The 72089-nt window shown below is 39.6% G+C and overlaps 1 protein-coding gene across 2 annotated transcripts; it reads right to left on the bottom strand.

Annotated features, from left to right (window-relative positions):
- Positions 1-5208: 5208 nt before the first annotated feature.
- Positions 5209-24967, bottom strand: WDR75 (WD repeat domain 75). 2 transcript variants are annotated; one of them, XM_054209169.1, is made up of 21 exons: positions 24846-24967; positions 24518-24647; positions 23523-23588; positions 22743-22836; positions 21869-21993; positions 21479-21549; positions 20764-20880; positions 20106-20194; positions 19163-19321; positions 18761-18820; positions 18556-18671; positions 17907-18079; positions 16947-17110; positions 14558-14741; positions 12641-12735; positions 12121-12216; positions 11361-11530; positions 10721-10780; positions 10476-10619; positions 10304-10395; positions 5212-8302 (listed from the first exon to the last, which is right to left on the bottom strand). In XM_054209169.1, exons 1-21 carry the CDS (start codon positions 24935-24937, stop codon positions 8095-8097), a joined length of 2505 nt encoding a protein of 834 aa, XP_054065144.1. In that variant the 5' UTR covers positions 24938-24967; the 3' UTR covers positions 5212-8094. The 2 variants fall into 2 exon arrangements, with proteins under 2 accessions (XP_054065143.1, XP_054065144.1); XM_054209168.1 differs by lacking the exons at positions 18761-18820; positions 24846-24967 and having other exon boundaries at positions 5209-8302; positions 24518-24689.
- Positions 24968-72089: the final 47122 nt, after the last annotated feature.

Below are 72089 nucleotides of genomic sequence, written 5' to 3' on the forward strand. Positions count from 1 at the left end.
CAACTGTATGGTGTAGATTCCTTAATGAAAATAGCCTACTTCTATGGCTCGATTCTGTTTTCTTGCTAAGGAATATTTAGCACATTAAAGGGAGCGCAATGGCTTGTTCCACAGTTCACGAAAGATACCCAGCACCAAGTAGCTGTGAGTACTTCATGTCTATCGCATTTTGTTTGATCAGCAAGTACTTGTGAACGGGAAAAGCGTGCGTGCTTTGAAAACAAAAGTTCACTATTCCCGCCGGGGCTTTGCTTGTGCAAAAGCAAACTCTGCTTCAATTACGAGTACCACAGACAGGATGGCCAGAGCTTCGTTACGTGTGGAAATCAAAACAGAAACAAAACCCAGCAGTTTCCAGATGCTACGTATATCTTCCTTTGGAGACCCTTTACCTCTCTGTAAAGCTCTTTCTTCCTTTTTTTTTTTTTTTTTTTCCCCTCTCCAAGATCCCTGTTTGTTCTAATTTTTATCCCTGTGATTATCAATTGGAGGATTATACACCTGATAGTTATTTCCTGCAGATTTACTGAAGTCTCATAAATTTCGTCTGTAAGAGTGCTCTTTGTAATCTACTGCCTGGTTACTTTTATCTGTTTTGATCTCTGTTGTTGTTTTAATTATCTTAATAGCCTGCTCCATACTCACAGAACTTAGACCCTTACAATTGCCCGCAGTCAAACCTAATCTGTTATATAGTATTGTTTTCTATTGCATGATCTGCTGTGTTGCACATGTGAAGTTTGAGTTGTCTCTGGTTGAACATCTTTATACTAATCTGAATTACTGTAATAAAATGATTACAAAATTTTAGTAGCTTTTTGAGTCCGTTTGATGTGGCTGCGGGAAGCCTCCTTTATGCTTCTCCTGATTATTTTTACTTAGAAGCTATGATCTAGACTGAATTTGTTAGATTTCTTTTTCTTGAATACATTTTCAAGTCCGTGGGTCCGCAGGGTCTCGATGTGAGGTTCTCGTCTCTGTGCATTAGTGGGCGATCACCCGGATCCCCTTCCATCGCCTGGCACCGCAGGGGGCCACGTGCGCGGGAACAGGGGAAAGGCGCAGCAGCCGCCTCTCCCACTTGGCGTGAGCGACTGGCGGGCAGTTACACAAAAGGAGAGCATTGATTTCTAGGTTGGTTCCATTAGAAAAATGAAACTTCCCGCAGTTTCTCCGTGTGCGTCTCCCTCCCCTCCCCTTCCAAATAACTTTTGAACCCTCTGGTCAGTTTTAAGCCTGTTGGATGGGAGGTTTACGCTACGGAAGGTTAACTGAGATGAGGGGTTGGTAAGAGGAGAGAGTCACCATGAGTGTCCTCCTGAAGAGGAATCTTGTGGCTTGGCACCAGAGACTTCATATGGAAGAGAGACCTGAACGCTCCAGGTAGATGAAAAGTAGCCACTGGAGATCTAGCGAAACCCAAACAGACAAAATTATGGGAAAACTAGCAACACTGTGCTGTGCATAGAACCTTTTTGGTTTTCTTTTCCTTAAAGTTTTAAGGCGTGTTTCTCTCTCTCTTTTTTTTTTTTTTTTTTTTTTTGTCAGTTCCCTTTTGCTGTTCCTTCTCTTGCTGACACTACTCTTGCAATCTGAGCAGGTAACTGTGAGTCTCTGCAGATTCATTCTTTCTCGAGTAACTAAGAGCTAAGCATGCTTAAAACGGATGTAGGATTTCCGTATTATACATCAAACAGTTGTATTTAGCCTGAAAAGCTGCTTGAGAACTCCTGAATATTTTTTTCTTGTAAATAGGCAGCTATCTTTTTTTTTTTTTTTTATAAATGTCCATATTTGAACTGATACCCATCTTTAAGTTGAAGTCTCAAGCATGGTTGTGTTATGCGTATAGATAGATATAGATATATAGTATGTATCTTCACAGCATTGCTGTGGGGTTTACTGGATTGTTTTGACTCAACGATGTAAGTGGCTTGATTTATTACTGCACTGAGAAGGGCAGCAGGAAACCTCCACCGTTTGTATATGCAGGCCCATCTTTAATTGTTTTGTAAGTGGTTCTACTTACAATGCATTATTCAAAGTTGAAATGTTTTTGGAACATTTCTTTGCTGCTTCACTGGAAAGCTGTTATTGCTTGCAGGTGATTTGCGGTGATGTGCATTCAGGGTGGTTTTCTGGCTTCATCTAAACCAGTTGATTTAGAAGTGGTTTTTTATTTTGCAAGTGATGTGCATTTTTCTTTCCATTTAATCCTTGAGATCAGCTAGTGGATTTCACATAGAAAAGGAAAGATAAACTGTCACTGTATTCCCGAGTCTACTCAGAGAATATGCAGTCCAGAAATAACATACTGCACCGACCGATGGAGCGAGCACTATGAAAATTTTCCTTTCCTAGCATTTGTGATAGTTCTCAGAAATCCAGCTTTCGTTTGCACTACGCCAACTGAAAAAGGGCTCTTTTCAGTACGGGGTATTTCATAAATAGCCTCTTTGTACTAAGAGCACATGCGCTCCTTTTTACTTTGGCTTGTATTTTTAGGTTTTTTTCCTTCTACGCTTTTGAAGTGGCATGGGAAATAGAGCAATCTGCAGGCTCTGGGGGTTCACGTGAGAAATACGGAGACTCAAGCGTTGCCATTTGGGACTTGCGGTTCGTGGTCTTCGCAGTCTTGATGGCAACAGCGTGTGCTCCCCATGGGCCGCAGTGCGTACGGCACAAGGTGACCGCCCCACTCCCCTCCTTCTTCCAAGTCAGGTCTTTGGGTTTTTTAAGTTGTCTTTCCTACTGACAAGTCATCTTTAACATAATTTTAATTAATCCCCTGAACTTCTTGCTACATTGAGCTTAATTTTCAAAGTAGAAAAGTAAGAGGACTGTGACAGATCTCTCTGCTTTCCCTGTATTTCTTCCTTAGAAGAGCAAGGACTGAAAACAAAAGAGGAGCAGAGCCCGGGGAAGCTGAAAGCACAGAGGAAACTTCACCTGAACAAAACCTTTCATTGCAGAAGTGTTCGACTTTGTTGGTGAAAATTGCATATTGCCTTTGAGTAACAAACTTCACAAGAGCGCCAAGTTACTTTTTCTTTATTATTTGTAAAGTAGGTGGCTAAAAATGAGAGAGATGTCATCTCAGATAATGTTGGGGAGTTTGTTTGTTTGTTGGCTTGTTTTACCGGTTTGAGGAAGAAATGAAAACTCCTTTGGTCACTAAAGGAATTAAAATAGCCAAGATATCTGAAGCTTTGATCACGGTCTCAAATCTAAAAATACAAGAAACTAAGTAGCACTGCAAATAAACATAAGTTGAGGCATCAATAAGAGAAACCGATAAGCAGCATTATGGCTGAGGTTTTACATTCTGGGCTGTTTTAAAATAAAGGAGTTAGCAGTAAAAGAAATCCATCTTGAAAAATCGGCAAAACAAAATCTTGCTTTTCTGGGTAAAAAAGCATTTTCTCTCTGAAAACATATTCTTTTGTTCCTGCTCTCATGAAGAAGTTAGATGAGTTTATGGCTGCAGTGTCTGTTCTGGAAAGATAAGCCTAATTCTTAGCAACACAGCTGTATCTGTGAAGGTCAACAGAGGACGAAGGTCATGGCTCCAATAACGATACTTCATTACATGTTAAAAAACTTGTAATTTCTTAACTGATTCATATTAGAATCTAAGAAAAAATTCCCCTTCAACTGTTTAATGACGTGCTAGTATCAATCGAACAGCATTTTCTTTGAAAAGCAGGCCGCTGCTTTCCTTGGAGTTCGTTTCCTTAGCCCATTAGTTCGGGAGAGGAGGAAGAGGGTGTAAGGGGAACCGGGGAGCTGCTGCTCGGAGCGGAGGTGTCTCGTGCATCACCTCGAACAAACACCCCTCAGGAACGCTCCCGCTGTGGTTGCAGCTCTCATAGCACATGGGACAGGCTCTGTGAGAAAAGAGTGGGATTTTGGGTGTATAACATTAAAACCTCATCTCCTGAGCGTACAAAAACCTCTTGAAGATAAGTCCTTTGCTGTTCTCAGTGGAACTTGGCTGTCGTTCTGTGAACATCTTAAACTATTTATTTGTGCATTCTCTGGTCTCGCTGTAAGGCAGAATTTCCCCCCCAGCCTAGCTCCCCACAAAGGCAACGACGGCGTGTGTTGGCAGGGGTGGCGCAGGAGCGAGCAGCAGGCGTTAGCCCGACGGTGGGAATGCCGCTTTCCAGGGTGGCCGCTTACGCCCTCAAAGCGTCTGAGAAACCTGCAACCTCAGAAACTGCTGATGTGCACGTTCCCAGAGCTGTGTGGTAACCCTTCCCCCCAGCCACGTTGTGTTATTTGCCTAAAGGGCTTCACTCGCTGTATTATGAACAATATTAAGAACTTCTTCATGAGCAACGTGGACTACATTCACTTTCGAATCAAACTCAGAGCGCTGTTTATAGCAGTGTTTTAAGATTTAGTACTTTTATCTTGTTGGCTATGCGTCTCCGTGACACTGGACTATGAAGTCACAGCGTGCTTTGTCAGTGATTTCTGAAGAGTCAGGATTTCATGCTAAGCTGCTTTACGGTAACACAAATTTCATTGACGATTCCTGAAGATACTCTGTTGTGACAAGTTCTCCCCTTTACGTGCTACGTTAGTAAAGTAGTTAAAATCCTGAGCTGTTCAGAGTATTATTTAGATGTCTTTTGCAACCTTAGAGGTGAGTGACCCTGCTGCCCTGGCTAAATTCCAGTTTACATAATTATAATCTAGTACTTAACTCCCCGAAGAAATGCTGTCCAGGGGCCAAAACTAATGCCTGCGCCGTTCAATCCGAACTGGGGTATCCGTGCAGAATGCTGCCCTGCGGAGATTCGGCATCTGAAGTGATGTTTGCTGGCCGAGGTATAAATTGCTGCCTTTGCTTTTGCCGTCACCAAAAAAGACTGTGGCAGATGCCAAAGATAATCAACCCAGGATATAAGCCAGAGCAGAAAAAGAACAGGCTTTAGGATTATCCAGAAACATTTATCAGTATTAAATGACCCTGACAAAATTTGCCCTTGGAATTATAATACATTAGTCACAACAATATTTGACCTGTAAGCAGTTAGCCCAAAGAAGGTCTGGAGGATAATTCTGATGCTTCTAAGGGCCTACAGAAAAGCAAAAATGAGAGGTTAAAGGAGATGATTTTTTGTTTAAAGGAAACAGAGTAGCATCCTTTCATTTATTTTTTAAAGATTATTATCAAAGAAGTGTACAACAAACATGGAAGAATAGAATAGACATTTTGCAAGAAAGAAAGATTGATTTTATTAGGAAAAACGGTGACCGCCAGAATCAGTAAGCATTGAATAGATTACTTATATCTTAGCATAACTTTTATCAGAGGCTTACAAAATTAGACAAACATCTGTCAGGAATAAGTATACCTCGGTTACTCTGCTTCAGGGCAGGAGGGTGGACTAGAAGGTCTGATGAAGTCCTCCGAGTTATGTTTCAAGTTGTTGGTGTTTGCCTCTGTGCTGTTCTCCGCTGGTTCTAATTCTGGCTGTTACCGCGTGCTTTAAAGGGCTCGTTGCATACTGGGATTTGGCAGATCAGGGTACCTGAAAGAGGCTCCCCCGAGGTCAGACAGCCAAATGATTGTTAGGGGGAAATACACGTGAAATACAAAGATCCGGGTGATGCTAAAGCAGCCTGCACAACTCACAGTTCTCGTTTTTTTTCCCTGTTCTTCACCAACTGAGAAAATACAGCTGCCAGTGTTTAGTAATACTAGCCCTTCGCGTAGCTTTCTGGCCAAGTCTGCACACCACGGGCCACGGTGTGTTTTGGAGCTGCTGTTTACTAGCAACCAGTCTGGGCTCACAAAATAGGGGCGCGCAGCCGTGATTTTCAGTCTCTGTGGAACTAAGCTTGACTGGAACCAGAGGGTTAAAATTACTGGCCACCTCCCCACTGCATTTAGAGCAGTGTCACAAGGAAGCAGCAGCTCAGTCAAATCGCTTCATAAGGCCTCGCCTATCTTTTTTTTTTTTTTTAATTATGCTGAATAGCTGCTGAATTGCGCCTGAATTGTCTCTTGTTTGTACCGGGTTATTTTCCAGTAAGGCACTGCACTTTCACAAGAACGTGGGAGGTTTAAAAATACCCACACTTAACAAGCGCTGAGATTTCCTTCTTACCTTAAAGCTGCACTGAAGTGTTGCTGCCCCAGTAAGACAATAGCAGGCTTTGGTGCAGCAGCACTTTTGGAACAACACGCGTATAGGTCTCTCTACTCAGCTTGCTCTTGTTTTTTCACAGAGCTGAAGTCTGATGTTATTTAAGAAACAAGACAAACCCCTTTCAGCGTGTCTTGTCTTAGTATAGTGCAGGCGTTGTTTGGGTGGGCAGGGGAGAGGGGGAGAAATCTTTATATTATTTTTTTTTCCTTGTACTTTCTTAAAACCTCTGAGTTTTCAAAACGTGGCATTTGTCAGTTACAGTCTTAACATGTTTTTCCCTATTTGTTCTGTTGAAACTTTTCATTTAGGGAAAAATCCATCAGGTCCAAGGGCTGAAAAGGCCATGTCAGTTCTAAATCTGTAAATAAGAGGGATGGAAATAAAAGTTGCATAATATTTGGGGAGCTGCGATTTCTCTTTTCAGCTACATATACCAGAAGGTTATCTAAACAGCTGTTATAAAAAGGGAGAAAATACAAAAGCAGAAAACTGGCTGTAGTTAGGACAGTGTCATTGTGTTTTTCCTCCTCTTTTCTCTGCAAGTTTGCAAGATGGAAATAAAAAATATACATGAACTTTCAGGCAAACAAATTTTGAAAAAACCTTCGTGGGTTTTAAAATACATTATTTTTCTGTCATACCAAGGCCTATAAAAAACAAACCAAAATGCCTAAAACATGAGAAACATTTCTTATAGTCCTATGTAAGTAATCTATGACAGAAGAAAATGTTGTCCCTCGCAGTCCCAAGCAATAAATAGTCTGAAGATCTACGGGATGTAACTTTATCGCATGAGGAGCTGCGGAAGCCCTTTGCTGTCAAGTAACTAAGTGAACCCTGGCCAGTTTAAACTGTAACCAATTTTGTATTTTTCATATTCATGTCTGATTAAAAGAAAATACAAAGACGGTGTAATGTGCTGTCATTGAACAGTTCACTCTAAGTGGCGTGAAACAAATTCTAAGTCAGGCTCTTTATGCAAAGCAAAGTCTATTGAAGTGTGTTTATATTCCCCATGTTCATGTATTGACACCCATATGATTGTCAATTTACAGAACAAAAAAAAAGTGCATTAGTTTTCCCACTTTTCTATAGTAATGAGCGTTTAGTACCCATGCAATTTTCATCAGCTTACCTTCACACTGTAACACCACAGGAGACTGTAGTCACTTTTAGGTCTCCAAATTAACTATACACTCACAGCTACCCAGTTAAGCGACACATAGAAAGCGTAGCTGATGCAGGAGAGGCCTGCTGAGCTGGCTGTCAGGAAAACAGACACCTCTCCTTCCCCATGGTGCCGTTTTCTTGATAGTTGGAAAGGTTTCATTATACTCTGATGCATGTAAGTACCCTACGCCTAAGAATCTCCCTACTCTATGAAGAGCAGCAAACACGTTGGGTGTCTGTATTCTAGAATCAGGTGTAGTAAATCATTTGTCATCTGTCTCAACGGTTAGAGAGGAACTTCTGAAGAGGAGACTTGTTACTTACCTGTATACAGCACTGCTAAGAACTATCCTGATTTCTCCTACCAGCTCTTGAATTAAGTAGTCTCATTAACTGAAGCTGTTTGGGCTACTGCTCGAACAGGGCGGCTCAGCGGGGGAGACTTGCAGCAGCCAAGCTGTCACTTCGCTAACAGATCACAAGTCAGATAATGAACTCTGTTTTGCTATTAGCCTTTTAAAGACATTTGCAAGGGGGAAAAAAAACCCCACAGGTTAAATGTTTTCTAAGGTCGCAGAGACTCAGTAATAAACTAGAAGCAGAACCAGCTTTTCAAAACTTTAATCCCTCCCCCCAGTTCTCCTTTCTTACGGAAACAGAAACTGCTAAAATTTATGGCCGAAGGAGTTGGAAGATTTTTTTGAAGAATATTTAATCCACAAAGCTTCAGTTTACAGTATAAAAACCACAAGATGTCTGTTTAGAAAGCTGATATCCAACTGTAGTCCATTTTTCTTATTTTTCGTAGCTCTTTTTCCTGGGATTTAGACAGTTTACATGTTGTCTCTCCTAATAACTCCAGCGGACTTGTATCTTCTTGTTCCATTTCAGTAACATCTCTTTCCTCATCTGAATCATCCTCTGTTTTTTCACTTTCCATTTCTACTTCATCAGCAACTTCTTCAGCACTGTTAAGAGGAAGATGATTGGAAACTACCCAATTAATGGGTACTTTCACATACTACCGTATTACATACTGTAGTAGAGAGGTAAGTTATCATGCAAATAACTAAGTAAACATCAGATTTTATTTATTTTTTTTTAATCTCAGGCTACTTCCAAACTGCTCTATTTCTCTTGCCATCTCAATTACAAGCCATTTTACAAATAGCTGTCCTCTGTTTTGAGTAACTTAAAATATTTTTCTTTCTTCAAATACAATATACATGATGTCAGAACAAGCAGATCAGCATTATGTAAAAAGTTATAACCTCACACTCCTACAGGCTTAGAAACGCTGGATACACTGGAGGTGAGACAACATTCAAGGCGGCCATTCTTCTCTTTCAAATCTGAAAAAGGTCACTTGATCTTAAAAATTGCTACAATAAGACTGTTACTAGAAAAGAAAAAAAAAGTTTGTTTCGTTTTAAACAGAGAGGTACTTAAAGTTGCTGCTCCCTTCTGACCTCAAGAGTTAAACTAGCGCTGAAGTAGAAAGCACACTGCTAAAGAATTATATAGAACGGTTACCATTTACACTGTGGTAATTAATAGTATTAATTCAAGTGTCGGCTGTATAAGTGTTTTGGATCTCATTAGGAATGACCTGCATGGCAGAACAGTACTGGTCTCCTAAAAATCACCTGTTCTAATACAAACTACTTAACACTCACAAAATGTAAATGGTGAAACGTGTGTATTACATGAATATTATACTGCCAAGGAAAATAAAATTATTTAACATTAACAAGAAAATTAATCTATACAGTGATATATTCTTGTCATTCTTCAAGAGCCCAATTCTACAGCTCTTATGCGTAACTTTAAATGTGCAGTCATACAAATTACCAGTGTCAAAGTACAACCTCTACGTGTGCAAATATTCACACAGGCCACTGAACTCCCAAATTCTTTGGTACTGAAGCTCCATGCCAGTTTCTGTGTACTCCTTGTATTAGATTTTTGCCAGTGTTTTGCTGATGTGGCAAAAAGACTTTTACTCATGTTATCCAGTAAGAAAGCTAGCAATACTGGTCAACACAATGCAGCAGAACTGATTACACTGCCATTATGGCAGAATATAACACACATCCAAAACCTACACAAACGGGTTGTTTTTTCTGGGCAAACCCTGGCCGTGTAAACCATCCTCTCATTGCTCTTTGCAAATGCAGAATGGCAGCTGATACCAATGACAAGTTTTCATCTCCAGCCTAGCAGAGTTTCATTGAACACTTTAAAGGACAGATTGCACAAAAAATGCAAGCATTTAATTGGCTGCAGTGCAAGAGACAAGATATTAATTGTCATCATAATGACAAGGTTACAGTGTCATAACCCCTGTGTCTGCATTCATTTTCTCGAGGCATACATCGATCTCAGGGGAGCAAGCTGCCATACGTTTTAAGTATCCATCAAACTACTACGTTAAACTGGGATTAATGCATTGTAAAACAAGCTTAGCTAACTGTGTTCACAGTATACGCTCATATTTTGTAGCTTAATTAGGAATGAAATTTGAGTTCTAAACAAACTGTTACGATTAAACCTAAGGACTAACTTTTTGGTGTATCTAGAAACCGAAACAAAGAATTACGCAGGAAGTCATCGTAATATCAAATAAAGTTGACAATCTAACACTTATCCAAAAATAACACTAAAATCCCTGGAATAAAGTTAAATAAAGAACATTTGACTACCAAAGGCAACAGTTCACATATGAGCACATTATACCAAACAACGGCAAAAATAACAGCAACAAAAGAGCCAATAGCCTTAATAGCCAGTCCACGTATCTCCCAAAACCTGAGTTGCTTTAAAGAAAATCTTGCCACAATAAAGTGTTCTACTAACTTCTGTCAATAAGAGATGAAGAGTGTTGGAAAACTGCTTTTATGCTTTAAACAAAGATGTACATAATTTACAGTAACTTCAATAACTAAGGAGAGGGCTTCAATTTTTCTTACCTTTTGTTCTCTTTGGAGATGAGCAATGAATTAATAAATATAGGACAGAGGAAGGAAGCAGATGGCAAAACATGTGCTGGAGTGTGCAAAAGCTGAAAAGATAAAACAGAGGTTTTATGAAAGCTTTTGTTTGTCATGATTTTTTTGGTCCTCTTACTGTAATTACTCCTACCTCTTTGACAGCAGGTGAATCTTGCTCACGCTTATTACGAACAAATAGTTTTCCAAGGTCTATATCCTCTTGTGATTGCTGACGTCTGTGCTTACCCAATAGCAAGCTAAATGGGGTCACAGGAAGACTTTCTTCTACTGCCAGCTTGAAAAAAGGTGAAAGTTAAGGAGAATTTTAGTGTTGCAAATCTAAGCCCTATCTCATTTGGAGTTACCAAAATTCAGAATCAACCCAGGTGACTGTACCTGTTTGCTTGCCGGTGTAAGCCTTTCTTGTAGAGACTTTGTGCTGAGCGTCATTAGCTCCTGAAATACACAATGATGTAGCAGAGTTACAGTATGTGAAACTGCTTTCCACGCTTCCATACCTTGCCTACAGAAGCTTCCAACTGGCCCAAAAGCTTCCATCAGTCAAGTGGAAGAGGCAAACTCTTCCTATTTATTTTATAAATACACTGAAAAGGAAGCAGGAATGGACCTAGAGGATCTGTATAGACTTTTTGGGAAAAGAAACAAAAAAACACCCACCCACAAATTACAGGGAAAATTGAATATCATATGAAACATTTTGATAATCAGCAATAATACAGCTTCTGGGTGGTTATTTAAGTTAAACAGCATAGGCAATATTCCCAAATTATCTAGTTTCTTGTATGAATGAGGCAGCAGAAACTGTTAGCAGTAGAAAACCAGTAAGTAATCAATTTTGAACTTAAGCTACTTTGGCAGTTGAAAGCTTTCAATAAAGAACAAAGCGTGGCTTAGGCTGCCTTGAAATCATAAAAAGAAACTCTTACACTCAACAGCAGAACTCTGAGTTTGTATCAATCCACGTTCAGGAAAATACTTTTTCCCCAGGAACCACCTGCCCATCACTATTTCTTACTTGCGTATCCGTAAGAAAAAATAGTTGGGATCTTCTTAGCCAAAGGTATTTTTCGGAGCCAATTGTTTCAGGTTCGTCTCTTGGAACAAAGGCAGCAAGCTGGATCTTTTCTCTACAAAGGTTTCTCTGGATATAGATTGGCCGTGGCTCATTTGGTTTAAACACAAACACTGCAAAACCAAGAAATGTCTTCTCTTTAAATCATGAAATTCTTACCTTCCTGGATAGCTGTCAGAGCCCTCTGTATCATAGCCAGGAAGGGCTGGACGGGATTGCCTTTAAGAACTAGTTTGCAGGAATTATAATTGGATAGCCTTACTGTATTAATAGGAGGTACCTTTCACAGTATGCCAATCTGGAATATATTTGGACATTAACTTTTCTGTGTAACAGTAGCTCTAGGAAGAGTAATCATAATTTACAGTCAAAGCTTTAAACATAGCTGTACAGTTCAACCACAGTTTTGCATTTACAGGAAAAGGTCAAGAACATTCAAGACCCTCACCCAGAGGAGGTCATTAATCCTGTGCTATATCTTGTACTGGACACTAACTGCTGGGAGAAGAGACGGGCAGCCAACATGCTTTACTTGACTGCTGCTCTGAGACACGGCTCAGTTTTCCACAGGTGCAAACACAGACTCAAGCCCATCTTATGGCCTTCATGGGTCTGAATTCTAAGAAAACCTTTTCTAGAAATTACGCTTTCACGGTTTTAAATTCCACTCACTGTTACTTGTCAAAGAAGCCTTTGTACTTACAACTGGACTCTTTTGAGAGCCATGAGACAGCAGCAATATGTTCTGAAAGGGGATCAGGCTGCAGGACTAAGACGTTGAGGTGGGCACTCCATTCCACTGAAAAGCAAACACAGCAACGGCCAGACATGAAAAGGCGGCATTCAGTTCTATCCCACTACTTTGCCAAACAAAAGGTTAAACTAGGAATGACATGCAGGGCCTTAACCTCCGGAAGAGGCAAGCCACTTCACTTATTCCTAAGTGAATAAAAATAAACAAACATGATCAACTTCTACAAATGCAGGAAATACTGTTATTGTGTTGTCAATCGTCTAAGTTAGAATTCACCGTGCACATCATACAACGAAAGCACACGCACGCTGGAAGGGATACTATATTGCCTGAAGCATGAAAATCATTACATTTCCATAGGGCATTTTGTGGTGGGTCAATCTGTAATCAAACTAGACTTATTTAACGTTTCACAGTAAATTCAAGTGTTAAATGTTACCACTCGAGCATACGCTTAATCTGATCTTACATGCACAACTGAGCAGGTTCCAGCAACACAGAAAGCCATCATCACTGGCACCAATAAGGTACTTGGAACATGTTAGTCTCCCAAAGCAGATGTTCCTACAGAAGTAGAGAGTCAAGAGAAGTTAGTGACTTTCAGATTTCATCTTTGCTTCTCTATGTAGTAATGATTCACAAGTCACAAAAACATTCAGTTAAGATTTAGTTCTGATATTTAAATCAGAGTAAGTTTCATTTTTGCTTTCACCTGTAGTGGCATGAAACTTCACACGCAACAACCAGATAGGTCTGGGAAATTTAAAAGCATACATAAATCCATAAGGATTACATGTTCCCACAACATTCTGATTTCAAGGAGTGATTTTTAAGGTCTTAAATAAGTTACAAACCTGTAAGTACTACTAAGCGTTCACATTGGGACTGGAAAATAAATTCCATATTTAAAGAATTCCTACTATTGCTCTAAGCACTAGGAAGAGAGGAGTAGTAAAAACAAAAGTTATTCTTACAGGCTGCTCCAAGTGAGGAAAGTGTGTGATTTGTTTTCACTTATTTTAATTTCTGATTCTCTTGTTTGGGAATAATAGAACAGCCTTTCTAGTGCTATAGAACGTTTCCAAAAAAGCTAATCAGGGACAGAATTTCTGTAATAAGACATAGCCCTTTGAAGTTATGCAATTAATACAGTCATTCAGTATAGTCCTAGAGTCATTTATTTCCTTTTAATATAGCATACAGCAAAGGCTAGAAAAGGAGCAGCTGGCCTGGAAAAGCTTGCCACTGTACCAAGTTGTCAAGAGATGTTTTCGCTACAGATACAGTAAAGATCTGGCTTACACGCCTCCCACAATTTTCCTGCAGCCCAGTTTTAGAATGACATTTCTCAATTTCTAACCTTAGAGGACCAGTATAAACAAAACTGACTTGGTCACACGAAAGAAAAGCTTACAAACATACACAGAAAAACATGGAAGCAAGAAGTCTCTGTATCTTTCTAGGATTCTGTATGGCTTTAAAACATTGTGACCACACAATGTTTTGCTTTCCATTTTAGATGTTTCCTGGAAGTGGGTACATGAAATACCTCTAACATTACTGCAGTAATGACTTTGAGAAGCAAGTTTAAGAAGCAGTTAGAAAAACGTTAGCACTGAAAGAGAATGCTACAGTAGGTCTGTAGCACCTTCCTGTTTCAGCAATTGTTTAGATACAGAATCTGGCACAGAGATTAAGTAGATGAACCAGTGAGGTCACCTATATCCCTAATTTTTCCAAGAGTATCGTAAGAAAAATTATATTTCACCTGGATCAGAAACTGCTGTACATTTGCAGTCTCCATCTTTTACCTCCACCATTGACCTATGCCAATCCTCACTATCCTTAAGAACAGAACTATATCTAGACCTTCAGAACGTCTTTTATCACCACAGCACACAATGGAGCATGCTGGGATAGTCTGCCAGGCAAATACAGATCTTCCAACAGAGGTTAGAAAGGATGAAGATACATATTTTATAATACAGATACTAAGGTCAATATGCCTTTATGGTTTAATGATGGAATTTCTATTTGTATGCATGCATACGTAAATAAAGCACAAGCTTCTTATATTTATACTTTTAGCAGTACTTTGATTTACCCTAGATTAATGGAGAAAAAGAGAAGGGCTATTAACACACTACTGTGTGCCCAAAAATACATAGTTGAGCATGGGAGGTACAAGAGTCATAAGCTTGATCTTATTTTTAACCGTATGTTACCAACCACCTAAAAGCCATTTTAGATTCTTTTCTATATATGAACGTAAGACTGTGAAATTCAATGTTTATATGAACATATACAAGGTCTTGGACTACTATGAATTGATTCTTTCTGTTCCGAGAATTCAAGTAAGACATAAAAAGCCAGATGAAAAACATACCTTATTTTTCCAGGTGGATGGCAAAATGTACACTTGAGATCCCAAGTAACTGAATCCCACACAGTGACAGTTTCTTCAAAGCTAACAGCAAGCAAAGAGCCATCTTCTGAGAAACAGCAGTTAGTAGCTTGGTAGTTGTGGTAGCTGCCTACGAAGTCACAGCTCCAGCTCACACTTTGCTGTGCTGCATTGAATAAACAAGCTAGTTAATTCAAGTCTGTACATGAAGAAAGAAGAATTCAAGTATTAGGGCTGCAAAATAGGCTCAAGAGCAAGACAGTTTTGTTTCAGAAGGCTTACCATGAGCTTTGTTGGACTCAAATACCATCTAGTCGGTTTTCCATTTGTCCTCAGTTTTGTGTTTGAATAGTCAATTCTGAGATTGACACGGTACAATATTTACGTTTACTTTGCCAACTACATTAACTGTGCTCTCAAACAGGTAGATGTAGATAAAAGAGAAAAGATACTGAAGTAGATTCAACATTTAGTGTTCTGAAACATACCGTTCTTTTAAGACTGCAGCAAGCACATAAGCGTTACTGAAAATTTGAACACAGGTTATGCTGGAGTCCAACAAAGCTCATGGTTCATTTACATAAAGCTTGAGGATCACAAAAGTGACTCATCAGCACGCTTCCCTGTGCTGGTTAACCTGCCGGTGCATTCAGTTGGGATACCTTTCCCATTGTTTCTGTTTATATTATGGTAATTATCAACAAAGTCATGTACTTGCCACATAACATACATTTCCCAGCATAAATAAATTCACACAACATGCTTTTGAAACACATGAGTAGGATGAGGAAAGAAAGGAAAATAAGTTCACCCTATGCTAGGACATCCTTTATATCATGGCTGGAAATTGATGATTAAAAGAACTGCCTGTAAAAAAGAGCCAGAAACAATTCGCTACTTTAAACTACATGGCACCATCTAGAGGCACAGTGAGAGATCTGCTGCAAATAAAAACATGCCAGAGTGCATTCTACATATGAATTAATTAGTTTACCAATATTTGCTGCACAGAAGCCTGCAGCATGTTGAATCCTTCTACCTGAGCATTCCTACCCCATCCCTGCTGGACAAATACACCACAGAAGCCAGCACGAATTTGTGCTTTCACACAGCTGTGGAACAGGAGTCTGTAGAGTCACTTAAAACACGGGCAAAAAAATCCCTGATGAGGCCAGTCAGCAGATACAAAACTATCTTGTTGAAGGAAGGAGACCACATTAGGTTTCATCCCCAGCCCACACTGCGCTCAAGATCAAAGTATCTGCTCATTAAGTAAGATACAATCTAGGCTTAGAACCACTTACAATCAAAAAAGAAAAAAAATCCTCTTTCAGAAACCACTGAGGGAGTTGCTATTAAGTAAATATATGCATAAATCCTAGTAAATGAATACAAGCTTTTGTTTTTCTTCTCATGAGCAGCCACTGTTGAGCAAACAGCTTGGAAAGAGAAAGTAAATTTAGCAAAGTTAGTTTATCAAATGGAAACCTTAATAGTTCAAAAGTACTTTTGAACATGTTCTTACCTGCCCATGAAAAGACAAACATGTTACTAAACTGCAAGCAGTTCAAGCAACACCACTACCACATCTATTTGGGAATATGACAAGACACCCAAGTGGCAGGAAAGTTCCAGCTCACTTCAGTGTTCCTAGCACCGTAACAACATTTAAGTAAAAGGAAATTAGGAAGCGGGAAATCTTTCGTATTTCACATCCAAAGGCACATGGAGTAATACACAGCTCTCAGAAGTTCTGTTCGAAAAATAGTGAACATCAGCATGCATTTTGAGAGGTGAAATTTGATTACTTAGGTATCTTGGAAGTGGATCCTAAATATCCATTCTAGGACATTGGATCCTAAATATCCATTCTAGGACATTCAAATATGTAACGGGAAGGAAGGGTGTTCAAAAAATTACCTCTGAAGTGGAGGAGCTGCAGACTCGCAAAGTGCTATCATTTTACACTAAGTCAACTATAACAGAGTAACACGCTTCTGCATCCTGCTCCCTCGAGCAGAAATCTTAAATAAAAAGACTACCCAGAGGAATGACAGAAATCCATTTTCCCAGCATGGAAAAATCATTACCACAAACAATCCTTTAAACAAATCAACACAGGCTGCCATTCTGTTCTGCAGCAGGCTTGGCAAGGTCTTTGCTATTTCAGAAATGCTCCATATCAATCCATAATACTGCAAAACTATGAGAACTCCATCACAGAAGATGCTCAGGAGAACACAATACTCCATGCAACAGCAGAAATAGATAAATGCATGGGATGCATTTATGGATGAAGTTAGGGTCAGAATTTCTGTAGCATGTTACAAGGTAAGCAAGTAAGAGCAAGTTATGTTTTAACCATACTTACCCTCTGGATCAGTATCTTCTACCATCACCCAGACTTTAAACACACAATCTCTGCCAGTTGTTACCAATATCAGAGAGTCATCTTCCAATTCATCCATATCACGAAAGCACATGTCTGTTATCTGGTCCTCATGGGGCGTATTTATTCTAGTATTCAGCTTAAAGCTATAGGAAAAGAAAACAGAAGCATAACATTTTATTTCATTTTGAACTTTTGGAAGATCTCAGTCTAAAATGATTCTGGAAGGGCAGGGAGAAGAAGAATCAAAGAAATTTCGGTCTACTTACATAGCTAAATGTTATCGCATTTAGAGATTGGATTTCCCTAATCACTTCGACACGGCAATAGAGACTGTAGCCCAGCACTGAGGAAGAATTATCACTAAGCAAGTATCACTCTCAGATATTCAGCCTGAACTCTGGGCTGTCTTTCCAGTATTTAGACAACCAGTCACATAGCTACTACACAGATCAGCTTTGTTTTGCTTTATTTCTTAGGAAAATAACAATTTGTAGTCAAAAAATATTTTTTCTTAAATAAGAGAAATCTGGGAAAGTGTATGAACCGGATGCATATGTTAGCTAAAGGAAAAAAAAAAAGTCATACTCTTCTGTACCCTAGAAGGGCTAATCAATTAATGATGGATTAGACAGAAGTGGGAAAACTGAACAAGCTATAGAACCATCCTGTCAAGTCCACGATTGTCCCATGATTAAAACAGCCTGTCTGATTAACATAACTAAATTAGATTCAGAGCAATTATTTCCAATCTGTGTTTACTTTAACTCTGGGCACCATTTCAGATGTGTGTGGTGTGCATGGTAAACTCTCCCTAGGGTCTCCCCTAGAATTTTGTTACTTGATCTGGAAAAACTCTGCCTTTGCAAGACAAAGCCTGTGTAGATACTTGTGTGATACTTCAGATTTTGACACCTAGAAGGCCACCTCTATTATCATTACCTTTGTGTTTCTTCATCGTAGAACCACAGCTTCAACTGTAACTCTGGGTCAGTTACTTCTTCTCTCTCTTCTACTGTTGCTAACCACTTGCCTTGCGCACTGAATGCAACTTTTACCAAGTCGGCTTGGTTTAAACCTGCCTGATGAATGTATTGTCGTTGCACAATATCCAACTGCAAAACAAGACAAAAATTAAATTTCAAAATTCAAGTGTAGATTTAGAGATATCATTCATAAAACCATGGAGAAAGGATGTTCTGAAAGCACTGATTAGAACTGACTGGGCTGTGGCACAAACAAAAAATGTGGTAAGGCATAGTTAGGGCATGTACATTCCACAATAATGTTAAGTGTAGGAAAGAAGAAAAAAAAAAAGATATTTTAAAGGTATATTACCTAGAATTTTTTCACATTTAACTTCAAAACAGTGTGCTCCTCCTATATTTATTCAACTGTCAACATTTAGCTATGCTTAACAAGCAAAAGAAGTTTGTGACAGAACTGAAAACATCTCAGCTTAGAATCCAGTCTCACAGTATAGCTGCTGGCTTTTTTCCTGTTTGCCATATTAAGTCTTCGAATAAATTCTGATGCATAATTTACTTGATTGATTAAGTTAAAAGTTTTAGTACAAGCCCATCGAACTTACACTGAACAGCTGTTGGTCACTTTGGAGACAATAGAACTGTAAGTGGCCAGGCTCTCCATTCAGGACCAAAGCTTTGGTTCTAGGATCAACCACTAGACCAGTCTTGACATCTGCACCTGGAAACAAAAATAAGATGACAAATGACCTAAGATGGGAAGTGACATATTCTGCCCTCAAAGTGGAAGACAAATTTTATTGCACTTACTTTTGATAAGCCCTTGAATACTTTTGGCAAATCTTAGATTGCTGTTGATTATTGTAATTCCTGAAAGGAAAAGCACATCGAGTCTTGGAAAAGGCTTCTGCAATGTAACCACATTTCATAGTGGGGAAGGGACCTTAACCAACTGTACTCAATCCTATAAATGTATCTTTTTTTCAATTTATGACACCCCTACGTCAAGGTGGAAAGCCAAGCTACAGCAGTCATCAGGCAAATTCACAGAACTGATGAAAGAGCTAAAGATCACTTCAAGCATCTGTTCTTTCAGACCAATATTCAACTTACATAGTATCTGGTTAATTCACCTGAAATTAACAAAATAAAGCTCACACAGATTCGCATTCCATTTTGCGTTAAGTGATACTTAAAATAAATTTGGCTTACTGTTGTCTGTATGCAAGGTGCAACAGAGCGTGCCATCACATGCCATGGAAATGTACTCAATAGGAGATCCCAAACGAGGAAGGAAATCCTTCTGACAGTCTGATTGATTGTGCCACAGAACTAGAACAGATTCAACTCCACCACTCAGCAAGCTGGTTCCTAGTCCAGTAATAAAAATGCAGTTACAGGTTTTGGTTAAAAAAAAAAAAAAAAAAAAAAATCAGCAGCATGCGTGTTTGCAATGACAAAGAGATTTCTCAAAAACCTTTCTTAAACTGTCACATACAAAGCAATTATTCGTTATATCTAGCCTGGGCAATACACATAGATATATTTCTCGTTATCCCATGTTAAATTGCTAGAGAAACTCGGATTAAGTAATGAGAATTTTCGCCTACAGTGCCTACAACGCTTTGGCAGCAGTAGATCCCATTACTTTCTGAATCAGCTGAGTATTTGTTATAATATAGCTGAATTGTTCTCCTTCTATCAGAAGTACTTTGCAGTAAGAAATATGCTAAGAATAATTCAGATCACACAATTCAGATAAGAGTTAACTGTATTTTTGCCACTAGGTTAGAGCTCAGGCAGGACTGCTTGTTTTATTTGGATGCAAATAAGACTCTGACAAGAACTCATCAGTATTGCTGATGAAAGGGAGGCAGGGCAGGAGAGCGGAGGTGAGGGAAAAGAGGTAAGAGGAGGGGTTAGATTTTACAGAAGGTAGATATTTGACGTTATAAATGCCAATCAAAAAATATAATAAAATAACAACTGATTCCACTTTTATTTCAGATCCTTCCTGGACATACTTAAAATTCTAGAAATTAATTTATTAGCAAGCAGACAAGCTCAAACTTCTGTTGATTTTTCCCTCCCCACTGTAATGCTTTGACTTTGAAAGTTGCGGCTTGGTTGGTTGGTTGGGTTTTTTTCCACTCACCCTCCATAGAAAAAGCTAGATCCATGACGGTGTCATGATGCCAGTGCAGTGTGGAATATGTGTACTCTTTCTTGTGGTAGAAATTCCTCCTATGTGGGGAGGAACGGAACAGTTCTTTAAGTACAACATCAACAACAGAGCAAAGGAAAGGAAATACTGCATTGAATCAAGTATACCATCCTCCCCTCTAACTTATACGCTACACTTTCTTATATGCTCAAGTGACGCAAAGGGAGGGAAGGAACCATGCTAGCTGGTTTTCAGCACCTTCCTGCTGCACACCATACATCTTAGACATATTCAGCAACTTAGCAAGCATATTGTTCTTAACCATGCGATTTCACCAGCGTGCTCTCCGTAGGGCTCTACTTGTCCATAAGGAGTTTTTCAGCTGCTCCTGCGTTACCTTTTTCAAATATAGTTTAGATTCATGGAGCATAGCTTAACAGGAATATTTTCCCATTTGACATTAAACTGAAGCTGTACATGGAAGTCAATGTCAGTACTGCAGGTTCACAGGGCTTGCCATTCTTTGCTTGTTATGACTTCTGAAAATGGCAATGCTAAGGATGAATTCGACAGCTTTGGTCTAGTTTCACTTAATTCCTATGGTCACATCAGTTCACGGGGGTAAACAGTTGAATCAAAATGCACATACCAGACGCGAATCTTTCCATCAGCATGGCCAGTTGCAATACAATCCTCCGTAGGATGACATGCTATGCAAGTGAACTGATTATTTCCACTTTTTGTCTTCACTGCACTTAGAGAAAACCTTCAAGAGTTAAGAAAGTAATTTTAATTACATGAGGTTTTGTTTGTTTTCTTTTTTTAAATAAAGCTTCAAAAGGATCAGCTAATCCACATAAAAATAATTCTGACTAGCAAAATTAAATATCTCCAAGTTGTTATAGTTACATGCACTCTCCAAAAAATCACGACAGATTTATTTTTCCTCTTTATTTCATTAGTTCTTTGCCTTCAATCAAGCTGAAACATTTTTCCTTCTTTCCCTCTCTCTCTCTTCTTCCACCGCCCTTTCTCCCCATGCCGGTTTTCACCCTGACCAAACTTTGTCACTTGTTTCAGTCCAGCTCCAGCCTAAGCATTTACCTGAAAAAAATACATGCCTGAGCTGGAAAGATAAGCTACCAATGCACTGCAGCACCTCACTGTCTGCCTGTACAAGGAGCTTCTTATATACTGACTACATCCCCTCCGGCATAAAACCAAATGGTTGCTGACAAATATAAAATAATGTGTGCACACGTGTCATGGTTTTGTCCAAACCTCAAACCACGATAACACATCAGCAGTTAACAAACATTTATGATATATCAAACTGAATCAATACTTGACATTTTCATTCTTACCTGTTCAGCTGTTTCTGTTTAAAAAAATAAACTTGGAGATTAACCTCCTTCACTGATGCTACATATTCACCCTGTTATAGTAAAAAAACAACATAGGACATACAGTTTATGTTCTTACACATGAAAGAAAAAAAACCAACCTGTTTCACTACAAAGTACTTAGAATTGGAGATAACACAAAGTGATGTTAAGTAAATGTTTTCCTATTATAAGTATTATGTGTTTTTTTTAATGAAAGAAAGCATAGGAGTTACAAACGCACGGATTCATTTAACTTCAGTTTTGTTCCAGTGCTGCTGTGCTTCTATAAATATACTTCATTTGAGACGAAAAAAATCCCCAACCAACCAATACCCAACAGAAGAAAAAAACCCCATAAGGCGAATGTACCTCTCTTCCAAATGCAATATACTTTGGTGACGCGTCCACACGGTCTAAAACCACTGACACTTCCTTGGCTTCCAAATCTTGGCCTGCTGCTTTTGTCAGCTTAACTGAGACCAGCTGGAATGTATCTGACCAAACAAAAATGTGTAATCAAAAGGCTTTTACGAACAAGTTTATGTATGCCCATTAAAAAGGAGATTTGCACCCCTCCTACCTTAAAAGTAACGTGCTAGTACCTTCCAATATTTTTTAGAAGTTTGAAAAAGTTTGTAATACCTTTCAAAAACAATTGTTTCAGATATTTTGATTCAAACAATAGTATTGAAGATTGAGATCGATGATAGTGGATACCAGTGCAACTGGTAAGCAGAAACCAAGCAAAGTTAAATAATATTTGCTGTTGCGTTGAAGTGACATTTGTAGCAATATAGTAAGAGTAAGGTCAGGCTATATTTATATTTGTTTCAGAGAAAATTCTAGGAAAACATATCTATGTATGCCGTTAAATAGGACAAGCCTATTTATGTTAATACTGCTTAAGGTGGAAGAGTAGTCTCAAATACTGTAGCATATCCTATATCATAGTAAGCACTGCTTAAAGATTTATTGCATCTACACCATCATATACATACAGTATATGCTTCAAAAGTTAAGATAAGCACTCTTCTAGACAAATATAAAAAAAGCCAGATGTCATAGAATGAAAACAGAAAAAGGGTACAAAACGCATGACTGCAGACATCTGTCATAGGATTTAAGAATTTTTTTCAACATTAATACATTAAAGCGTGTTCTTGCAGCATACCATTCACAGACATGACAGTAGCTGTGACATAGCATGACTTAGATGACAAGGATGATGATAATCATACCATACCTCTTTCACCACTCTTTGGAATTACAACGAACACCGAGTCCTCAGAACTACCAAGTGCGTACAGTGCCAGAAGTTTGGACCCTACAGTGAAAGTCTGAAGAAAAAAAGAGGAGGTCATCAATTATTGCACTTGTTCATATGTTAATTTTCAACAGTGTTTAACGCTAAGTTTTTATAATAAGGAAAACACATATGCTTTAAGGAAACCTTGATATATTAATTAAAATTCTTAATTCTAAAACAAATTAAAAGACCTTTATTCTATCAAGGACTAATATAAATGTTAAAGCAGTACTAATAAAATATGAGACATCAGATTTACTGAAAAACCTGGAGATGCCTTACTCCTAATACAAAGCAGAAGGTCTCTTTTAGGAAAGTGCCTCTATTTATCAGAAAACGGGAGCAACAGGACAGTTAGCAGCCCACGTTTTCAAGACATCATATCAACTCCTGTTGGCACATCACAAACTGCAGCACGCTCCCTAAGAGCTACGCTGGACTCTGAGCTGCAGCAAGCTGTAGCAAAGTTAGTATGTCAGTACACATCCCATCTTTTTCCCCAAAAGATCATCATGAATTTCCGCAGTGACACATAGGTCAACTGCCACATTCTATTACTGCCATAAATAGATGGTTTTCAGGCTCTGTTAATGGCAGAACAATGTATCTGGGACTGATTTGTGCCCATATGTAGTAATAGCTGCAGAAATCCTTATTCTATTATCAATGGGTCAAGAATTATTTTGTCACATGCTCAACAGGAATAACTCAACATACTTTAATGGGAATCCCATCCATGAAGTCCCACAGCTTAATGGTGCCATCAAGAGAGGAAGAATATAGCTGAGGGGAAAAAAACCACCACAACAGTTAAAGTAATATATCAAGGCCAGCTTTTACATAAAATCACAGCTTAAAAGTTGAAGGATTCATCAATGGAACTACAATTCCAGGTCGAGATGACTGAATCATCAAAAATACAGGACATGGATCAGCTCTGTGCTGCCTTCAAAGAAAGTGCAACAGAAATACAGCACTATTTTGAATATACATTTTCATGAAGTGTGAAAGAAGCAAGAGCTATTTGTGTTTAATCACTTGAGACTAACAGAGTATACATAGATATCCATTATGTGAACATTTATTAACATTTGCACCAGATTTTGCACAGATAATATGCAGATGCAGTCCATCTTGCAAAATAATTATTTTTTATATAGACACACCAAAAATCCCAAGCAAACTAAGAGCCACAGCAGGAGCAGCAGTGAACAGGGAAGGCAGGCTACCGGCACACAGAGAGCCACTGGGAAATTGCAGGGATTTAGTCAAATCTGCATCTTTATCAGCAGATAGAGAAGGCCAAAATAAACGTTGCTGATTTCCTCACGTGATTCTTTCCCCCCTTTAATAATTAAGAAAAAAAAAAAAGGAAAATTTGCAGGTATTTCCATTTTGCTGTCATTCTATTCCATCAGTGTTTCGGAATTATTTTTTTTGGGTACAAAACATATAACGTTTACCCTTCCAGCCAGATTTAGGAGAAGCATCAGCTCGACAATACTACAATTGCTTCCACCCCGTTCTCAGCTTCCACCCGAGCTCCAGCCCCCCGGGCCCACCCCAGCAGCAGCGGATAAGCCGCGCCAAGGGGAGAGCAGCCCCCACAGCCGGACCTCCCCACAGCCGGACCTCCCCACAGCCGGACCTCCCCACAGCCGGACCTCCCCACAGCCGGACCTCCCCACAGCCGGACCTCCCCACAGCCGGACCTGCATGTGGTTGTGGGGGTTGAGCTGGATGCCCGTCACCAGGTCGGCGTGGCCCCCCATCACCCGCAGCGTCTCCTCGGTGGCCACGCTGTACATCTTCACGAAGTCGCCGGAGGCGCAGAGCAGGTACCTGGAGGGGAGGGGGGGAAAGCCGTTATCCCGCCGCCTGCGGGAGGGGGAGGCGGGAGAGGGAGGCCGCCGAGGGAGCCTTCAGGGAGGGGAGGCCGCGCTGACACCAGCCGGCAGCCGCCCCCGCTGCGGAGCTCAGGAGCCCCTTCCAGGGGGAGGGTGGGTGGGTTGGTGAGCGGACGGCCCCGGCCCCACTTGCTTGGAATCAGCGGAGAAGACGGCCCGGGCACCGTGGAGGCTGCTGCCGCCGCATCGCACCACGCGGAGCCCTGCCGCTGCCGGCGCCACCATCTTCCTTCCCCCGCCGGAACCCCTGACCTTTCACCTCTGCCCCAGCCCCAACACGACGCCGCGGTGCTCTCGTCACTTCCGCCCGCATGGCGGTGGGGGCGTGCGCTGGCAGGGGTTGGCTGCCCGGCAGTGACGCGCTGAGGGCGGGCTGCTCGTGAGCCCTCGCGGCTCCTCAGGGGGCTCTGCCGGTCGTTAGCGGCCGCTCCTCTCAGAGGCGGTGAGTGCCGAGGGCCGCGAGGGGCTGCGACGGTGCTCCCGCTGTCCGGGGTCGGGGGAAGGAGCCTGGCCGCCTGCCGAGTCCAGCCCTCACGCAGAAACCTCTCCTGGACCCGGTCGCTCTCGTCCACTGCCGCGCTGGAGGGAGACAGAGAGGGAGCGCGGGAGGAGCGGCACCGCTCAGCTCTAGCGGGTGCGGGGTAGCTCTTGTTCGCTGTGTCACCCGAGCACACAGCTCTTCTGGTCCACAGGGGGTGGCTGCTGAGCCCACGCTACAGAGGGTTGCAAAGGCTGCCAGGCGACTGCCAAGAGAAAACCCTCTGGTTGGGCCTGGGTATGATAATCTGAGGGGGAAAATGCGTAACACACCCTTGCCTAAGTAGGCAGAAAGGCCGAGCAGAAGAAATCGATAGGTATGCTTTGTTAAAACCGCAGTTACTCACTGACTTGGATGAATCGCAATTTTGCCGAGTTACTGAGGATGTAGTGTTCTCATGTCTGAAGGAAAACTGTCAGAAGCGAACTGAATGTCTGGAATAAGGCATGATTTATGGTGACTGGGCCCTTCTCTTCTGCTTTAGAGTAGTAGTTAGGATTCTTGCACAGCTGTGTATTTTTGGCTGCTGTTTACAGTATTGAAACAATCTCTGGTATGCTTGTAATTGATTTTTAAACAGTCCCACTTAAAATAACAATAACAGCTGCATTCCTGTGGGCTACTTGTGATTATCCTGCTGTAGGCCAAGTTATGTCCTTTTCATAATTGCTGACTTAATTCTAGTTTGGAGGTTAGGTGAGGATCGTGTAGGGCGAGTAGCGCATGCATTGGAATATTGTGGTTATAAGGAACTGGTCATGGGTGTGAGAGAGCATAATGCATCCAGAAGCCTGGCTCCTAATCTCAAATGCTTAACAGTTAAGCAGTACGTATTTTCTGGAGCTGAGAGCAGAATTTACAAGTTCTGCCTAATTACTGTTATTGGTCTTAACAGCTGTGTCATTCACATTCTGGTAACTATTTTAGAAAGTGAAGGCAGATGCACTTGAATGCTCTTCCTGTGTGGGACAGTATGACATGACGGAGTTCTGAGCCACAGGTACTGAGTAAAGCCAGAGTTCTGTCCTGGGGGGAAAAAGCAAAGTGTTTAGGAAAAGATAGTCCCTTTAATTTAATCCACATTAATTATGTGAACAGGAAAAGTTATCTCTCTAGTCCAAGTTAACACTAAATCTAGTTGAGCCTAGTTAAAACCCAGGAACTTGGCCTGTTTAACTTTCTCCTTGATGAAGAAGAAAGGCAAATACCATGTGCATCTTAATGCATATGTTTTTATTACGCTGTTGTAATGCACATTTAATTTTATTATTTTAAGAAGTCTGTCATAAGCTTTGAAGGTGATAAACTGTATAGAACGCAAGACTACCCCCAAACTAGGAGGGTATATATCGGGTCTCCTATAGTGACACAATCCAATTCACTGTAATGTTCCATATTTAAAATAGCACTACTAATGCCTTTAGACGGCATTACTTAGAACAATTACACAGTGCACCTACAGATGAAAAAACCCTGTATATCATAACTACCCAATGGTCTTTCGCTACTGAAATCACATTAATTGTAGCTGCATTAGTGGGTTCTAATGCTTAAGTGTGGGAAGGAAAATACAAATTAATTGCGTTGCTGGAAGCAGAGAAAGCCAGTGCTGAAAGCAGTGACTGTGCTGTGGGGGAACAGTGTTCTGCACTGGTACTGATGGCATATGGTTTATTTTATTCGTCTTTGCTTCTACCCTATGCTGTATGCTCCTTTTCTACTCCTTTCTCTTTTTTTTTTTTCATATTATATTTAAGCTTTGTACTGACATATTTTTCGTCCATTTGGGTGTGTTTATACTATGATATTATGAATAAAGAAATTTGATCCGTAAAACCTTGTCTCATATTTAGTGAATGTAAAGTTATGTATACAACTTGTGGTCAGATCTCAATTCATGAAACAGCTGATAGTACTTTCACAGCGTTTAGTTTAAGAAAAGTGTAAAAGATTTTTGTATTCAAAGTTAAAATGGTTGCCATAAATTTAGTAGGAGTCTTGTGTGTGGTTTGTTTTTTGTTTTAAAAAAAAGTTTTGTTGTTTTTTTAAATGCGTGTAAGCTTTGAGTTCAGTGTCAGAACCTGTATTTTTAAGTGGGGAAAATGTGGCTTGAAGAACCAAACCAACCGTAGCAGTTTTGGGAATTTGAGGTAGTAGGAGATGCTGAAAGTATCTGGTTTGTGGTATTCAAGTGAGTAAGGAGCAAAACTAATCTAACCTGTTGTTTGGTTTCATTTGTTTCAGGTGGGGGCTTTGTATGGTTTTCTGATTTATTTGTTTAAATTTACATTTCCAGTATATAAAATTTATGTTTGAAGAAATTTGCCTTTGTCTCTCTGGAAGTGTTTTGATTCAGTAAGAATTCTACTGTGTTCAAACGGATGGTTATTTAGGAGGAATTAATTTGTGACTCTTTCTGAAGTGGTTGTAAGTACTGCAAGGTAACATTTTTACAATTGTTTTTTATGTATTGCAATGAATCAAACAAATAGTCCATGTGTGGGCCAAACATTTGTTCACATTTAGAATTCACTGTGTGACTGTGTGAATAATTCTAGGTAAACTAGTTGGAGAGAGTGCGTTTGTGGTTCTGATACATTTATTTTTCATGTTGCAGGTTAAAACAGAATTACTTATGAATACGTTACCAGTTTAGAAGCAAATCCTTCCAGGCAAAGAGGCAAGTTTTTTTCTAAACAAATGCTAGTAGTTAGGTATATGTACTATATCTAGATTGTAAATTTCTTAACTGTTCAAAATTTGTAAAAGCCCATATAAATAATACTGTGTAAGAGTGATCAGGAAAAAATACAGCTCTGACTTCAAGGGAGCAGAATGTCAATCCCTTATGGCAGGTTGTGGTACAGTACTGTACCATTATACTTCATGAAGTCAGTAATACAATTTAGGACAAAAACTGTTTTGATGCTAATTATATTTTACATTCAACTTCCTTTTCAGCAGATTTATTTCTTTCTTAGACCTTATCTCATCTAAACTTTGCACCTTATTAGAATATCCAGCTATGTATCATTGTCTGTTCTGATGACTGCTCACAGAGTTGTAATCGGCTCCCTCGCTGTCCCTGGCGCACTGCTCTAACATTGAGATCCCTGTTGGCTGAAATTTCAGCATGAGGGCAATGTATCTGGTACTTTTCGAAATTTGATGTGTTTGTAAACTCCAGTGCTAGTCTTGAATGTCTTTTTGTCATCATAAATCAAAATAATAGAAAAAATTGCTGATAGTGACAGGTCTTCCATTTTGTGGTGTGTTTTTTTTTTCCAACTGTCTTGTGGCTTACAAAGAATAGAAGAGGAAAATTTATGCCTTGCAGTCTTCTGTAATGAAATAAGATAAGAAAGGCTGCTTGTTTTTATAACTCCATCATTTAGGAGGTGGTGTGACTGACTCAAATAATTGATTACTGTTTTGCACGTGTAAATTTGCATAAAGCAGAGGCAGTGAATTCATATGTTAATTTCCAGTTTGGGGAATATATTTATTTGAAGGGAAATTACACTGTTTTCCTTTCTGTGGTACACAAAAACTAGCATTTATTTACTGAAAGAAAAGTTAACATGACAGCGATTACAACTGATTATGTGACAGGGACACGTGCTGTTATGGGAAGCTGCTATAGGGGAGCACATCCGTAGTTTTCTTTTTCAATTGGCTTTCCTACAGAGGAAGATGGGATTATAACGACATCATGTCCCCGTTATAATAACGATTCATAGCTGCCGTGAACACTAGAGGGCGCTAGAAGAATGACTGCAATATCAAGAACGTAGTATTTAAAGCCCAGCATACCAGAAAAGTGGAGCTTGCTTGAGCTGTGATGTCCCTTGGAGATCTCTGTTCCAACCCAGTCTTGCCATAAACAGCATGCTTATGTTCTACTACTACATCTGCTACAGTCAAAGGGAAGGTGGTGACCTGTAGTGACTCTGTTTCTTTAGCAGTGTTCAACAGATTATAGCATTTTGTATGAGACCATGAAAATGTTGATGTGTCATCAAAAGCAAAAAACATAAAAAGAATTAAGCTGTAAATGCTTATCTTAATAACTGTTGCCATATGTAGTAGTGATCCTGTCCAGAAGACATTTGTACATGGAGGAGTTAGCGCTCCACAGTACAATTAAGGTGAGTGTGCCCAGGCCTGTGCTGTGCAGCGCTGTGCTGCCTGCACGGCTTGGCCTTCGGGCCTGTCCTGTGTTGCACGAGTCCCTTGTCCGTGGGACAGGGTGAACTCAGCCAGCTCAATCGAACAGAGGAGCCTGTGGGCAGCTCCCACCCAGTACCGGTGGTTATGCTGCCTGCGTGGCCTTGCCTTTAGGAATGCAGCAAGACGTTCTCCCTTCTGTTTGACAGCGGAAATGATGAATAAAGTCATTTTCTCATAAGAAAATCCTATGGTAGGATCTTTGTGACCATCTCCCACCGTCTAAGGGAATTTAACATTATGTATACCATTCTCTTCTTATAGTGTTAGCCCTTAAAAATAGCATTTTAAATGATACCTTGCAAAGTCTGAGAACCTTTCTTACTGAGATCATAATGGATCAGCACGTCCTGGTGCAAAACATCATAATAAAAGTATTTTAGCCAGTATTTTTTATTTAAAACGTGTAAATTATTTGAACTAATCATTTTTTCAAAGAAGTTTTGTTTTGACACGTCTCTAAACTGAGGGACTAAGTTAGCATATGGCAAGAATAACTAGAGGCAGGCTTTATAAATGGAAATTTGAATTTTGGTAGCAACTCTGAAGTTGGCCTTTAAAATAATTTCATCTCTTTGTATGTTTTGGTATCTGGTAAATTGTGAAACAGCAATTACTATACTTTCAGTTTAATTTTAAATAGTTAATTTTGAATGTACTGTTCTCTTTTGGAGATTATAAGTATTTAGTACTACAGAGTTCTCAATTATTACATCATCCCATAAGAGTTTGATTTTATAAGTTCTTTAGTATCTTGGAAATATTGGTCAGTACATACTCAAATTTTTGAAGTATAGTTAATTTTTCAATAGAGCTGGTTGGAATTTTTGTTACCAGCATTTTATGATAAGGAGATACCAGTTACTGGGAGGGAGGTAGTGACACGGTGAGAAGCCTTGCAAGTAAGCAAAATGGAGAAATCATGTTAGAATCTGCCAACATGGATTTCACTGAAATTTCTTCACATTTCCTGAATTTCTGGATTTTTTATTTTTTCTTTTTAATGGGAAAAAGCGGAATAGGCTTTTTTTCTGGCCATTTCTAGTAGTTAATAATCTCTTCCTTTTATGGAAATCGAAAAACTGTATGTAAAAGGCCAGCAGAAGCTCACCTCATGGTGGTGCAGATGTGCTTGATCTGAGACCTTTTCATCATTCCCTTTGGAAAGGACATTCTGTGGAGATGCAGTACCAACTGAACTCCATACAAGTACAGCTATGCTTTTGTGTGTAGGTTGTGAATAGTCTTCTATGGGGCGTGTACGGTCATATGTATTTATTGCCCCATAAGTCAGTTTTTAAAAGCTGTGCATCATATGCATTTTAGGCATCTGTATATGCCTTAATCTAGTGCAATCATAGAAGAGCCAGGGCTTCAACTGGGTGAGCAAATGCCTGGTAGAAAAGCGCCAGGAGAATCTTCTAGATTGATTCAGGAGCCAGAGTGTTAATCCACATGCATTTTCCATCTCGTTTTCACTTATTGAAAAATAGATATTTTGTATTGTACACTCCTGTGATGGCAGTGCCAGTCAAATCCCGTTGTTATTAACTGCTTATTACTACCAACCAGATGTAGCATTGCAATGTTGGTTTTATGTTCTGTTGCCTCTCTGCTATTCTGGTAATGAAAAGAAGCTCTGGAATAAATGAAAATAAGTTCTTCCTAATCAGCGATGACACTAAATGACTTCAAGTTACTTTATTGATAAGGCATTGGCTGCTGCTGGACATTTTTTCCTTTCCACAAAAATGAAAACAGGGCAACTCCAGCTTCCTGAACAGATGTTGAGTAGTCCAAAGATGCCCCGGTAAGCAAAACAGAGCCTGCATCTTTAACTTCTTTCTGAACTGAAACTGTTCTATGCAGGGAATCTGCTATAGACAGACAGACATACTTTAAGAAAATAATACTTTTTGTGAATATCTTGTTTCAAGGTTTTGTTCTCTTGAAATAGTGTCTGTTAGTAAGCAAGGATGCAGTTTGAGAGATGTGGGGGTCAAATGAGCCTCATGAGCTTATTTACCTCAAGCAGTTGCTGAATCTCGAGTGTTTCCTGTTCCATAATGTCTTTGAAGATTTTTTTTTTTTCTCTTGCCACTAGCAACGGGGGCCAGGCTTTGTCTGGATAGGGAAAGTGAGTACTGCAATATTTACAAAAAGATTCTGGATTAAAAAGAGACTCTCGGTCTTTTAGCAACTAAGTGCTTGTAGTCTAACAAATGTTCATGGCCTTTCCTCTGATACAAACCAGCTGTAACTATGCATTAATGTGTGTAAACAGTGTTCTCCTGCTCTTAGTGTTTCCAACCACAAAGCAACAGATTGTAAGCTTTACTGTTCTCTTTTCATCTGACTTGTGTTACTTCCCTACTACTGATAATCACTCAGTTTGTTAAATCCCATCCTGTTCCTGTTGAAACCAGCAAGAACAGGGCCCAGCAGTGGATTACACGCCCTGTGACTGGGAGGAAGCAGGCCAAAGAGGCTGGGGTCTTGGTGCAGCTTTTAGTGTCTTTGTGAAAAGTCTTGTTGTAAAAACTTGGAACTCATGGAGAAAAATGGTACTTTTTTTTGCATTAGTTCATTAGGATTAACTTTCCTCACTACTTTTTGAAAAGCAATTCAGAAAGCAAGCATAGTATCTATATTTTCATTAGTTCCTTTAAAAAATATTCCTAAGGAGAGGTGTTTATCTTTAATGGGAGAGAACTCTGAGAGGAGCCTCAAAGTTTCGTAGATAAGATCAGTGGGAGGGATGCTTCAGAACTGGGGTGTGTCCTGTCCCAAGTAATATAATATAATGGGGTCAGGTCATGGCCCACTTCCCCTCTTCTGATATTGCAACTATAGGGTTACCTGTTTTTTCCTCTCCCGTACCTGTTTCTCATGAGAAATGTATTCTCTGCTTTCTTCCTGCATTTTGCACAGATGTTTCTTTCATGGCTTGGCATTCGTGTGACACACACGGGCTGATACTTGCTGGAGGGTATGTACCCTTTCCTATTTACAGGTCTCGTCTGAGATAAACAGTGTCAACGGAACTTTAGTTTATAAGTATATTCAAGTTGAGGTAAAATTTATTTCCAAGAGTCAAGTCCAGATGCCTGTTGGTAAGGTTTGGGTTTTTCTCTTGCAGCAGCTGTGGAGTGGATTTTTTGAACAGTTGTATTGAGTTTCATAGCAGGGAAAACTGTTCTGTTGCCAAGTGGTCGTTACCGTGATCTCTACTGAGAGAAGGATGTTGGAGGGGAGAGTGAGTCCAAATTTACTGTTTATTTCAGTGTGTGGTGTCTTTCAATGCACAATGGTTTTATTATTCTGAGTAAATGCTGCTGCCTTAAGTAGCAGGAGAAAAGCAGCATAAACACCTCCAACCATGATGTATTCTGAACTGGGGCTTGTTAGCTGTTAGAAACAGCAGTCAGTTATCATGGAATAGCTTTGTATTTTAAAGTCTATTGGACTGACAAGCATAAGTTAACAGGAGAATATCTCTTAGCTTAAATGCAAGTACCAGGTTACGTGAATGTGTGAAGTGTGATTTAGGATGGCAGCCTCCGAATTCACTCCTACCTAACCCAGAAACAGTTGCTTTGTTGTACTGCTGCATGCCTGCTTTTTTCACAGTCTTAATTCATAGTCACTAATTCTAACGAAAGGATCTTATAAAATGGTATGCACATATTAATCCATTACATACTTTACATACCCTTTCCCAAAGTTTACTAGAACTTGGTAGCTGGTGGAGCAAAGATTGTGTTTGAGTTTAGGTTCATGTTACCTTTAGCAATTGTTGCTATCATTCATGTTGTTAATGTTTTGTAGCTTTTATTGGCACATTTTTTTTTGGAGACCGTGTGTTGTTGGCACAGTGTGCTCCTGATCCACACAGTGTACTTGCAGGGTACTGACAGAGTAAAAAATTCATAGTAATGAACTGCAGCTGATTTCATGACTTGGAAGGTATTGTTCCAGTGAACCTAATAAGCATAGCGCCATATTTTTGCAGGCAGAAGTAGAAACATCTTTGCTGTCTTCAAATTACGGTAGGTCTAATTGGAGGATCCCAGCATGAGTACTTGCCTGAATTTCTGGGCTTATTTCAGGACAGCCTTGAAATGAGTTCATGCAGAAAGGATCTGGGGTTGCTAGAAACCATGCTTCTGATCCATCTGGACCGGAACACTGTAAAAGAAACCTGCTTTTATGATACACAGAACTGGTGAAATTCACCAGGTATTTGGTACAATTTATAATTAAGTTAAATGGAGGTGTGTGAAAACACACTGTTGAACAAAAGTATTTATTTGGGGTATTTTGGTGTTCATGAACACTAAGTCAGCCTCCTGTTCCAAATTATATTTAATATGTTGGACTAAAATGTCTTTTTTTTAATGAATAATCACCTCAGGTTGTACTGTTATAGGACATTTGTGTCGGTTTATGCCAGTTAAAATTCTCTGGACATTGTGATAAAATTAATGTTAATCTGTTTTACTTGTTTTTTGCATACATGTTATTCCTGTGAGAGAGAATCTTCCTGAAACACCTGTTCCTCTAGATCGTTTCCATCCAAAATTTTTAATTGGAATTATTTGGTTATTTGTGCTGGTTCCATTTCTTTTTTTTTCTTTCTTTCATTTTGATGGATTTTTCTGTCTTGATTATGTATTTTTATTCGTGGCTTGCTCTAGATGAATTAGTACAACCTCAAGGTATTGTGGTTTTCCATGGCAGACTTCAGTTTGACCTTACTGCTTCAACTTTTATTCCATCCTCTTTGAAGGTAATTCATATAAATTCTTGCGATACGTTCTGTGTAGTTTCACTTGAAGAGCCATAGTAGGCTTTGCGTTGTCTTCGGTGCTGTTCTACTTGTAAACTGCAGTAAAACTGTTAGATGTTTTTCTTCTGAAGCCCGTTGTCTTTACTGTGCTACTACTACACCTTTCCTGCTTAGAATACTAAACTTTTAATTTCCAAATTATTTTCTTCCAAATTTCAAATATTTTATAGTTTCTTGATCAATATCAGAGGTGAAAAAAAGTGACACTCCCCAGCAATTTCCTCTCTCTCTGAAGAAAAATGTCACCAGCACGTTCCAGGCTGGTGGATGGTGGGTCTTGCTGTTTTGCTGCCTTAATAGCTATCTAGGTAGCTAAAGTTATAGAACCATAGAATCCTTTAGGTTGGAAAAGACCTTTAAGATCATCAAGTCCAACCATTAGCCTACCACTGCCAAGTCCACCACTAAACCATGTCTCTAAGCACCACATTTACACATCTTTTAAATACCTCCAGGGATGGTGACTCCACCACTTCACTGGGGAGCATGTTCCAATGCTTAATAACCCTTTCAGTGTAAACATTTTTCCTAATATCCAGTCTAAACCTCCCCTGGTGCAACTTGAGGCCATTTCCTCTTGTCCTATTGCTTGTTACTTGGGAGAAGAGACCAACACCCACCTCTCTACAACCTCCTTTCAGGTAGTTGTAGAGAGTGGTAAGGTCTCCCCTCAGCCTCCTTTTCTCCAGGCTAAACAACCCCAGGTCCCTCAACCGCTCCTCATAAGACTTGTTTTCCAGACCCCTCACCAGCTTTGTTTCCCTTCTCTGGACCCGCTCCAGCACCTCAATGTCTTTTTTGTGGTGAGGGGCCCAAAACTGGACACAGTACTTGAAGTGGGGCTCACTAGTGCCGAGTACAGGGGGACGATCACTTCCCTCGTCCTGCTGGACACACTGTTCCTGAAACAGGCCAGGATGCTGGTGGCCTTCTTGGCCACCTGGGCACACTGCTGGCTTGTATTCAGCCAGCTGTCAACCAACACCCCCAGGTCCTTTTCTGCCAGGCAGCTCTCCAGCCACTCTTCAAGCCTGTAACGCTGCATGGGGTTGTTGTGACCCCAGTGCAGGACCCGGCACTTGGCCTTGTTGAACCTCATACCATTGGCATTTGCCCATTGATCCAGACTGTCCAGATCCCTCTGCAGAGCCTTCCTACCCTCAAGCAGGTCAACACTCCCACCCAACTTGGTGTCCTCTGCAAACTGACTGAGGGTGCACTCGATCCCCTCGTCCAGATCATTGATAAAGATATTAAACAGAACCGGCCCCAACTCTGAGCACAGGCCTGTAGTTCCCCGGATCCTACTTCTGGCCCTTCTTGTGGATGGGCATCACATTTGCCAACCTCCAGTCAACTGGGACCTCCCTGGTTAGCCAGAGTAAATAATGTAAGTGGCTTGGTGAGCACTTCCACCAGCTCCCTCAGTACCCTTGGGTGGATCCCATCCGGACCCATAGGCTTGTGTGTGTCTAAGTGCTGTAGCAGGTCCCTCACCATTTCCCCTTGGATCGTAGGGGCTTCATTCTGCTCCCAGTCCCTGTCTTCCAGCTCAGGGGCCTGGGTACCTGGAAAACGACTGGTCGAACTGTTAAAGCCCAAGGCAAAGAAGGCATTAAGTACCTCAGCCTTTTCCTCATCCTTTAATTACAGTAAGATCCTGCCATATGCCTACTTTTTATCAGGTATATTGACACATCATGCAGGTATTACCTATTTCTGAGATCATTAAATGAGTTTATATTTGACATTTGTGGATAAATATTTTGCCTCCGCTCTTCCCTAAGACTTGCAGCTGTCATCATGTAGGAGAACTCATGGTTACTGGCTGTGAAAGGCCAGACAGTGCTCCTGCCAGAGCCATTAAAATCTTCTCTTTGGTCAGACAGCAGACTTGCTGTTGAGCAATTTGAGGCCCTCCCTTCCCCCAGAGACGAGGTATATTGTTACTGCAGTGCTTCCAGTCGCTTCTGCAAGAAGGAGAAAAAGGAATCGGAAATGTTTAGTCTCTTACATGATGGTATAGGAGGAACTAAAGTACTTGGCTGGCAAGACACAGACTTTGATAAGTACTCAGTTTCTGTATAAACTGTATTGTTAGCCACATAATGACTTCTGTGGCATCCGTGCTCTTAAGTAACTATCAGGTCTGAGAAGCAGGACCAAAGGTTAGTTTGCAGTGTTAAATAATCTTGTCCTACAGGATGTGTAGATTTTGAAATACCTAAAATAATCTAGGTTGTCAAAGTAAAATAGCCGAGGTATCCGCAACTGACTTTATTGGCTAAATTTTCTTCTTCTATTGAGCAATTATGTCTGTAGACAAAAAAATCCTGAGAGCTCCACAAAAGAGTGGCTGCCAAATACAACAAAGGTTTCCTGTACAAATCTAGAAAGCCAGGCCTCAGTCAGCCCTATGGCAAATGCTGAAATTTGCTTCCACCTGCATTTTGTTTGAATGCGTATGCTTCAGGCCCACGGAAGTAACCGACTGTTAACTTTGTGGATTACAGGTTTTCAATTTAGATTTTTTAAAAAAGGCTACTAGTGTAAGAGAATATCATATTAAGTTATTTGAGTGAAATTTCATAGTTTACTTTTACTTGGATACTGCTATTTATTATTAAGAGCCCACAAGCAAAAGAACTGTAGTACTACTGTATTTCTAAACTATTTCCATGGGCAGTGCTGCAGGGTCTTCCTATTTTCTATTACTTTTAAGTTAACTGAATGTTAACCAATGAAAGGTAATTTCTGAGCGTCGCTTTTACAATGTTGTAACAAGAAGCATCTTTGTTTCCATCACGCTGGCAGTCCTTGCTAGTTGTGTCTGGTTGGCAGGTATCTGGCACAAACAGGTTAGTTGGGTAACTTTCCTTCTTGTTCTCTCTTCTGGGTACACGTGTTGATGCCATAAGAAAGTTTTCTCACCCTCTTGTCCCCCTGTTGTGGTGGAAAGTCTGTTATGGGTGTATGCAGGAGGAGTACTGATTGGTTTTTAGGTGTGTGGAAGAAGCTGAAACGGAAGCCAAAATAAAATGGAATAAATCTGAAAGTTCTGTAACAAACCCCTCTGTTTGGTATGGACTGAAATCAACAAAAGTATTTCTCCCTGAAACATACTATCTACACCTCAGTTGCAAGCTAAGCTGTTTGCTGCCTTGGAAGTTCAAGGGAAATAAATCACGTTTATACTTTGTCACTCTTCGAATTACACAGACTTCCAGTACAGAGCCTGCTTTGACCCAGGACGTCCAGATGTCAAAAAAACAGTGACCCGAAACTAAAATGGAATAACCTTGAAAAAAAAAAAATCACTAAAGCTTTAATTTTCTTTCTTATTTGTGGATGCATATGTGATAATTATTTTGCTTCAAAACTTAAAAAAGCTAAAAAGTAGCTTTTGGTATCTCTCAAGTATTTCCTTCAAATGTATTTAATATTTTATGATAGATTCCTAAGAGACATTAATGTAAGGTACAGAAGGATGAAAAAGAACCTCCTCTTTGCACGGACAAGAGGAAAATTTTTTGTTGAATAAATTAGTTTATTTTTTTGTCTCTCTATGATTTTGAAAGCTAGAGGACAGCTGTGTTTTCCAGCAGCAAAAGAAGCAATGTATAACAAATAGGGGGGGGAGGCAAGACAGCAGAGTAAGATAGTGTGAAGATAGAAATATTAAGTCTCTTCTTTTGACAATATTGAAAAGGCAATAGGTGAACAGAGTGTGTAAGTGAGGGAACAAATCTCAATGGGATTTTACAGCTCTCTGACTCATTAAGCACACCAGGAATTCTTAGAAGATCCTGAACACAACAGTACATTTCGGGGGTAAAGGTAAGGCTTTTGGAAACACGGGAAAGACAAATGTTCAAAGCTGAGTGTTGTAAACTATAATTACAGTCTGGAAAGGCAGACCCTAGGTTGAAACTTTCAAGACTTAACAATGAGGAATGTCCTTCCCTTTGTGTCATGTGTTAAAGGATCTGAGAAGACTAAGGTCAAGAAACAGAAAAGATATTTATGGAATGTCATCAGCACACCCAGAAGAAGTTTGTACTTGGGGGTGGAGGAGCAGCAAAAGTACAAAGGACTAGAAAGACATGAAACTGAATTACTTCCATTTGACTCTTTTCTAGGGATGGTAACTAGCCCAGCGTTTTGGGAAGCTGTGGAGACAATTAAAGAGATCCCATACTGCCAATGGCTTGTGATGTGCGGGTGAAATCAGAGTTCCTAGTTTTCACCATTGTCTCCCACTTCGTTAGCCATAAAGTTACGTATAGTCTGAAGAAAGAAGAACTTTTAAAATAGACTGTGGAAATTGTCAGCCTCATCTTTCACAGATAACAAAATGAACGTGTTCCTGGCAGCAAAGACAGACCTCTTTCTATCAGGGTCTTGGTATCCCTCCCAAAGGTTTATTCCAGCACGAAGTATGAACATCTAACTTTTCAGTTTGCACTGAATGATCACAGAACCACATGCAACCATGCTGCAATTCCATCAAAACAGACGAATTATTTATGATGTAGGTACTGTTTACCCTGAATGGGAGAACAGAAGGAGGTTTACAGAGGTTTATTTCTATATTGCATGTGGAAGATGCAGCTTACAGACAGGAAAGTGAAATTACCTGAGAGAGAGCTTGGTGATAGTCCTTTTTAGGAAAAGACCTTGCCAGTGGCAGTATCATGCAGGCTGGGAGGATACCAGCCCCTTTTTTTCTGAGGATAATATGGAAAGCATCTGTTTTCAGATGCTTTCATTAGGTCATTCCATTAGGAATGGAAGTGCTGGAAATCTTTTGACGTGAATTATGCGGTGAAAAAAGAATGCAGTTGTATTTTATCTAGAAGTTTACATAAAAAAGTGGGCTACTAAGCATATGAAACAAGTTTTAAGGTGCTAAAATCAAACTGTAACTGAACTTGATAATTGCATCTTCAATTCTGACATAAAAGTGGCATGTGATGAGCATTTTTAATTGTTACTCAGTTTAAATTATTTCATGCGAAACTCATTCTTGTATTAAGTTAGATTTTTATCTAGAATTGATTTGGCCTGTTTTTTGCTTGGGCCTAATGTTACTGTCACATGGCGCATCTATCTTAACAAATATATTTTCTCTGTCATTTTATATGTGATACTGAGACCCTTCTCTTCTCTGAGGACAACTTTTATAAATGCTGAAGCACACTACGTTGGCTTGATGAGTATGGCTGTACTTATATACTGCCTCAGAGCTGGGGAAGTCATGATGGATGACCGTGTCAGAACTGAAGCATTCTCTTGCAGTTGATAGATCTGGAAAGAGGAGGCAGAGCCAGGTTGTTTAGTAATGGTAAACAATGCATATCACCAAAGTTTGCAGATAGCAGAGACTGGTGTCATGATTAATGAGGAAAAGGACAGGTTACAGATGCAGAATATTTTGGATCTCTGCATGAAAAGGATAAAGTCAAAGAATGCGTACTTCTGTCTTGTAGGTAGAAACAATTATTGTTGTTACAGGCATATGAGAACAGTCTGGGGAAATGGTGATTGTCTGTAGGAGCTGGAACCTGGATCATCAGGTGACTGTGATGAACAGTTGTGTACAGCTCTAGCTAAGAGAGCTAACTGCTCCTTGGACGTGCCTGGGGACGACATGGTAATACTTGCATTTTCTTAAGTAACATTTCCCTCTCAAGTTACTCTGTTTAAATACATACGTTTAGTTTAAAATGTGTTAAAGAAACTAAAACTAAGAGCAGGCATGATATTGTTAAGGCATATTCTCTCAGGTAACTAGGTTAATATTGTCAGATATTTGCCCAAACCTTGGCAACAATGTTTTCTTGTTTGCAAAGGCAAAAAGAAAAATCAAAAGCCAAAGTTTTGTGTGGTCTAAATTTGTTAAAAGACTAAATGAGGGAGACAGGAGGAGGGAAGGAAGGTGCTGGACAATCTTTGGCTAGGAGGACTCATATGAAATACCCCAAAATGAATGAAGACAGAAAGGAGGTAGAAGAGTAACCTCTGTGTAGCTTTCTGGGGTTTTTTTTTGGTCTTTGTTGGCCTTAGAAATCCTAATTCTTGTTCAAACTGTTAAAGGTATGGAATCGCTAAAGCAGGGGACCTCAAAGGGATGGACGCTAGTTTAACTGCTCTGCAGCTGTCAAGAGTGTGCAGCCTTGTCTCTGCTCACCTACAGCTTTCTCTGAGACAGTCTCCTGTGGTCTTTACAGGCGCTGTGGAATATGATCAACTTATGTGACTGCTTTACTCTCCCGCTTGGCAGCTGCCCAGCGTTTTGGCAGCGGGCTGAGGGAGAAGCAGTCAGAGGAACAATTTTATCATTTTTTCCACTGAGCTAACTGTTGAGTACCTTATGTTACACACTGGTGTTTAATAAGCATGGTTGGACTCGATGATCGCAAAGGTCCTTTCGAACCATGAAGATTCTATGATTCTAAGTTAGCTCTCAGAACATGAGTGTGAGGAAGTTATAATTTATGTACAGCAATAGGGTATATGTTTAAATGCACACTGTGTAGGTACTGATATCTGCTCAATAAATAGTCACCATAGCAGGTGCTAGGGTGTTTAAGATTTAGGAAGAGTACACCTATGATATATATTAGGGAACCTAATCATACTGCATCAGATCATACTGTTCCCTGTTGGTTTAGTTCACCTTTATGTATTTACATGGTTTCAAAATCCATTCCTCTACTTTCTTTGTGCCATTCTCCTGTTTTTGGATTCAGGGGACAGCCCAGTTTACATGAAGTCAACTCATAAGTCATCCTCCCCACACTCTGGAAGATGCTTTGGCACAGAAGAGGAGTGGCTGGAGCCTAATGAGTCATATCCAGCTGTTAAGTAAGATTTATGTTGATCAGTTAATTGAAAACAATATGGCGGCATTTTTGTTTTGAATGAACTACTTAGTCTTCTACCCCTCTTTCATGAAAATAAGTGTCCTTCAACTCATTTCCAGACGTGCCCTTTCGATCCAGGAGACCTTACCATAAGTAAGGTGAATGTTGGGAATAACTTGCCCTTTGCCTGAAGGCTTAGCTTTTCTTTTAAGCCTGTCCCCTGGCAAATACAGGATCTACTTTCCAGAATGTGACATCATATTTTTTAAAGGAAAGAAAATACTGATTACTAATTGCTGAAGTAAGAGGTCTTCAAGACAGTCTTCCATAAAACCTGAATGAATTCGCTTTAGTCCTCTCCACACAATAGTGTCCTCAATTTTAACAAATCTGAGGGGAGTCTACAGCCATAGTGTAGTCAGGAGTCCTGAGACTATGGATTCAATTTTTAAAAAAGTACAAATTTCCTAAAATCTGAAGCACCATCCAAAACCTACGGAGAAGCCTGAATTGTGCATGTTTCCCTTCAGCCTTTAGTAATTTAGCTGAGACTCGGAAAGATTACATCTCCAAGACAAAACATTTTGCTTGCAGAATTATATAATTTCTTGTTCTGTACTGAGACATAAATGCCAAAATATTTAAAATTTAAAGTGTATGGTGTTTAGGTAGGAAAAGGGCACAGCCTGTATCTCATCCTAAATAAACTGGCTCCTTCTAGGTGTGCATTACTCTGCATTTCCTACGTTGAGTCTTTCTGAGTTGAAAAAGATACAGAAGCTGTTAACAAGAATGGCATTCAGTAGTTACTAGTTCTCTAGCAGTGAATCTGATGTGTTCCTTTTGTTATTTTGTGAATGATAATGAAGTATTTATGCATCGAAAAAGGAAATATCAGACTTTGTTGACTTTGTTTAATGTTTAACTTGCAGGTAAAATTTTGACATTGGGAACGCACATTGGGAGCCTAGAGCTACACTGGTTGATGTATATACTTTTAACAACATGTATCCTGTAAAGTATTTCTTACCTACATCAATCATTACATATCCCACCTTCTCGGAGTGGGGAAACTTGCAGTTTACCAGTATTCTACATATTTGGGAATAGAAACTATTCTTTAATATTTTAGTTGTAGTTATTTTGAGCATCTTAAAGCCTGATTCTGTTTCCAGTGTTTACTCAGAGTGATGTCTAGTAACTGACCCTCCCAGAGAGTAAAAGAAGTATCCAGCCCTTGTTATTTTTAAGGTGTTGCCTAAACCCATTTCAAAGCTGATTCTTTAGAGGAAAGCAAAGTCATAATTCTTCTGCTGAATAGGAATAACTTTTCACTAGTTATAGCGGAAAAAGCATTCCATCATGTTGTTAGACCAGCCAAGCAAATCTGTGACACGTTATTAATCAAAATAATATAAGGGCTTTTAGTAGGAAAAAGAGAAGACTTGTATTCCCACTCAAGGAGGTGTCCTGATGTTTTAGCCATACCACAAAATAGGTATTTGTATTAGTGACTGTAACAGTAGGGGGGGAATTTGATTGTTGTCTAAGTTTTTCTGAGGTCTTATTAGAAAATCAGTGTAAACATTAGAATATTTTTAGAAAACAAAGATTTTTGCTTATTTTGCATAATCAGACATATAAAGAATAATTTCCTGTCTTCAAAGCACTTAACATAATGCCACATCAAGCGACACTTTTCTTCCCAATTCCGAGTTTGTTTGCAACCACCTGTCTTGACTGGGAACTATACATGATCCACCTATTCTGAGAATCAGGCCTTAAAATGTAAGATCACAAATAGAGATGTAAATGTTCATTTTTGGCTCTTTTGTGTTCAACTTCGGTGTAGGGGTTTGGTACTCGTGAGTATCGTTGATTCCCCACATAGCTCTTTTGACTTCACTGCACTACACAGCAGTTAGTTAGCAGTGTAAATTGTGATGTGCAACTGGGGTTGATACTGGAGATGATGCCATAAAAGGTGGGGGTAGGGGTAACTGGAATACTCTAACTGGATTTGCACCTGCAGAATAACAGCAGTAATGCTAGAATAAGTGTATTCGGGAGGTAAATAGAAAACAAAAGTAATGTATACATTTTGAACTTCAGAGTAGTTCAGCTGTAAAGACGCTTTTATGGGCTATGGTTGCAGAAGAGAAAGTATAGAAATCTCAGGAGGAGCAACACAGTATGCTGCATGGCCATCCGTGTGATGTTGCTTTTTTCATGTTGCAGTGCTCTTCACTAAACTATAAAGATAATCCTTGCAGTTCACAGACTCCATGTAGGAGCATCAAATGTCTTATTTTTTGTAGCAACATTTGGAATTTTTCAGCAAAATGCTCTTAACACAAATATTTTGCATTCTTTCTTCCAGCTGGCTTTGGTCAGTAGTAGGATTATTTTCTTTTAAAACCCCTATGCTGCTTTCTGAAAATGTGGCGCTTCAAAAAGGACACTCAGGTATTAGATACCTAAAAGAATAGCTTCGTCTTGTATTCCTGAGACCTATATTGAAAATAAATGAAAATAGATGTGTCTTATTTGGCCTTTAAGAATGATTGTTTTAGCCGATACTTAAATTCTTCTTGATTCAAGTCTCTCAAAATAAAATACAGAATACAAAACATAATTGTGCATGTTGCTATTTTCAGTCACGCTGTACATACTTAGGTTGCAATTGAAAGTCACCTACAGAGACCAGTTGTGTCTCAGATGACTAGACAGTGGGAAAATATCCGTACAGGTTTGACTTATACATGTGATTATCTCCTGACACCTGCTATTGGCTGTTGTTGGTGACAGGATTATTGGTCCATCATTGTGTTTTTAAAAGTGAGATTAAAAATAATTTTTGTTTCCTCATTCTTCTTTGTTTTTAGTAAACTAAACACACATTCTCTCATTCTTTTTGAACATTTTCAGTGTTCATAAGGGTAGTGATATTTTTATCTTGAAAACCTTCCTTCTAACGACAAGCTATTTTTTTTATCTTTTGAAGATACCATGAGGTAGTTGAGAGATGCTGAATCATAGAATCATAGAATCCCAGGTTGGAAGGGACCTCAAGGATCGTCTGGTCCAACCTTTCTTGGGAAAAGCACAGTCTGGACAAGCTGGCCCAGCACCCTGTCCAGCTGAATCCTCAAAGTGTCCAATGTTGGGGAATCCACCACTGCACCAGGGAGATTATTCCAATGGCAGACTATTCTCATTGTGAAACATTTTCCTCCTGTGTCCAATTGGAATCTCCCCTGGAGTAACTTGTACCTATTACCCCTCGTCTTTTCCATGTGACTCCTTGTAAAAAGGGAGTCTCCATCTTCTTTGTAGCCACCCTTTAAATACTGTAACACGGTGATAAGGTCTCCCCTAGGCCTTCTTTTCTCAGCCTGAACAAACCCAGTTCTCTCAGCCTTTCCTCATATGGCAGGCTTCCCAGGCCTTTGATCATCTTGGTGGCCCTTCTCTGGACCCTCTCCAGCCTGTCCATATCTTTTTTGTGTAGTGAACAGTATTCCAGGGGTGGCCTGACAAGTGCTGAGTAGAGTGGGGCGACGACTTCTTTATCTCTGCTGGCGATGCCCTTGTTGATGCAACCCGGCATCCTGTTGGCTTTCTTTGCCCCTGCAGCACGCTGTTCACTCATACTGAGCTGCTTGTCCGCCAGGACCCCAGGTCCCTTTCCACAGAGCTGCTCCCCAGCCAGGTAGATACCAGCCTGTGCTGCACTCCTGGATTATGTTTTCCCTGGTGCAAGACCTTACACTTGTCCTTGTTGAACTTCATGAGGTTCTTGTTAGCCCACTCTTCCAGCCTATCCAGGTCTTCCTGCAGGGTGGCTCTGCCTTCTGAAGTGTCCACTTCCCCACTCAGTTTGGTATCGTCAGCAAATTTCATCAGTGCACACTTGATCCCATCACCCAGATCACTTATGAAGATGTTAAACAGCGTTCAGGCCAGTATGGATCCCTGGGGGACCCCACTTGTGACAGGTTGCCAGTTTGAAAAGGAGCTCTTTACCACCGCCCTCTGGGTGCACCTTGTCAGCCAGTTCCCCCACCCACCACACAGACCACTTGTCTGGGCCATAACGCATCAGTTTCTCTAGGAGGAGGCTGTGGGGAACCACGTCAAATGCCTTGGAGAAATCCAGGTAGACAACGTCCACCACTTGTCCCACATCAACTGAGCAGGTTACTTTGTCGTAGAAGGGGATCAGGTTTGTCAGGCACGATCTGCCCTTGGTGAATCCGAGTTGGCTTTTCCCAATCACATGCTTCATTTGACCTGTGATGGCCCCCAGGAGATTTGTTCCTTAACTTTCCCAGCGACTGAAGTAAGACCCATGGGCCTATAATTTCCTGGATCCTCCCTGAAGCCCTTCTTGTAGATGCAGATGACGTTAACCTTCTTCCAGTCTTCTGGGATGTCCCCCGATCTCCACGACTTCTCAAAGATGATGCAATGATGTCAGCCAGCTCTCTTAACACCCTTGGGTGGATAACATCAGGGCCCATCGATTTTTAGGGATCAAGCTCCTGTAACATTTTCATACCAACTTTTCCTTCACTGGCATTGGATCTGTGTTTGCACCAACCTGGATTTTTGTTCCCAAGGCCTGGGGCCCAACAGTGCTGGTAAAGACAGAGGTGAAGAAAGTGTTGAGAACCTCTGCCTTTTCAGCATCATTGGTGACTAATTCACCTCTCCTGTTTAGCAGTGGGACAGTATTTTGCTTCTGTTCCTGCTTATTGTTTACATACCTAGGAACCCTTTCTTGTAGAATGTGCTGATGGAATATATCTCCTTGACTCCACAGTGGATTCTTTTCAGTTTTCCGTTTTATTTGGTTGCCATTTCTTGCAAACTTAGCTTGTAATGCTCTAAAAAAGAAAGAATGCTGCAAACCAGTCATCTATCTGATCATTTGAGCTTAATCTCTAAAAAATCTGTACTCTCTTGTCTGTTGTGCCTTTGGCTAATGTTTGTGCCTTTGGCTAATGGGACCAGAACAGTTTAACTTTGTGTTCTAGGGTCTGTATTTTAATAACAAACAGCTGGTAGGTTAACAACGATAAGAAAGATCCATGTGCTGCCTTATCCAGTTAGTGCATGGGTTCTCTCCAGTCTCTACCCATTTTGTTATATTTGACATGTAATGGGCAACTTTGCAATCTGTAAGGTGTTTATCATACTCTAACTCTCTCCAATGTATCTGATCAGCAGTTACCCCCTGAACAGAAATGACAGTCCAGCAGTAACTTCACTTTATTCTTTTCTGGCTGACGTGCTGGAAAGTCTACTACTGCTCTGGAGAACAAGTGACAACAGCATTTGCCAAGAGTGGAAAGGCGGAATAAACATGACTGATGGCCAAATCTTCCCTCATTTTTGTTACTTGGCACTCCTCTAAAAGTGTCTATCAGCACTCACTTTCCTTTCTATTAGACAAAATGTTGGATGTTCCCTGGTTAGTAGCAGTAAGGATGGAATTTGTCATGTGATGTACGTGATAATTTCAGTTCAAACTGTGCCTTAACTTTAAGGGTTACTCACAACTCCTGCTTCAAAGCTGTTCTTTCACATAATTTACGAAAAGTCACTGAAGCTACCCAGTTTGTAAATGAGACAAATAACAAAGTCTTCTAGCAGTACCTGTACGGAAACAACTGGAAAAGCCAGGTGATGCTATCAGTCAGTGTCATGCTCTCTTAGTCACTGGCAAGCGTCAGCCAGGTAGTAAACCTCTCAATCAGGAAACTGAAGCTTCCTCTCGTTCGGTGTATTGATTATTTACAGATACTTTTTTTCAGAATATGCAGAAATAAGATTAATTATTGAAGGCTAATAAATCATTTCTTTTAACTCCAAGGCACCATGGCATCTGAACTGTAGAGATTAAATTATTCATGCCAAAACAAAAAAAAAACCCACCCTGAAAAGCAGAAGAAAAATCACAGTGATATTTTCACATTTATTAAGTTAAGAATTGCTCTGTGAAGATTGCTTTTTTTTTTATTGTTTAAAAAAAGTCATTACAGTTTTAGGACGATGAAATAAACTACAGCTTAAATGTAGTCATCACAGTTTTAGGATGTCTTTGTTTCGAAATGTGTTTCTTTAAAAGTATAATTTGATCACTTTGATTTGTGTGTGTTCTGCCTGTGTCAGGTCACAGGCTTTATACAGTGGTGTAGTTTCTCTCCAGGAAGCAATCAAAGGAAGGAAAAGGAAATACTCCAACCCTGAGTATCTGAAAGCACGCTTTAGTGACCATCTCCTTTCTTCATGAAGGAAGAGGATGGAGGAAAAGGAGATGGGAGGCTGAAGGAAAACAAAGTAACGTGTCATGTAGTTTGCATTATGGTGTTGTAATGTTTTCAGTTTAATGCACTTACTGGCAATAATTCAGAAAAGTCAGCTCTACAATTTAAACAGATCTCTGGATCTCTCTGAAGCTTTCCCCGTTCCCTTATGGGTATCAGTGTCATGTAACAGTGAGGACTTGTCAGCCATGTCTTAAACTGCCACACAAAACCCGTGCACATCAGCACATGCAGCAGAGCATGATACTTTTCTTCAAGTGGGACTTCGTTGACACCTGAAGTAATTGGGTTGCTGTCTTCTTTTCTTAAACATCCTCCAGGTGTGTGATATGTATAGTTGGCATCACAAGTAGGTGTGCTCCTAAGAGGATACATCTTAAGAAAGTGTTATACTAGTCCATCTCTCCCCAAAGATGGAAGCAACCAGAGGTAGCAAATATCCGTGCTTGCTAGTACCTCCACTTCTGCTGCCTAGGATATCTTCTGACTACTCTATTGCTGTTGTGTACAGTATTAAAGTAGCTGAAAGGGGATTGTTTCTGTAAGTGATAGTAGCGATAGAAAAATTTTCACTACTGTCTTGACTATTGTTTTCGCCTAACGTGTTTGAGATGGATGGGAAGAGAAAGTATGTGGCAAGCTCCTACTGCCAGGTAAATTTGTACTGCTATGTTTTGAACCTCTTCTGAAAAACCTTTTGTCAGAAAGTTGGCTTACAGATAGGTTGGTTTGTTTATACAAGTCAGCTGTAAATATTTAAAATTTATGTTAACAAAAACAAAGATGAGTTGACACCTATTTTTTTCAAGATCTCTATTCTTTTGATTGCTAATTAGTTTCTTGATCGATATATTTAACAAACTTCTTCAAGCTGCGTCAGCAGTCTGTTCTGACTTCTTAGCTGTCCTGTGCTGTTCCATGACCACATGTCCTGGATATCATGTGTTGACTTAGCTAATGAGGCCATGAAGTATTTCTGCGTGAAAAGGTAAATATTTGGCTTTTGTTTTCTTGTCATGAATTTACTAGCCACTACCTAACCATGAACGGTTCAGAAATTATGAACTGCTGATTCATTTTCTGTCTCTGACTTGGGCAGCTTTTCATTGTCAGACTTGAGAATTTGTAGTTCTTCATCAGCATCTGCTAACGCCTCTGTGATCAGTAGCAAATGGTGTATTTGTATTTAACTTGTCACTTGCTTTCGCTTGAGCTGTGTACTCTATGTTCTGAGGAAAACTAAGTAAATAGTTAACTCTGCTGACTTTTGCACTAATACAGCTACCTTGTTAATTAGCTAGCATCAGCTCCGTTCAAAGCACACTTGTGTAGGCCTGTGGATGTTTGGTCAAGATCATTGCTAGAAATAGCCTTAATAAATGTTTTTTCTAGAATTCTTAGCAATTGCTTCTTGCCGACAGTTTTAGTACCACACATGCAATCTTCTTTTTCAGAAATTTTACTAATCTTCTGATTCATAAATCTAAACTAAAGCCCTTCTGTATTTAGCTGTTACCTGGCCTTGCTATGAAAAAGTGCAGAACCTCATGTCTACGGCATGTTTTTTTAAGTTAAGAGGAAAGGAAGCATATTCATTAAGCATTTGCCAAAGCATGCCTTTGAATTATTTCTGTCCATCTCTTCTCAAATATGCACGTGCTGTGAAATGAGTGTTTTGTGCATGAAAATGGATTTTTGGCAACTTGTCTTCTGACCAGCAGCATCAAGTACACTTTTAAAAAGCTTTTAATCTTTCTTCACCTTTTGCACAACATTCCATAAGAGATTCCATTTTGAAGGAACGCTGAATTTTCACCTGTGTTTTAGTCCTAGTTTGATGCCTTATTAAGCTTTTTTCAAGCAGCAGCCTTGCCACTCTTTAATCTTGTGTTACAGTGAATGACAGTAGAACTGCATGAGAGAATGACAGCAGAATAGTGCTTTTGCTTAGTATTACAGTTGCATCGATTTATTGTATTTTTGTGACTACAGTTGCAATCAGAGAAAGTCTAGGTGGAATCTGGAATTTTTGTAACGCTACAGTGTTGCTTTTCTGGAGTTTAAATGCTCTTTTTTAGCTGTTAAGAATCTACAGCATTTCTCAGTAAAGCAGATGCCGTACAACAAAACCCCTTTATAAGGTGGCGTAGCTTGCTTCTGCAACCACAGGTTTCTGGTTTGGATAACAGCTTAAGTTCTAGGTGTGTATGTTTTTTAATGGGTCTGCTGGAGTAGCAGCCGTGACATCAGTCCAAAACAGAATTACATAGTCACTGGAAAATGCACACTTTGAACTGGCCAGCAGTGAGAGAAAGAAAGAGTGTTTTAGACTGTCAGGGTTTATGCTGTGGAACAGATAAAAGGCCAAGTGTAGCAACTGCCAGTTAAATAATTCCTAAAATAAGCCAGTGGATTTTTTTCAACTGAAAGGTCAGTTTTTCCGTAACTCCTCTACGCTTCTAGTTACGGTTTCTGCTTTAGAAACACTACTGCAAAGCAGAGGCAGCAATACATAATCCAAGCTTTAGCTTGTTAATGAAGTTTTTATTTATATATGTATATATTTTTTATAGAGAGATATATGTCAATTTTTTAAAACATCACTATTATGGCAACATGGGATGCTATTTATTGTCAATCTGCCTAAGTCTTTGAGAAAAGGGGTGGTGAATTTATTTCTTAGGCCTCTTTGAAGAGACTTGGGAAATTTGTGGCATCTCAGACAACACTATCAGGTAATGAAAAATGGGAGTGATGGAGTCCTAGAGCTGGAGATAACTTCCGAGTATTGAAGACTTGGCCTCCTGCGCACGTCTGGAAGTGCTGATGCAGGACAACTGGCAGTATCTCCCTCTTTCTTAGCATGGAGTCACCCACGGAGCTCTCAAAACTTTTTCCAGAGAATTTTTGAATAATTTTTCTTCAATCTTAAAATTTAAATTGTTTTATGTGAAAATTATCAAACTGCATCTTAGCTCAGTTCCTTCAGTTGCAGAAAGAAAGTTGCCTTTGCTTCAGAATTGTGAATGAATGTGGATAAAGCACTTAACAAAAACCCATTGCATTTCAATTTGGAGTTGAAATCTACTTATATCTGGATCAGCTGCTAACATTTTTGTCTGTGCTTCCAAAGATTAGTCCAAGCAGGATAAAAAAAAAACAAACCACAACCCAACATTTTTCGTCTCTACCAGCCTTTGGAACATTCTGTGCTGTTTGTTACCGCTCTTTCCATCCACAGCGTATTCAGTGGCAAAAGATGTGGTATTACAGCTAAAAATCTACTTCTGGTTTTGTTATCCCACTTCTGGTTCCAACAAAACTGTCAATACGAACGTGAATCCAAACTTCGCCGTGGGTTTGTAAAACATCAGGCGTGTGAAAACAAGGTTAATTTAATAACTGAACTATTATTTCCTTCAGATCCAGCCTCCAAAGATTTCTTCCAAGTCAGACTTGAGAGCTATGTATTCTAAGTCATAGCCTGCTTTCTTGTGAAGTGTAGGATTATAGGGTCCATGATGCATCTTGTGTTTTGCCCACATTAATGTGTTTTTGCTTTTTGTTAACAAACTTTAAAGGGCTTTAAGTAGTTCTACTGGCAGAAGGAGCTCTATGAGCTGACAGAGAAATCCGTCAATTTCATTATTGGGAAGCACGTGTACCTCTGAACTTTGCATTCGTGTTCCTAATTAGTATTTTCTGATTAACATTTCCCCTTCAATGTTTAAATCTTTCATTTTTTTGGACTGTCATATTCTGCTTGCTTCCTTGGTTTCTCTTACAAGAAACCATAGAGATACTTCAGTTTTTCCTCTATAAACCTTCACTTAGTGAATTTAATCTTTTTTTTTTTTTTTTTAATTTTTTCAGTTTATTTTCTGTTTTGGCAGAGCTGAACTGGTTGTGTGATGCTTTCTCAGAAAAAACACTAACTAACAGAAAACTGATACAATGATTTTACTTTATTTTTTCCTCTTGAAAGTTTGGGGAAAAAAATTTAGGATGGTCTCATAGTATTGGGATTTCTACGAAGTGTTCTTTTTTCATGTATGCCATATAGGCAGCCCACCACACTCAGCACATTAACTATTCACTTGTTGCAAAATGGCAGGAGCAATTTGCAGGTCATCCTGTACATCATTGAACAGAAGATGCCTCCATTTCTTAGCTTTTCTTTAAATGTGTTTTACCACAAAACTAGTGATACCTTTTTCAGCAAACATCTTAAATTGGGGCTTCAACTATGTACTGTAGTTTCTGACTTTAATTTTTTTCTCACTATTCAGTTGATTTTTTTTCTTCCAAAAATAGTCAATAAAGTCAGCTCCTATAATAATGATTTTAGAGTCTGATGGACCCTATACATGAAGTTTCCAAGTAACCAACAGTTTTTTAAGTGTTCGTGCACTGTAGGTTTAACCTCTATCAGCTTCATATACATACAAGCAAAACTCGGTTGGATACATACCAGCAGCTTTCCAATACATTAAAATGAAACAAGCTTTTAAACCTCTTTAATGGGCTATTATTGAGTATTTTGCCTTTGTATTCTATTACCCGGCCTCTTGTCTCAGTTGAGGGTTTATTTTCCAGGCAGAGTTGATTTACCTTACCGCAAGTAACAAGAACTCTGTGCTGAGGCACAGTTTCTCCCCGTTTCAAAGTTGCTTCACAAATCATGTGGATAGATCTGAAGCACAGCAAGACAAAATTTGGAAAAGCTTTGTTGTGAGGGAATGGAAAGTTGCGGTGGGTTTTTTTTTCCCTTTATAGGGGCTATAAAACTACAGAAGGAGAATAAAACTGAATAAACGCTAGTAGATATTCCAGAGATTATGTCCAACTGGTTTTGATGCCATAAAAAGAAATCCAGGAACCATCCAAAGCTCTTGTCAGTCAAAGAAAAATACCCTGAAATTGAACTTCATTGATACTCCTTGAAACTCCATTGACCAGGAATATAGCATAGCAGCTGCCATGGCTTTGTAAATCAGTAAGAACTTGATTTACCCATTCACTTCAAGCATTTATAAAAGTTTGTATCTGGATCAATGGAAAGCATTTTCATGGACTTAGTCTGTCCTCCTGTAAATCTTTCTTTAGAATGCCAGCACTAGCCTATGCTTAGCAGAGATGCTTTTATTTCTTCACATACTGCCTTCTGCACTATCTCCCTTTGCCATGTTATGGCCGTAATTCTGAGTTTGAGGATTTACTAAGTAGTTTTATTGCAACTATTTTACCCTTGCTTATGATACATCTGTTATTGGGCTCAGAGTTGTGCTGTTGCCTGGTGCTTTACAAAAGTGTATTGCAGGACCGTTTCCTCACAAAAATAGATTTACCCACACAGTCGCTGGGTAACTGAATGCTAGATAGCCACCACAATAAATGCTTTTTGAGAAAGAAAAATAATAAGGGGTTCCTAGTATATGTCTCCATCTGGTTACACTTATGACCCTTTTTGACAATCAAACAGCACACAGCGTTCTCATGATTGAATTTTCCATGACAAAACCTACCAGCAAAGTCTAGGTTTCTGCTATTGGAAATTACTACCTGTTTCTAATATGTAGGCAATTTCGGACAGATAAAATGTTCACATTTTTGAAATATTAATTGCACTAGAAAGTAATTTCTGGAGAAGATGCGGAGCTTTGAAATGTAGTAAGAGTTAAATTTTGAGGAGTCTTGCCACAGGCTAGTCCAAAAAAGTCAGTAATTAATAGGACTTAGCTCTGTGGCAGGGCCAAGAAGAAATATGAAGCACTATGAATCATATGAAGAAACATTTTCTGAAATGTAAGTTGAGTTTCCTAGTGTGTGAAATCATTATTTTTGACATGAGATGAATGCTGTAATAGCTGTGCCATAGTGTACCAGACGTCTGTGGATCTTTTTGGAGTTACTTTCTGGAGATATTAATGTTAGATTTTACCCACAAATGCAGATGAATTATGATTTCTTTTGTACAGTAAAACTTCACAACAGTACCCAGAAACAAGGATTAATATTTTAGGAAGCAAATACGTGCATTGTTGTAAACGATGGAGAGGAGATGAAATTCTATAGTATGAAAAAATAAAAAGCCCCCTGGATTTCTTTATGAATTCTTTATGAATTTTACAGCCATTTGTGAAACTGCCACCAAGGATCTATCCATGCTAATTTTCAGTAACACAAGGAAAATTATATGGACAAATGCTTACCTGTGTAAACTCTTAGTCCTGTTGGAATAAATGGGGCACTGGTAACTTCTACTATATGCAGCTACACTCAGATAAGTATCTAAAGGCAGAATTACTGTCTAGAATTCTTTGTTTTCAAGCAGTAGAGCTGTTGATTGCATTCCCTCTCAGTTGTTACACTCAGGGTTTGCACATGTGTGAAAAGAATGGAAATAATTTACTGTCTTTCGTGGACTTGACTTTCTTCTCTAATTTGCTTTAATAAAATAGAAAGAAAAGCTGAACCTATTCCATGAAAATGACTACAGTAACTACAGATTTTCTCCAAAACTCAGTTTGGTGAATTCCTCTCCTATCTCAAGCTTTGTTAGTTTTGGGAATGATTGACATTTTAATGAAAGCTTCATAAATTGACAACAGAAAAATGGTAACATATCAGCTGGTCTCGATAAGGGTTAAAAAATTAGACTGTGCGTAGACACCGGATGGTTAGGTCTATGTGCAGTAATAAACATGGTATATAAAGTGCAAGTTGTTTCTTAAAACGAAAACAAAAAACCTAACTACAAAGCTGTGAACTGTCTGATCTGCAAACCATGTGTTGAATCTCTTTGAAGTTTTGTTTTTACAAGCAGCCCAATACTCTACAAGAGAAATTTTATAGAAACATAATAGAGCGGTAGTATTTGCTAGTTAAAGTAATATTTCTTAATCTGGATTGGATTGCTTTTTTGATTCTCAATAAAGCTAAGCTGTTTTATTAGGGTCTAGTAGTGGTAAAATAAGTTTTGACTGGTTTGCTAATACCAGAATGGATCTGTTGACCTGACTGAAACTTGTTTTGGTTGAAAGGCATTTATATATTTCAGCTTGTTCTGTAGGTGCTTCTCAAGGCAGCGTAAAATGATGTGGAGGTGAAACTTTGTTTTAATCTGCGGATTATTCACTTCCAAAGTGACAGTTTTCTGTTACGCACTTGAGAAACCACACGTCTATGTAAGATATGGGAAACGCAGGTAAATAGTTTTCCCTACTTCTAATATAAGGAAGTAGAGCTTACCAGTTTTTCACAGCCTGGACTGCAATGTCAAAACAAGTTTAACAACTCTTCTCTTTAAACTTCCTGCAATGACATAGTTCATTCGCACATTTGAAACTCTCTCCGTTGTTTGTAGGAGACCAATGAGGTATTTGTATATTAAGAGAGTAGAATTATTGATGTCATTCGTTAACTGGACTTTGTTCACCACTTGTCTTAACTACATAGATTAAGGAGCATCAAGAAACAGTCTCAAAATGCTCATCTTTCTTCAGGCACTAAAATGAATATTCTTTCTCTGAAAACTGGCAAGTAAAAATGTTAAGCTTGCAAAGGTATGTTTAGATTTAAAAACCGAAGTAAATCAAATGGTCATCTGAGTCCATGAATGTGTGCTGTTAATTTCATTTTCTCTTTTAAGCTATCAAAACGTATATGTGCTTGTGTTGCATGTTGGATTTGAAATCCCTTACAGAAAGACACATTGGTAGTGACTGCTGTTGTAATAGGTAGGGGTTTCTGGTCTTGTTGCTTTCCAGTATCTGCTGGCCACAGAAATTTAATCCAATTCTCAAAAATCTCTCCTTCTGTATTTGTAAATCAAAACCATTTTTTTAACAACAATGTGCTTCTAAGTAGTACCTCTCTGAAATACATCTACACCCTTAATTCATTTAATCCTACATCAGAGGAACCACAGAGATCTCCTAATACCCAGCTGACCAATTTTTAGTCTAAAGCCTCTTTCAAACTCGTTGCAGGACTTGAATAAAGGACCTCAAATATGTATCTAATAAAAAAAAATATCTATTGTGGCCAAAGGAAATGTCTTTTATCTGTGTTCAAATATTCTCTTCTGACCCACTCTCCTAGGCATGCATTAATTGCAATATTTTTACAGGTGCTAAAGGGTATGCTTTTTTCTTTTTTTTTTTTTTTTTTGCAAGCTCTGAATTAAAACCAAAGAAATCATCAACAGCCTGGTAATTAATATGGAAAACAGAAGTGTAACTGTTTCTCTGAACACTTACAAACATTGAGTATACTCAAAAAGAATCAGCAACTGAACTTGTCTAGCCTTGTCTTGCCGTAGTTAATTATTTTTTCTCTTGTCCTTAATGGCCCTTCTGTGTATCCGTCAATGCCAGGTAGCTTTGTGCTTCCCTACAGTTTATAAACTACTGTTCAAGTTGGTTTTAAAGACGTTTGCTTGAATTCATGGTATTATATTGTTCCCTCATAAACACACACATATAACTCCTTAAAAGTAGTAGATGCTACATCTGTGTAACAAGAAAAGTACCATCTGTGGTAGATTACAGAGCAGAACACACATGGTTCAAATAAGGGAAAAAAATCCATTGTTTACTAAATTTTTGTATTCTGCAACAGATACCACATGAAACTTGGACCCTTTTTTTCAGGCTTCTGTGTCAAATGTCAGGGAGTAAAGCAGGAAGAATGCATGAATGGTAGTGGCAGAAAATCTAGTGTTGTATGTCTTTTTCTTGAAGTATGCTAGAAATCTGTTTTCAGAAAGGGCATCTGTAAAGAGGTAAGGAAAGAAATACTATCTCTGACTATCTAGGAAGTCCAGCCTAGGAGAACCCTCGCTATTCCCTGCACGTCACTGTGTTCACATGGATGTAATAAAGCCTTCCAGACGTGCATACACTGCAGACTTTCGTCCCCACCATGCAGATTACTACTCAGTACACCTCTCGCACAGCAGATGATTTTTTCCATTGCAGTCAGCAATGAGGTGACACATACTTTGCCAACGTCAGCCCACCTATTTTCATGGAAAGAAACAAGAAAAGTCTCCACAGCTATCAAATGTCCCAAACTACTTGAAGCAGCTGTAAGGATTTTTTTTTTAATTGGAACATAAGTAGGAAAAAAAAAATCTGTTTCGCCCCTGGTTTTTTTGTTGCAAGTATAAAGGTACTTTTTTAAAAAAATATTTTACATTGGTGAGCATGCTGTGCCTCTGACTTCAGGGTGTGAAGCTTGTAAGGGCAGCAGACTCTTGATTTCCCCTGGTAATCTCTTGTAGATTTACATGCACTTGTAACAAATTACCCCTGAACTGGTGTGCATCAGGGAATGCATGGGTCTGTTAAGAGAAGGTTTTGGAGGAGCGTATCTCTGCATTTTTAGGATCTGTTTTGAATAAGTAACCAGAGTGAAAATGGCTGCTGCTATGTGGCTGCTAAGTAGGGAATCAGCAGAGCTCTAGGAACAAACTGTGAGAACCTAACTTATAAATAAGGCTGAGCAAGGTAGGTGATATAGACAGGAGGACAATTTCTCCACGTATCTTCAACTTCCAAAGGCAGCGTGACTGGGTTTGAGTTTGGCTGTTCTTCAGCGATGCCCACGGTATTCTATGGCATTTCAGGCCTCCACACTTGGAGGCCTGGTCTGAGATTCCCCAGCGCCCAAAGCACAAACTTCAGAGTCGTAAGGCAGCTAGGGGCTTCTGCAAATGCATACAAGGTTGGTTTAAAAGCTCTCCAAGCACTTCTTGGGAGTTTGAGAGCTGGCTAACCTGCTGTATAGACAGCTGGAGCTGTCTTGCTCTAAAACCCATCTAGAATGCCGAGAAATTAATGTGTGCATTTTCACACACATTAATGTGTGGAACAGTTTCACGCACATGTTAATGTGTGGAACAGTTGATACTGAAGTGTTTAATCTCAGGCTAAAATCATATCCCAGTGAATTCCATGGAAAACCAACCATTTTAATGTTTACATTGAGTTCAGGCTTAACTGAAATTGGTGAAACTGTGCTTAAAAAACAAGCACAGTAGACTGAAGTTGGTCTCAGGATGCTTATTATGGTTCCTGTAAGCTTTTTTAGACACCACTTGTGTATCTTGTTTAATAACTTCTTATTCAGGAGTCGGCTGTCCCACCACGGAGACTAAAAAGTGAGCAGCGATTACTTCCACAGTGTTCGTGAAGAGTTCTGGTTGATGGTCATGGAAACTTGAGCCTTGCTTTGGCAAGGCCTTATGTCATTAATAGGAAAGGGCAAAAGTTTCACTTTGGCATGGTGCCTCTGCCCCGAGAACAAACCCGTACCTATCAATACTGCGGTCTCCTGGGGCTGTCCCCATGCCCGTCACCGTTGCTGTAGGTGTTGGTGGAGGTGGCAGCTGGGAGAGTGGCTGTTCTGGTGGGGTCAGCGTCCACCAGCCCAGCCTGCGAAGGATGCTTGGTGGTTCCAAGCTGCGCAGGATAGGAAAGGTCGCAGAGAAGTGAAAATTCTGTGCAAGTACCATTGGTAAGAAAGCAGCCCTTTGCATTGCAGCAGACTTAAGGAGGTGACAGGAGATGAGTGAACAAGTATTTATTATGGCGGTTCAGTGTGTGTTACAGTTGCTGCAATGAGAAGAGCTTGCAGAAGAAGCAAGCTGGGACAGCTTCCGTGAATGGAAATTCTTCAAACACATAGATGTTGCACACAGGATCAATTTAGTATTCATCAAATTTTTAGCTCTTTTAGTAGAGACTGTACTTGTCTTTCCTAGTTGGTTTATTTGAAATGTGAAGACAAATGAGTATTAGGGTTGAGTATTAGGCCCTGACAGGCTCCCAAATTGATCGTGTTTTGGAAATGCCTGTGGGATAACACAAGCAGGCCTCTTCCTGCTTCTTACAGTTGTTTTCCAGAGACATGGGTATATAAGGACTTACTCGGAATCCCCGTTGTGCTAACTGTGGGAAGAGTGGGAAGAGGAGAAAAAGAAGGGAACACAAATGAGACCTGAAAGAAGTCAGGAATGACTATATGGAAGTCTTACAGTCCGATGTGATACTGTTTACTTTGGAGAGCCTGTGCCCAGATCTAAAGTGGTGTAATGGTCCTGAATTTCCACACATACTGGCAGAAGAGGAAATGTATGCGAGGGTGCAAGAATATAAAAACAAATGTCAATTTGTAGTTCAACATTTTAGTTTTCATTGTCATGCAATGTTTTGAAACCATAGGGAGGGTTTGTTTCACTGTGCCGAAGACTGTATCACAGGGAACCTGGTTACCTATGTTGATTTGTCATTGTAAAGATATACAAGTCAGTAAGCAGTCAGTAAATAAAGGCATAATTCAAAAAGATGAGTTTTTTTGGCACTGGGCATGCAGCTGCTGCATTTTGTAGTTAGAGAAGTGGCAAAGCAGCCAGCTGGATCTGCCTGTTTGTTGTGCAGGTCAAGTGAGAAAACAAATGATCCGCCCTGGTTTAATAAACTGTTAGTCTGATGGCGAAAATCCAGAAGGGGGACAGATAATAAACCAAAGAGGACAGAGTGAGTCTTCACTGCAATGTAGCATTATTTTAAATTGTAAACTGCCTGGCGAACTTTTGCAGTAACTGTGGGACTTTCTCATTTGCCATTGCTTCTTGCCCAGCTGTTTACTACTGTGCTTGGATCGCTTTAATTCCCCTCCCCCAGTGAACTCATTCTGTTTTATCTATGATCCCGAGAATGAGAGTTTCACTTTGTTTTCCACATTCTTTGAGTTAGTTATTTTTCAAAGGTGATGTAGACTTCTAATGTAGGGCTTCAAGACCATCTATAGTTCAAGTGTGATGCTTGTAATGGCCGCACACTGAATTCCAAAAGCAGTCGGTAAAACAAGGGGCTGTAAACTGTGTGCCTTCTATATTTGCTCATATTTTCTTACAGCAGAAGCTGCTGCTTGATAGGGATTAGAGACCTAAAAAGTACTGGCATCCCTCACAAGCAGGAGAATCTAAAACTTCAGTCACACATCTGCTGAAGTAACTGTGGTACTTAAAAAAGATCTTGCCGTCTCGGTTACGGTGAAGTGAAAACTAATCTGTAACACTTTGCACTGACCAGTCGAAGCATAATTCATTTTATTAATTGTGTCATGCTGTTGTACCCCATTCCCTCCACATGCTTCAAAATACTCAATACTTTTCTGTATTTTTCCCTGCAAAATATAGGGCCCTACGTAGTTTCGGGATTTGAGTATTTTTTACTGTTTCCATTTAAAAAAAGTAAAGCAAAAAAAAAAAAACCCCATAAGCACAAGTCTCCCTCCCGAAACCTCAAAACTTCACATAATGAATGCTTTTCCATTCATGGAACTTTCAGAGCTTATTACTGTTTCCATGTTTTTTAAGGAGGTGGAGTTACAAGAGTTACCCAAAGTGTTCACTTTGGATGGAGGTTTAGTACATTTCTCACAATCAAGCTTTACTCATATAATCACAGATTTTTGAGGCAGTGTTAAATTGGATTTTTTAAGGTAACAGAAACCTCTTTGTTTGAGGTTTCAGATTGCCTTCAGATTCTAGAAATACCAAAAACGCAAATGCAGTTGAGAAAAAAAGAGAAATAAGAAACATCTGGTAAGTTAGGATACCGTCTGCACTGGCACAAAGATGCAATAATAAAACGCCATTTTTTTCCAAGTCCGTTCTTGCAAATAATATTATTACAACAGTCTGCTGGCTGCAGAGTGCCTTATGGGAATGAGAACATGCCGCAGAGCATTTTGATGCACAGAACAGCTATGCTTTGGACATAGTTCTCTTTTGGCTAGTCGCATGAGAGAAGAGTGAGGTTGGCTTGTAACTAGGGCAGGTTTGTGCATCTTTCATGCACATATTTGAGCTGGCAGCTGGTAGCAGAACCAGGTGTGCAGTGTAAAAGTTTAGTTCCTTGTTAGTTAAAACAGTCACTGTTGTAATTGGTTCTTCACAGTCTCGAAAAAAGTCATTGGATTACCATGGGGACCATCCTCTCTGGTTTGTCCGTCTGTCTTTGATATTGGTCATGGTAGGCTGTGGCCTGCAAGAAAACGGCCATTACCTGTAAATATGAAAATTGTAACCCAAATCCTAACTGTGCTAGGCTTATTGATATAGGTTGGAGTGAATGCCCCATTGCCTAGGGGCAATTTGTTCTGGGCAGAGAGTGATTCCCCAGCCCTAACAACGGGTCATACAGTGTTGTGGCAGTTCAGGCAAGGTAAGCTCATCCCAGCCACAATCTGAGCACTTACAGTAGAATACAGACTACTCTTGCACTTCTCTAGTGTGCAAGCTCTGCACATCCTGGCAAAGATAATCCTATACTCTTCTCACCAAAACAGTGAACTCCCTATTTCAGCAGTAGCTAAAATTATTTTGAGATAGGACAGCCAATACCACCATTTTGGAAAAAGGGCGTTGCAGAAAAAATACCGTGAATGTGCTCTCACTTTCTTCTCCTGGCTTTAAGTATACCCTTGGTATTTTTACTCTTTCCTTTCTCTTCCCTATAGTCAAACTCTGATGTGGTTTGGTGCGGAATAGGAGGTGCTGATATACCTTAGCGTCGACCTAGCAACTCTTCAGTGAGCTGTAAAGTTGGATCTTTGCCCCAGTGTAAAATGGCTCTGCTGGCACCAGATGTCAGTGTTGGTCTGTGCTAACAAGCTTGGAAGGGCACATCTGTGTGTCCCCCTCTGCACCAGAGGCTGAGCAAGTGCCTCAACATCGTGGAATAGTGACAACCTACTCTGGTGAGCTGACATCGCCAGCAGTGGAACCATAGATGGCAAGTGCTATTGAAATACAACCATTACAATAAATTTATGAACCAAACTCAGGTTAGAAAGAGATATCTGACCTTATAGAATACTGAGAACACGAAGAGAAACTGGGATGTTTTCTATGCTGTCCTGAACGTGATTATCCTCAATTTCTTACAGGCTTCCACTTAATTAGTCACCGTTTTGATTCCAGTAAATAAATAAGCTTAAATGTGTGGTAATTTGTTTCTACTAAGTTCTAGATTTATTTAGATCAACTGGCTGAAAAAGTCATATTAATAAACTGTAATTATTGTTTATTTTTAATCTACAATATAAAATTATTGTAGAGTAAAGCAAGTATGTTATACAGAGAAGACTTTTCATGTGTTTCCACCTGTAATCGTCCTTAATGTAAATGCTCTTTTAAATAGACATTGCACTCAGACTACTGTCACCATTATATACTTCTTGCCTCCAGTACAATTGCAAACCTGTTCAATGTTATTCAATATAGGCCTTACGGTTTCAGTAGATTTCCAGCAAACACTTGATACTTATAAGGGGCACTTGGACAGCTAATTGGTTGTCACAATCCAAACAAAACAAAGATTAAAAGCTTTTTGCCATGCAAAAGACAGCTTACTTAATATTTGTAATTGTTTTTAGATGTTGGGAAAACATAGCGTTACAATTTTTTTGCTAAAATAGGCAACATTTCATTGTTTGAAAGTGTGCAAATGAAGCAATTCAACCTTTTAGAAGGATTTTTTTTTTAAAAAAAGCATCTGACTAGCTATGAAATAATGAGACAATTTTTTTATCTATAGCAAATGGGAGAGAGATGTTTCAGTTTACGTCATTTGGAGTCTTACTGGTTATCATTTGTTGTGTTGAAAAACACCTGCTTAGGTGTTTGTGCCCAGTGGTTTGAATCATTTTTCTGACGAGCTTGCACTTAAAGAAGTTGAGAGGGTTTGAAATGTCCTTCATCAAGGGCGAATCATGCCTGACATATCTGGTAGCCTTCTACGATGGTGCGACAGTATTGGAAGATAAGGGGAGAGCAACAGATGTCATTTACCTGGACTTATGCAAAACGTTTGACACTGTCCTGCATGGCATCCTGGTCTCCAAATTGGAAAGGCATGGATTTGATGGATGGACAACTCGGTGGATAAGGAACTGACTAAATGGCCGCACTCAAAGGGTTGTGGTCAATGGCTTGATGTCCAAGAGGAAGCCAGTGACGAGTGGTGTTCCTCAGGGGTCAGTACTGGGACCCGTGGTGTTTAACATCTTTGTCAGCAACATGGACAGTGGGATTGCGTCCACCCTCAGCAAGTTTGCCGACGACACCAAGCTGTGTGGTGTGGTCGACTCACTGGAGGCAAGGGATGCCATCCAGAGGGACTTTGACAGGCTTGAGAGGCGGGCCTGTGCAAACCTCATAGAGTTCAACCAGGCCAAGTGGAAGGTCCTGCACCTGGGTCATGGCAATCCCAGGCACAAATACAGGTTGGGTGGAGAATGGCTTGAGAGCAGCCCTCAGGAGAAGAACTTAGGGGTGTTGGTGGACAAGAAGCTCAACATGAGCTGGCAACATGTGCTTGCAGCCCAGTAAGCCAATTGCATCCTGGGCTGCATCAAAAGAAGCATGGCTGGCAGGTCGAGGGAGGTGATTCTGCCCCTCTACTCTGCTCTGGTGAGACCCCACCTGGAGTACTGTGTCCAGCTTTGGAGTCCTCAGCACAAGTGGGACATGGACCTGTTGGAACGGGTCCAGAGGAGGGCCACGAAGATGACGAGAGGGCTGGGGCACCTCTGCTATGAGGACAGGCTGAGAGAGTTGGGGTCGTTCAGCCTGGAGAAGAGAAGGCTCCGGGGAGACCTTATAGGAGTGCTTCCAGTCCCTAAAGGGGACCTACAGGAAAGATGGGGAGGGACTCTTTAGCAGGGAGTGTAGTGATAGGATGAGGGCTAATGGTTTTAAACTGAAAGGGAGAAAATTTAGATTAGATATTAGGAAGAAATTCTTTACTGTGAGGGTGGTGAGGCACTGGAACAGGTTGCCCAGGGAAGCTGTGGATGCCCCATCCCTGGAAGTGTTCAAGGCCAGGCTGGATGGGGCTTTGAGCAGCCTGGTCTAGTGGAAGGTGTCCCCGCCCATGGCAGAGGGGCTGGAACACGATGATCTTTAAGGTCCCTTCCAACCCAAACCATTCTATGATTCCCTGGAAAGAGTCTGGCTAGCATGCCACGTTGTCACTGTCGCAAATTGCAATAGCCTGGGGACTTCCCAACCGCTTAATTCCCGAGACCATTTCAGCTGTTCAGGATTGCTTGGTGTTCTGTGCTGAGTCGTGTGGTGCTCTATGCCCCATCTTAGTATGCCTTTATATGTCTTTAGCACCCATAGATCAGTAGATGCAAGGAGATGACGTATGTCAAAAATAATTCTCTTTCATTTTACATGTTTTTAATTTCTGTACTCCTTGGGTTCTGAATAGGACTATAAATATCTTTCGTAACTCTAGGATCTTTTATCACTTTTATAGTCTATAACAAAATATTAAAGACCAAGTTGTTTTAATAATGTGTGTATTTGTCTCATAAGAGTCTATCCAGCTTTGGTTTTGAAAAATTACTTAGGAGGAGCAAGCTGAAAAACACTGCTGCAGAAGGACCAAATGCAAAACGCAAAAAATAGTTGGTACTGGTTAAATGTTACAAAACTTGCTTTTCGATTAAAAGTTGGTGTTTTTTTTAAAATAAAATACTTGCTTACAAAGCAGTTCGGTAAATTATATCAACAAAAGAACAGCCATTTTGCTAAGACTGCACATCTTCAGTTAAAGCGAAGGGTTGTAATGGCAGCCAGTTCTAGATATATCTGACCTGCAGCTGCTGGAACTGTACTAGGAGTGCAGCTGGGGGAAATCTTCAGAGATTTTGCAGTTATGCTGTGCTAATTGTTTACAGGCAAATTATTTTCGCTAGACACGAATTACAAAAAGCAGACTAAAATAATTGCATGAGCTTTACAAAGATGCCTTATAACTTAAAGAAATAAACTGTCATTATTGTAAGTTAATTATAATCCTTGATGTAATGAATAACAAAAGTGATGCAAGTTCAACCTGTCGAAGTATCTACGTGGGGAAAAAAGGAGTTTGAGTAAAGTAGGAAGGGACATGTTTTAAAGCCAGGGACTGAAACTGATTTCTGAGTGAGATTCTGTGTTTCACCTTCTGGAGGACTGTAGACAATTCTTGGCTGATTGCGATCCACAGTCTGAAAGAGCTTTTGGCATAACTTTGCCAGGGAAATGTTATTCTGTTATGGAAGCTGATGCTGGCTAGCTCTACTTTTAATGGCCACGGTGATGTGAATCCTGGTGCCAGCATGTTCTGCCAGCAGGGCTGTTAAAGGGAGTTAGAGTTCAAAGTTAGGGATGCTATTCCTTGTCTGGGACCCTCAAGTTTTGAGGGAATCGTATAAGCTGGTTTGGAGTCATTATAGTTAATCTAAGCAAAGCCTATCTGCAGTTTCAGTTGCATTCTCAGAGTCCCTGTTTGTCTCTGATCACAGAGGAGCATACAACAAGCAAGATCTTGGGTTATATATATTTATATAAAATTTAAATACTTGAAATTAAAATTAAGTGTGACCAAAAGCATCTTGGTGTTTAATAGATCTTAATGAATTTTTCTACTATCAATTTATAAAATTGCATTTTGCAATCACATAAAGTTTGACCTCTGGCATCCTGCAGCAATGACTTCCACAGCTTAATGATCTGTTGTGTGTAAAGGTATCTCTTTTAATTTGCTTTGAGCGTGGCCCTTGATAATTTACTTTCCCCTAATGATCGTATTTTAAAGAAAGGCAACTAATTCCTATCTCTCCACACTTTAGTATCACTGTCTTTTTGGCTTTTTCAGATAGCTGTCATAGTCCTTCCTTCATTATCTCTTTTCAAGCAAAAATTCTCTGTATTTGTTTCTCAGGTGGGGGCCGTTCTGTACCTCTGGTAATGCTCGTCAGGCTCTCTCCCTTTGCATAAAAATGTTTTGTTTTCTACTTCTCCCTGACTATCCTTAATATTCCATCTTCTTTTCAACCTTTCCAAACAGCCGATATTTTTCATAGAACTATGCATTATAACACCAAGGTCTCTTTTCTGAGTGGAAACAACTGGTTTAGGCGTATCATTGTTTATATACTGTGCCTTTTAAAATGGGCCTTCTTTACTTAGTTCATCAATACACATACACAATACGCACTACAAGTATTATGTGTATACACAAACTTAAAGGACAGTAACCATGCTATCCGTAGCTGGTTTAGTACAGAGGGAATTACTTTTAGTCACTTTAATTTAATGTTCATAGGCCCTTTGCAACAGGGAAGATGCTTTTGTACTTACATATTCCATAGCTGCTGTAATTGCTCCCCGAATTTTAGTATTAGCTGTGTTCATATCTAAGCGTATGGCAACTTCATGGTTAAAACTTTGAAACGTTATTGTTTTGCCTTTATCCCCAGAGTGTTGCTAAGAGGAAAATGGTATAAGGATGAGAAAATCCCAACACTGCTTTAAACTTTCATCAGTCTCTCTAAATGGCAGCTATTCAGAAGATGAAGTGGCTGTAGTTTGGGGGAGGGTGCAAAGTAGGTGTTTAAAATACTATTTAACAAGCTATCAGTATTTTTCCTCTCTTCCCCACCCCCATCTATCTTCTATTAAACTGAAATTATATTAATCTAACCCTGATGTTAAAGAATTTATGGTCATAAATGAAAGTTGGATTAGGCCCTCAGAGGAGGGAGAGTGTGAAGAAAAGCAAACAGTAACTTTAGCTCAGTAGTACTGAAAAAAAATCTATTTGGAAAGAGAGAATACCAAGAGTGAAAGAATTGGAACATTGCTTTAATTGAAAAGAATGCTAAACTAATGTTTATATTAGAATAAATTACTGCAAAAAAACCTAAGAGAAAGTATGAAAGTATGAAAACGTATCTAGACCGCAGAGTCAAAATAGATGAAATTTTAAGAGGACATCTAAGGGAATCTGAAACTTCCTGTTATTCTCCTATGTTAGATTTGTAATACAAATAAGAAAGTGATTCTAGCAAGAAATGTATTTCATTGTCATCTCTGACTCTTTTCTTGTATTACCTTGGAAAACCATGATAATGAACAGTAAAAATAGGAGCTCCATATGCCCTACCATACACGCTGTGCTGGTTTGCATTTTTGTTGAGGAAATTCTAATCCTTATTATCGGTGATATAAATTATGGTGTAAAATTTTATGCAAAAGTTGCTTTCCCCCTAGTTCAGAATAGATTAGATTAAATTAGACCCCTGTACCTGCTACCAGATCTGAACATAGAGTAAAAGCTCATGGCTGAAGGGCATGAAGAAGTGAGAACGCTGGGACTCTAGAAAGGATTGCAGTATTAGCAGGTGCTATTCGATACTGACATCCTGTAAAAGGAGGTCACGACTAACAATAGACTTGGATTTTTTTGTGTGTTTACGTGATGATTTATGTCTGCTCTTTTATAGTTGGTTTGTAGAAGTGGGAATTCCAGCAAACGAGCTTTTTGGCAAATATCAAGGTTTCCTACCTTTCTGAGGGGTGGGGTAGGGCAGAAAAAACCCAACCTCCACAAAAACAAAAAAGGAAGAAATAAGCGTATGGCATACTATGGACATAGCTACATACATTTTGCAGACTCAAATCAAGGACAGCACAATTTGTCTTGCATCCAAAAGCCTGCTTTTCTGCAAGCAAAGTACAAAGTGTTTCAGCAGTTATAGACATTGCTTCTGGAATGTTTGCCTCCAAATTAATCCTACTTGTACTGCATTTCACAGAACTAATTTAACTCATTTCTAATCAGGGAAGACGTTTTCTCTGACGCTCCCCTTTTCAAATGAGTTTCTAGGTTGGAATATGCAGTCTGTGAAGAAGAGAGAGTCTACATATTTGTATTGTCCATTTGAAATTCATATTTCATACACTGTTTCATAAACTATTCCTGTGGCAAGAAAGTAATGACTTTAATAATTATATTAAGCAATTAATACGACAGCATTAAATACTTGGTAAAAGGAATTCATGACCTTGCAAATGTGTTTGCAGTGAAAGTTTACTACCGTTGCCTCATTTCTGAGGTTGTCCTAGAGTACCTGGTGTTTTCTATTAATTTACTCATGTACGGGATTGCATTTTTCCAGTTCACGTTTCTGGTGCTTTCTGCTTACTTTAAAGTAAAGGTATTTTAACTGCTCCTCATTTTCTCTTTCACTTGTAGTTCAGATGCTTCTACTGAACAGAAATTTTGTCTCAACTAATTTTTATTAATGAGAGGAAAGTTACAATAAGCTCTAAACTTGACATTTAGGATTATTAGTAAAACCTTATCTGCACTTTAAATATGTCTGATGATCCAAACTCTTACTTATTTATTAACTAATATATTTCTAGCTCGCCCACATCTCTGCTACGAGTTGTGTGCAACTTGACCACTTCTTTGTTTGCAGCAAGGTCTCTGCTTTTCCCGACGCCTCTCATTCATGGAAGCCCCAAAAACTACACACAAAAAACAAGCCCAAAACCACTCAAACAAAAAACCCCACCCCCAACCCAAACCCCCACCTGCTGGCCGTCTTCATAACTCTTGTCAACCCACGGGTACCTCCAAATAGTCAACAATATTTAGCTAAGGGATTAACTCTGACTTTAGATTGCTTATTACCCTATCTGCTTATTACTTTGTAGTTCTGTCTGTGATTTGCAGTCTCACCTGTCGCACCCCCTCTCTCTTACCATTTCCTGTTCTCACCATAATGCTGTTAGGACATAATCTTTGGTACTTTTAAGTCCTTCCACAAAATAAAATGAAGTCATCAGGTTTTTAAGTATATTCTGACAGCAGTAACACAAAGTATGTTAAAACTGTAATAACTTGGTTAAAAAAATGGAAATACTGGTCTATTTTAGAAATGTGTAGATGCCAAAAAGTAGCCACAGCGTATATTACAGCCTATTATCCTTGAAGACTTACAACCTGTTAGTGTATTTCTAGCTGTGTAGTAAGACTGCAGATTAAATACTCCATTTACTCAAATTTCCTGGTTGGTGGTAGTAAGACCAACTGATGTTATGGGAATGGTATTTTAATAATGCTTTGAGAGATGAGGTAATACTTTGATCACTGAAAGAAACTGCCTTTCTGTAAGGATTTTTGTCTTGATTTGCCAAAAAAACTGAAGAGCTCTCATTTGTGTGGGTTTTTGTGTACTTTATCCAGGGAAAAAAGTGCAGTACACAATTTATTCTCCCGACTTCTAATTCAATGACACTGATCCAAATCCTATTGAAGCTTAAGAACTATCTAGCTATTTCTGTAGATTTTTGCATCAGGATTAAAAAAAATATCCATTTGACTTTCATGCAAGTGAACAACTTGTCTCTCAGATCATAAATCTAGTCACCAGTAGAAGTCGGACAGAAGAATGCCCCTGTATAGGCATTGTGCTATTGTCTAGGATTTTCACACACACTCTTTTTTCTTGTAAGTAATGACTGAGCAGAACTCAGCTTTCCAAAGGTGAAGACTAATGACTCTCCTGCCCCCCATTTTTTCCTCAGGGAGCAGAGAGAGTTCTTCCTTCTTCCCCAGCGTTGCCCAGCATGGTGTCCTCCTAAGAAGACAAGAATGAGAAGGACGTTGAGGACGCTTCTTTCTCACATTTCCTCCTTTAATAAGTTTTGGGCTTTATTTTCCTTGTACTGGATTTATTCCAAATTTTGCATCATGAGCACAGAGTTTTACTTAAATCTTACATCTGTTAAATGAATCTACTTGTGTGCAGCAGACCGCTACAGTGATTAATATTTCCCATTTTGGTGTGGACAGTTGATGCAAAACACAGGATAATATTTTCAAAACGGCACATTTCTAACTAAATCATATTAGTCATCTTTCCTAGACAAAAATGAAGGGCTGTGTCTACGCTCAAAGTGAGGTTAGTTAAAAATGCAGACAGAAAATAACATGTAAAAGTTTACAGCATTTTCAGAGCATGCATGGATATATGTAGCTCTAAAAAATTCCAGGGTGTGGATTTTTTCTTTTCTAGAAGAAAAGACAGATGTTTGAACTCCAACATTACCCACAGCACTAGTCATGTTTTCCAGGTTGGCTTCCTAGATGAACTGTGGCTTCCAGTCTATTATATCTCTGGGATTCCTCTTCTCCTACATCAACATCTGGCATAGTGATTTTATACAATTTTGTGATTACTTTCCCCATTTAAAAGACATACACCATTAAAAATGTTAAAAGGTGGTGACATATGTTATCATACAAAGGAAAAATGGTTGTGGCTGCAGAATGCTGCCTCTGCTTTAATGGTTAAACATGAAATTTTAATAGTGGGAGGTTAGAGAGCGTAGTCATAACCTATCTTTGATTTTATTTTTTTTCCTTACATCTGAGTCGTAACATTCACCAGACAATAATCAGTGATAAGGCAGGCATCTGAAGTAAGCAGAGACCTAGCAGTCTGTGAAGCAATGTAGGCACCAAGAAACTTCTCAATCAAAGCTTGTTGACCTTTAGCATGGCTCCTGTGGCCCAGCCCTCCCTTTAGCGACACCTAAAAAATGCTACTGAGATGAGAAGAATTTCAAAAAGTAAGTGAAAGCAAATCATGGTTCTTGTTCTTTCTACTTATGGATGATAAAACAGGTAAATAACCCATATGTTGCAGAAAATGGAGTTTTGACCATGAAAATAATGCCAATGCTGAATTTGGAGCAGACAGGAGTGTGACAAAATCAGCTGACCGAAGTTGACCTGGGGACAAACTTTTTAGCAGGGCTGTTTGCGATAAGACATGGTAAGATAGGGATGGTTTTAAATTAAAAGAGGGTGGATTTAGACTAGATAGAAGAAAGCAATTTTTTACAATGAGGGTGATGAAACACTGGAACAGGTTGTCGAGAGAGGGGTGGTAGATGCTCCATCCCTGGAAACATTCAAGGTCAGGTTGGACGAGGCTCTGAGCAACCTGATCTAGTTGAAGATGTCCCTGCTCATTGCAGGGGGGTTGGACTAGGTGACCTTTAAAGGTCCCTTCCAACCCAAACTATTCTATGATTCATAGAGCTACAGACTTAATCACTTTTGCTCTGGACTTCTGTATGTCATCAGCTTGTACCACCCAAATTGTAGGGTTTTTTCTTCAGCCTTAGATCACTCATAAATCAAAAAAAGGTTGAGGTCCTGTATTTCTGTTGCCTGTTTCAATTCCTTATGTAAAACTGTATGTCTTGTATATTTAGATTTAGACTGGATTTATATTTAATGTCATGTAAGGTAATTTCTACTAGTTCCAACCAGCTGATGTCAGAGTTTCTTTAATGTGCAGTTCCATGTGCTACACATATAATTAGTAGAGCTGCCAGAGCTGTATCTCCCTATTATTAAAGTGTCTGGGCTGCACACAAAGTCATCTTGCAAGCGCTCAAAGACCAGGAGCACAGCATGACTTACTCAGGAATAGTATGAACTTGGTGACTTCTAGAGATACTGGTAAAGAAAACGTGCCTCTGCCGGGCAGATTAAATGCTTCCATTTTAAATTATGGAAGACTACTTTTGTAGCTAGCCAAGGTTTCGTGTTTTAGTTTAATTGCATTTTAGTGTATTGTATAATTCAGTTAAATCATATAGAGCCTTAGAGGTAGATATTTATTGCTTTAATTTTAAATTAATACTATATCAAATAAAATTGTAAATTCTTTCATTTAACCAAGTTCAGGCTGATCCATAACCTAAAGCAGAAAGGCTGGTTTATAGTGTCATCAACTTTTATATTCTACATTTCTCATTTCATCACGTAGTCCTACATGTCTGTCTTTTTCACTAGTCTGAAAACAGTAATTGGAAGTCAGCGCTTCTGTGGAACGAGGTGGGTAGGTCAGCTCTGAACACAGCAGTCAACGTAGCACTACTTCTATCCCTTCCTAGCAAGGAAACCCACTAGTCCTGTAATTCAGAGAGGGATGTCCAAAGCTGCCTTGATTCAGTCATAAAACATGAGTCCCAAACACTAAATCTAGGTCTTTTCTTCGATAAGAATGCATGTGAATAAATCATTTATTAAACACACCTAGTACTCACAAACTCTCATACCAGTTATGCTATTGTAATGTCTTGCTTCCCTATCAGTGCTTGCATTCTCACAGGTTTCCCAGTACAGCATTGACTTACTACTGTAGCCACTAACGTTTGCTAGCATTTCTTAACTGTAGTCATCTTTGTAGCTGCAATCATGGCAAAGTCTCTTGTCTTGTGCTCCCCTGAGAGTGCCTCTTATTTAGATTCTTGGAAAATAAATCAGTGACTGTTGCAGCCCACGTTCTAGCGAGTGGATGACCTCTGTATCCCTTTGGATAGCTCTGCAGTGACTCATGAGTCTTGTCCAATCCTGGCTTTCTTAGCATTTTTCCATCCACTTTAGTTGCAGAACAGTGATTTTTTTGCAGTTCACTGTAAGAACATGACGGAACTCTATTTAGCATAAAGTAAGTTCGTTGACTAAATCTATGCTTCTTACTGGGTTCTTCATGTGGCAGTTAATGTCCTTTTCCCTGTTATGAATTTCTGTTTGACAAGTCAGTGTTCTGAGCAGCTCGCAAACAGAGCAAGGTATCTCCTGGCTATCGCTTGTCTCTGTACGTGCCAGGCGATGCAGGGTGA

Source organism: Rissa tridactyla, chromosome 7, assembly GCF_028500815.1.
Source record: "Rissa tridactyla isolate bRisTri1 chromosome 7, bRisTri1.patW.cur.20221130, whole genome shotgun sequence".
Lineage (NCBI taxonomy): Eukaryota > Metazoa > Chordata > Aves > Charadriiformes > Laridae > Rissa > Rissa tridactyla.

Excerpts from the sequence above, each read along its gene's own strand:
- WDR75 (XM_054209169.1), bottom strand. The coding sequence starts at position 24,937 with ATGGTGGCGCCGGCAGCGGCAGGGCTCCGCGTGGTGCGATGCGGCGGC. Across the intron at positions 18,821-19,162 it reads CACCTTGCATACAGACAACA|GAATTACAATAATCAACAGC; the intron begins GTAAGCCAAATT and ends TTTTCCTTTCAG. Across the intron at positions 18,080-18,555 it reads GTGACCAACAGCTGTTCAGT|TTGGATATTGTGCAACGACA; the intron begins GTAAGTTCGATG and ends CTTGTTTTGCAG.